A 72,089-nucleotide genomic window follows, 5' to 3' on the forward strand; every position below is an offset into this window, starting at 1 on the left:
TTCTGTATTCTATATATTTGAGTAAGTACTTCATACGCTTATTAGGAAAAGAAGAAGTTAACCATGTTCATAGCATGAAAATCATTAAATATTATTTGGAAACCACCCGTGGAAGAGGAGTCAAAGGTATGACTGAATTTCACCCACTCTAATTTTATATTAGTCAATGCTTGATCCGTTCTCATGAAAACACTGAATAGCGTGAATTTTTGAACGTGAAATTTTACCTATTGCCAATATTTCAGCTCCGTTTTTGTGACTCATGTCGATAAATATCGCAGGAGTTGAGTCGTTGAATCTTTCAGTACATTATTCGTACTTAAAATAAAAAGTGCTCTTATATTAATATTTTGGCCAAAATCACGAACGTGAAAAGCTGACCACAAAGCATAGGGTTTACGAAATACAGTATTTGCTACCTATTTTGCATTGTTAGTTAACAGGTCACAACTTTATACATATGGTTCCAACTTATACCTCTGGTTCTCGGCTGAAAATAAAAAGTTTTTGTTCATATTATCACCTCCAGTGAATCAACAAAAATTAAATTCTGATTCCGGTTTCTTTGAATGGTCCTGCTTATGTTGAGAGAGTAAATCTCTGACGCTACAGTCACATTCTCGCTTAGGCAGTAGGCTGTCGACGGGCGGCAAGGAAAGGATACTGCTTTAAAAATATTATCAAGCGCCATTAAGTTTTCCTTCTGTTCCTCTTGGAAAAAATCTATGGAATCGCTTTTGTAGGAAAGTTTCAAATTTTCATTCCTCGTTTCCGTGACTTTCGCCACAGAAACTTAATAGAAAGAATACTGAGAAAACATCAATATTTTTACACATTTCAATAAATACATTGTTTCCCAGCAGAAATATCGTTGGAGAACTGTGGATTCATGGTCAGTATACTAAAATACATACAAATTCAAAAAATCATCTGTCCATCATAATTTCACGGCTGAAGCCTTTTTTTTTTAGCTCTGGTTGCTTTCAATTTATACTATCTTTGGCAAAATAAATTTCCATGGCTGACTATATACGTTTTTCATAAGAAGTAATTAGAATTACTTATCGAAAGTAAGCTATTTTGGTCGATGCATACATCATGCAAAACGCCTTGCACTTGGAATTACATTGAATGCCATTAAACGTCTATTTCGGTAATATTTTAGCGTAATTTAGTCCAAGTTGAACTTTAACTGAAACACGAAAAATGATAATATGTAAAAGTCACATTCGGAGTAACTCTGAATTTATTATATGCACCTGAAAGGAACTTCATTACTTGAATATCACCGTTTTTTTGCGCGTAGTTTAAAATACTCTTGAATCTTAAAATATCCGGTACTCTGAAATCTGGAATACGTAATAATAAACCTGGGTAATTATTCAATCCGTATTTATTGGCAAGTGGATGCTGCAATGGAAATGGCTCCACGTGTAATGACTGGTAAAAGCATATATTATAAAGATAAGATTATTCAAAATTCGTGTTCACTAATTTTTCTCCACAGATGTCTTATGCGGTGGGACACTTAATTTTCGTCACTTTAAGGGTATGATGCGGGGCCAGTGTTTTTGGGTACACTGAGGATCAGCCGGCCAGCTTAATTGAGCGAAATTGTGAAATACGTGGCCGGCTAATTCTATTTATCACAAATCTTTTCTCTTAAGATAAATAATAGATTAAAATTCACATTATTTTTAGCAATTTTATCTCTAGGGGGATTACCTCCATTCTTAGGGTTTCTACCAAAATGATTAATTATTCAAAATTGTCTTTTATTTGAAAGAACTTTATTAATTATTGTTATAATTATAACTACTATGATTACACTATACTTTTATCTACGAATAACATATAGTGCATTTACTATAAATAATATATCAGCAATTTGAATAAACCAAAACAACAATAAATCAATTATATTTATATCAGTATTAATTTCGATTTTATTACTATTTTTTATATTACATACTATATTTATCACTATTTGTCACTTTAAGGGTATGATGCGGGGCCAGTGTTTTTGGGTACACTGAGGATCAGCTTAATTGAGCGAAATTGTGAAATACGTGGCCGGCTAATTAACTTACGATGTTCCGTCTAGAATTGTGCCCATAAATAACGACTCCTTGGAATTAAAATGAATACGAATGCTAATGCTTCTTTTAATTCCCGCATGATGCGAGAATCTCCATCAAGTTGAAGAGGAAACTCTTCAGAATTATCGAATTAAGTCGAAAATTCCTTTTTAATGAAGACTGCGTGAAGTTAGACTCGTGCACATCGACTCCTCGTTAGGGTCACCTCTCTTCTGGCAGGAGACCTCATTTGGAGCTGCTTAAGGATCACCGTGGACTCAATTACGACTGTTCGTCTGTACAGAGTCCTAAGAGGATATATGTATGCTTTCTACCTTGCAAAAACAAATATTTAAAATTAGATGTCTCATTCTAATACTAATGGCATGAAATCAACTGCTAAGTAGTGATAAAGATGGCTTTTCACTGAGTCTATGAAATTTATTTGTTTTTATTTATTTCTTTTACCTGGCCTAGATGAGGCCACAATCCGGCCCCCTCTTCCTCTGGACCAGGACTCTCTTTACAAGGTTATGGATATGGAAATGAAGGAACACAGTCATCAGTAAAAAAATTAATATGATGGTAGTTAATTTATATTATTATTTAGATAGGCCACATTGTATTTTTCTGCCAGCTGTCGGATCAGCTTCGTCCTTGACCAGTCGCGTCTCTGGTCATCCGACTTGAATGAGCGGGCAAAGGTACACGTAATAAGTGATCCCGTCATACGCGAGGACCTATGGATTGGGACCAGAAATTTGTTTCCTCCATGTCGCGTGTTCCACGTGTGGATATCGCTGAGCAGAGCCATGCTGTTTTGGATGAAGGATGGAACACGGTGCTCCAAATTTTCCACCCGATTGGCAGCACTACGCGAGTGTTCGACGCTCCTTGATTTTCAGCCACCCTTCATGAGCATAAAAGATGGTCAGATGGTCCCAGGCGCCCGGGCGGAAGGCGTACCTCATGCAGGCACCACTTTGCACCACTTGGAGCCTTAGTAGCTCTCTCCCACTGAGGTCCGAACAGGGTACTAAGCAATAGTCTATGATGGGCTGTAGTAGGGACTTCACACGAAGGAATTTTATTTTGTTGGGTGGGCTGAAGTGTATACCACGTGGTCTTCGGAGTCCCCAATGGACGCGTGATATTACAATTGATACTTGTCTAGTCCATGATAGTTGGTTGTCAATCTGGATTCTAAGGCATCTTATGTGGTCCGAATAAGGTATTAGGTACATAATTCACAGTGTCCGGCGATATCTGGTGGAAATGTTTTATATCCATGAGAATAAAATAAAATGGTAACCTTCCACACAATTTTATTTACTAAAGCACCGACCCGGTTTCGACACGTAGTGTCACTATCGGATATATCGGATAGTAGATAATAATGAGTCTCAGGATAATGACAGTACGTGTCGAAACCGGGTCGGTACTTTAGTAAATAAAATTGTGTGGAAGATTACCGTTTTATTTTATTCTCAAGGTATTAGGTCACTTTTTATCAACATTCTTGGAATTGTGTTTAGAGAGAGTTTATTAATGAGCCTTTTATGGCCAAATGGCCGTGCTTTTGTTCTAAGCATCATGCTAGTGCAGGGAATGTTTTGCGATTGCGCTAATAGGGGTGTTAACCTCAAACGAAATTACCCATTTAAGTAGATGCTAACGGTGAGTTTTGGCTAACAATTCACATTGGTGAAAAAATTTCTGCAATAGGTGCATTACATTTTCTTTGGTGCTCCGTTGAAATTTGTGCGTCTTTGAAACGGCCAGTTTCGGCGGGAAGTCAGGCTCGAATGGCTGTGACGTCACACACAGCTACTTCGCTGACTGCACGCTTTCGGTGAACGCCGTTATCCGTGCCGTGCTTGAATTTGTGGATGCCGTGGTGAGAAATGCCTTCGGATTGTGGCTTTGTGAGGGCTAATTCTACTACCCCACCTAAAATGAGTGCTCTGATGCTCATTTTTTATCATGAATAAGAAGAGGTCAAGACAAGAAAAAAATCTAAATACGCAGTAATGACATTTTTAGCGCTCCGGAAATTCAAGGAGTCAAGCAGGCAAGTTAGGAGTCAATGCATATTAATTATTATAGCACTGTTAAATATGTTAATCGTACTTAAGAGTATATTTTCCATCAAATATTTAATTTTGTTACGATTTACTCAGCCCTGGCTTCCATTTTTATTCGAATTATCCCCTAGTAAACGCTGAAATGGTTCTCGAGGGGTACATTTCATATTATATCACAAATCCCTGTCACGCAATGCTCGTTTTTTAGTTTTAAAGGCTTTTGATAATTTATAGCCTATAAAAACTTAGGTGACATAAGGAAACTATTATCATAAAATAATCACTTTTGTTCGTCGCAGATTTGTCTGAATCATGATATGGAATGGCGAATTATTGTCAATATTTATTCTTGTGAATGTTACTGTAAGGCCCCTTGCACACGCACCGATTTTGGACGGCCGGTAAAATACCGGCCGATATTTTACCGGTGAAGCACTACTTGCACACACGCCGGATTTTCACAGGTCAAAAGATAAGTTGTTTGCTTGTTGAGCTGGCGCAGGGGATCCGCAGTGGCATTGGCCGGTAGCTAACAGACTTGTTACCATTGCCGGTGCGCGGTCGGTCAGTGTGCAAGCTCCCATGCCCTTCCATTGTTCACTATTGGAATGTTGCCGGCCGTCCAAAATCGGGGTGCGCTACGGGTCTATTATTATGGGCCTAATAAGGGTTGAAAACTATCTCAGCGCTGCCAGAAAAGAATACGGCGATTCAGCAGTTTGTAACTTCTAACTTAAAAGAGAATAATATATACTCTATGAAAGGAAGAGTTTGTCCTGAGCAAAAAATCAGAAGAAACCACAGAAAAAATAATTTTTGACACTTATTCTTCCGCCATACCCAGGGGAAACAAAATTTACAAATTCATTTGGTTCACAAGGTACTAAATACTTGATGGCATTACATTTTTTATACTCACTCCATGTCAAAGCTTGATATATTGGATCAGAGGGTTTTCGAATTTGAATTTCAAAACATTCAATTATATACTGTACATTGCTGTAATTGGCTTGAAAAGACAAAGGTAGATCAAGTTTGTTATGCTTCGGAAAGAATATAAAATTTTTTAAGCAATGTGAAATAAGAGGTAAAGTTGCGTGGATAGTAAAAAACTCTTGTCTTACTGATTTGTAATTGGTCTCCTAATCTCTCCAAGCTGTCATTTAATTGAATTTTGATGATGGTGATGAAAATGTCTCTAGGGGCAATCTTAAATATTCCAGAGGGCAAATCAATCGCGTACATTGGATCATTAGGTATTCCTAAGTATCTCTAGGGGTAGCTTCATTATTAAGTCAGTTATATTACTGTTTTCACCAACTCCAAAACTCTCGGCTGAGAATGTGCTCGAGAATATTTCATCAATAAACATTATGTTTGGTTACTGTGTGTCAATCTTTGGTGTATTAAAAATCTAAGACTATGTTAGCATCAATTAACTTCGGTGATCATTGAATAGTAGCATAAACATTGTTCTTAATCTTTCGTAAATTATTTCCATTCAAATAACTTAAATTAAAATTTTTTTCGTCCGTTCGACTTATTTGGGAAGACCGCAAGTAAAACAATATCACGTAAACTGACGTTGTGATGCTGGCATTTAGTATAAATTTAACACTAACATTAAAAGAATCTTCACAGCAATAATAAGATGTCTTGCCGTTGATATTTTTGGTCATCTCGCATTGCTGCAGTTAACCATTTCCTTCGCACACGAGAATTAAGAGGCACAGTTATAAAACGTTTTCCCGGATTTCTTATTGTGGTAGAATTACAAAGCGGTAGAAAGCGCCGCTATATATATACGCCTTCTTCCTAATTTCCTCCATTTTCACCCTCGTTGTTTCTTCTCTGACGCAGGATCACAGGTTTTTCGACCGGGTTGACGGCTTCCGCGAGAAGTTCGCTGTGTGTGACGTCAGCATGCCTTCGGCAACCTTCGTGCGCTTTCGGAGCGTTTGAGCCGGCCCTCGGATTCCACACTTTTCGCCTAGCCTTTTTAGGATTAAATTTTTGATTAGAAAAGCGCTGAAACTGTCGCCGGTATCCCCTCGGTGTGTACTTTCATTTAAGACAGTAAAAAAAAATTGGTGAACAACCCTATTGAGAGTCAGGGGCATATGGAGAGGTGAGGTCACTAATCCAGCTTACAACGACCTAGGATTCAACGGGTAGCCATCATTCTGCAAGTCAATTACAATCGTTGGTATGTTCTTTTATCGTCATAATCGAAAAATTCCAACGACGGAAACCCGATTCTACAGTTTATATAGGCGACGAAAAATTAGATTTTGTTTAGGTTCCTACTCATCAAATGTACATACAAGGTCAAAAATGTACATCCCATGCCACATTTGGGATTGAGGTGAAAAAAAAGGATTTTGAAATGAATACATTTAGTCGCGAGGCCTCGCGTCACCTAGCATGTTTCTACACTTTACCAGCGCCTTGTTCATTTATCTGATACCTTACTCAAAATGTTAGCATAAATTAGTGGTTATTAGTCGTACAATAATTCTTTAAGTTTGTAGCCATGAGCGAAGATAGATTAATGGCTTGTAGGACAAAATTCCGGATCCTTTGATCGAAATGTATACGGTTGATTGAACCAGCATGGAAGAAATAAATAATTTCCTCGAAGATGTTACATTCACAACTCACTTCACTCTTTACTTCATCGTCTACATGCAATCGAGTTACAGACATAAGGGTTGGATGAAACGGGTGCTTCACGAGTCTATTTTCTCCCAACACGGGAGAAAACGAAGTTACAGACTTAGGCCGTAGGTATACACCGATCTAGAAGGGGTCTACGACACGGAGGTTATTTGAACAAGCCTTAACGAAACCAGGTTCCATTTTGCAAATTTTCTTGCAGAAAAATGAAGAAATTTCACGTAAAATACGTGAAATATAAGTTATTTATCAATGCTCCCGTCCGCTTGCAGCTATACCATGGGAGATTACGTCACGTAACGAATAGCCAATTACAGGTCGTATTACCCTCCAGAATTTCGATGCTAAAACAAAGATTGTTAAAACTTAAATAATAAATTAATAACAAAGCACAAGTAATTTTCGTTAAACCTATGTGAACTTCAAACATGAATACACTAAATGGAAAGGGCTTCATGCTTATTCCTCACCCATGCAAACACTCCATTGCGCGCGTTTCTCACTAGCGCCACACTACGGCGAACTGAGAAGTTCCGCTCAAAGATTCGTATTCCAATGTAGAAATTACATTTTAAGTTAGGAAGGCGCAGCTAGGCGCAGCCAATTTTTGTATCGAACGATTTATAACACTATTACCAACAATATTGCGTTAAAATTACACCGGGGCCCCACAGGGCTTTATTTAAAATCCACCACAAAGTACGTTGATTACAATTTTAGTTAGTCTGTTTTCAATAGTGAAAGTATTTACAATAACGATAAGTGTTGTCCAAATTATGGATAATATATAAAAATAAGTCTATTTACTTATAATTTCCATAAAAATATTCCGTTATTATGATTTAAATATCACTGATTTTGGCGCCTAAAAGTCAGTGACTGGCAGTGTAAAATCATGACAAATCCCGAATCGAACTTATTAGGGATTACAGTGAAATACATTTGAAAAAAATCCGTCAAAACAGTGTATCAACTTTAAAAAAAACTCATTGCTTATTCAGTTAGCATATTACCACGTTATTTACCCAAACTTAAATATTTGACTTTTGTCCAGCCAGATCGGCATTTCCGACTACTGTGCGCCCCCGTGACGCGACGACGAAATTTGACAAAAGAAGGCACAGACTCGCACTCGCTCTTTAAGCCACCCACCAATTTACTCTAAAGACCACCGACACACGCATTCACGTTGTGACAGCAGACCTAAGTCTCGTGTGTCTTAGCCGTTTCTTTGGAGCATTACTGAGTGTCGTCTTGGGCGAGCAATATTCGAGGGAGGTCTTCTCTTTCAAGGGACAGTCAATTCATCACTGGGAAGGACTCATTTAAGTCGAAGGCTGGGCTCCGCGCCATCGCGAGAAGGGAATGGAGGCAATTTTGGTGTTTTCGCTGCCGCTTGAAATGTACAAATAAATAAATGGCCCCGATAATGAAGCGCCAAGTCGACATGTTAGGTCGATCGCAATGTCGGGCGAAACTCGTTCATTATTCTGCCGCCAGATGGATGTGGCCGCGGGTCGTATTTCCATAATTTAAACGTCTTGGGCGTTGAAAGTCACGACTTGTCCATCATTTCGAGCAATTAGGCTGGTAGACAGATGGCGCGAAAAAATAGAAGTTCCTTCTCACGTGTTCCGTGGAAGTGAATGTGCTTTTTTTGGTTGGATATTTGTGGCATCTCTAAATGCGCATATTGCAACGTTTGGAAATTATTGGATTCATGAAGCAGTTGCATTGACGATACATTATGTGATCACCAGGTTTTGCTGTTCAAAGGAAATTCCTACTGTTTTCTTCAAGCGGAGTTGGTCTGGAATCACATGGCTTCCTCGTAGTCCTGATTAATTGTCTATGATTGACGTCTTTGCTATTATTCAAATAATAACTACCCATACACCAATGGATTGATCCATATTTTTGTAGCCCTATTTCTTTTTTCTTCTCACATCGCCTGTTTTATGCTTTGTCAGTCCACAAGCGCCATTTTGGCTCAGCTGGCCCTAATTATTCTGTGTTTTCATGTAAATCTTCTTCTTTCCACTTTTTCAAAGTTTCCAAGTAGACTCCCGCGGAGATTATGACGGTAAGCAGCGATTCTTCCAGGTCATTTTGATGGACAATATTTCGCCGACGTTCCAGTTGGCTTTCTCAGGTCCACTGAAGTGTCGATGCAGGATTTTTTTCCTTTCTAAATACCCCTGTTGGGCGCCTATTTTGAGGAGGCGTGCCCCGATTTGTCAATATCTTGGAACACCCGTTTCCACGCGTTGGTGAGAGAGTAGGTTGACTCCACGGTTGAAGTTCTTGGGTGTTTGGCTTGTCCAGCAAAATGGATAAGCGCGGAAGGAAACCCGGAAGAATCGCTGTCCTCTTTCCACTTATTTCATCGGCTACTCCTCGTTTCCAACAGCACATTCAGTTTATACTATTAACATTAGTTTTAATCCACTGAGGCTGCATCCATGATCAAATAGTTTACCATCAACATTTCTCATGCAATTTTAATGTAAAGTCGCATTCAAAAGTATTGCAACAAATGAAGCGGCGCCTCTTTCGCCGCAGTTTGGAAATTGAGTTTCGGTATTTTCCATTGCACCAGTGGGAGGGAAATTTGAACAACATTCCCACCTCCCGCAACATTTTTATAGCAATATAATTAAAGGGATGGAAATGTATGGGGGAGTTGCGCAATGTTTAATAGCACATAAATTGTGCAGCTCATGCTAGATAATAAATCTACGTCCAGAACGTCACTTTACTTTCTCTCGTAAGTTGGCCGATACGTCGAAGTATATTGTCTTACAATTAACCCTGAAGCCTTTCGATCACATATAGCAAATATAACATGTATATAAAATATACGCCGCAATATCATAACAAATAACGCCACTAAGTGTTAAAATTCAGTTTGCTTTTAGTGTCTTTTAGTGCCAGAAATATACATTACATAAAATGCCAGCAACCAAAGTTAGTGCGCTTACACGCTTTACGAAAACTTTTAAACAACGGCCAGAGAAATACGCTGCCACAGTATCATGAAAGAATGAAACCATGCTGGATTATTAAGGCCGCTCCGTTTTTATTTTCAAGAAAGCCATTAGTGAATACTGAGGCCAAAATGTTAATTTGTTCAGTATGTTAATAGATTTTTCGAAAGCCTCCGGCTGTCATAGAAAACGTAGTGAAATACGGGAAAGTTAGAATGCCAAAAAATAATGTATTTAAATTAGTAAATGAGAAGAGAAGAAGAAGACGGAGAGTCGTCGGAAACTTTTGAAGGGAGAGAGGAAAGGTGATGAGTTATCTATCACCTATTTAGCTTTGGAAAAGGCTAAAGGAACGAAGGAACAAAGATAGAATTGAATTGGGACATGTGCGTTTATACTTGCCATCTTGTGTCCCTTCATCGCAGAAGACAAAGCAAGAGTATTGAACATGAACTGACGAGAAACTTGTTTTAGAACTAATTAGATTATTGAAAAATTCCTATTGTTAGAAGAATTTTGCTTCAGGAGAGAATTTTTTTTTAATAAGGAACGAAAAGACATGCTCTTGGTTAGAGCAGAACTTCAGCTACTGACGGCAATAATCATAGAGGGGCATATTTATGAGAGAGGGGAAAAATTTAAGTTTCTGAGAGAATTAATATTAAATAAAATCATTTTGAAACAGAAATCGCCCTCACAAAAAAATTTCACTGAGAAAAGCGTCTTTTTGTGCAATGAAGTGATGCATTCAAAAAATACATCACAAATGGCCAAAATTAAAATATGCCGCACAGACTTCTGTCTCTATGATGCGAAATCACTGGAAGGAAAATAATAGGATTTTTTGATAGAATGAAAGGGAGATGGGCTTATTGTGAATTGAAGAGGGAAGTGCATGATATAAGGGGAGGCTTCATATTACTTTATAAGTACTCCATGGAAACCTACCTTAATCGGTCTTTAAACTTTAATAATAATAATTAATACAGGAGGCCCCATTATTCTCCGCTCCCGCAATTCCAATGACTCCGACATCATTCCATTGACTCACCTTGACTCATTTGTTTATTTAGAGGTTCACCACTATCTCAAAAAATGGCAAACTACGATTTTCAAAAGATGGATGGCGTAATATCACGCCCGTGGCAAAAATGGAAGTATTACACGTGCCATAATAAGACACCCTTAGCACGCGAAGTGTTATACACCGTCCATTTTGAATTATTTCACTCGTGAATGTTGGTCGCCCCATTTATAGTTTTTCCCTCATATCACCTGACTTGACACGTCTTCCTTTGCTTCGACAGGTCCGGCTGCCGCGGTGCACATCACCGCGCTCCGGGTGCCGGCCGTGGTGCGGAACGGGTCCCGCGCCGGCGCCGTGCTGGACTGCGAGTACGCTCTTGGCGCCCGGGAGCAGCGGCGCCTTGCCTCCGAAACGGGCCTCGTGGTCAAGTGGTTCCTGGTTGGATCGGGGCCCGCGCCCGTCTACCAGTGGATCCCCGGACAGAGGCCGCAGGACTTCGGGGCCCTCAGGGGCCGCGTGGACCTCGCATTCAAGGTGGGATGGCCTTTTTTTTACTTTGCATGAAATGGTACTCGCACAGCCAGACCACCAATTGAAAGTGCATTATTGGATCCTCTGACAAACATTATTCATCAGCCTCTCATTCTAACTCCATTCATCATACTTTCTCCATAAACACATGGTAGCGCCAGGTAGCCGTATTTCAGAAGCATGCAGCCCATTCTATAAGGGGTCAGAAACCTCAAGAAAAATCTATTCGCAGGCCAATGAAAAATTCCTGAGAGGAAAAAATCATTCGCCCTGAACAGGATTCGAACCCGGATCCCTCGATTTGCGGCCTAGTTCTTTAGCTTAAATGGCTAAAGTCAAATAAAAAACTTATGTTAATTAAACTTTTTTAAATCTGAAAATTATTTTAACTATGTTTTTAAAGCGAAAATCATCTCTTATACCAATCACATTATTTTTGCGATTTATTATTACTTTCTCAAACCCTCTTTGGATATCTCTGCAGTAAATTTTGGTCTACACTGCCTTTTTATAAATTTTTGTTTTGTGTTATTAGTTAATAGATTAAGTATTAATAAAATCAATTATTTTAGCTGCTGTGTGTTGTAATTGGTGGTCAGGTCAATGTATAGATATTTAAAATTTATATCCATGGCTTTCCTTTTTTGAGTGTACAAATTCAGTGCACTAATTCAAGTTCGCAAAGGAAACGGCTTCATATGGTGCTAAATTTATTTTTAGGGTAACGAGACGAGAATAGAATCTCGTCCGAGACGAGACTGGGGTTCACGAGACGAGACCCGAGTGCGGAAAACGAGACTGAGATGTGACTGGCTCAAGTCTCGTCTCGTCTCGCGGCAACATTAGAGTAGGGAGGTCGAACAGGTGTGGCGGGAAGGTACCTACTCTGATGTTGAAGACGAAAGCATTATCAGGATTGCCGAAATGGGAGTTAAGAACATTTAAAATGAATTTTATGTCTGATTGAAGTCTTAAATGGGATAGACCTAGAGGGGTGATGAGGATGAAACTGCATTAGTAGGTGCATCGGGGAGATTCAGATTTGCGACGGATTTCGGAGGGAGAGTCGAGGGATGACGTTGCGCCGTAGATGGCGGTTGAACTATTCCAAATCCATCACTATCATCATACCTTTGGAGGACCGGGGTCGTATGGCTGCATAGATGGACCATTATCCATCATTTTGGCTGATTGCAATTGTTTTAAATATTTATTCGCCTATGCTATCTTGAATTTAAAAATGCATTAAATATATATTAGGTGCGCAACTAAGTTCCTGCTGTTCGTTAACAGATGGCTCTAGCAGTGATTACTGGTCGACAAGGTCAGTAAAAGTCTTTTACTGACCTTGCTGGTCGATTTTGACGTATCAGAAACGTCACGAATCAAGCTTAGACATTTGGTAAACAAACCGCTCGACAACAATGGCGAGTTTTATTTAGCGTCATATCCTTATTATTGCGTGTAAATGTCCCAGTTTGTGCCAGGTATCCTCATTTGCGGGGAGTGCTTATTTTCTTCTTTCATTCGAAGAAAACAGGGGCTGAAGTGCATTGAGAGCTTCAAAATGTTTACGGAAATGCTGCTCTAACAACATGCCGTGATTGCTTCCGTCGCTTCAAATACGGCCATACCAATGCTGACGTGAAGGAAGACCAAAATGGTTCTAAGAGGCTGAATTGGAGGCATTGCTCGATGAAAATCAGTACAAAACTCAGGAAGAGCTTGCTTATGCGTTCGGAGTTACCCACCAATCCATCTACAAGCGATTGGGTGCGTTGGTATTTATGCAAAAGCAAGGAACTTGGATTCCTTATGATTCTAAGTGATTCTACAGATGACAACGCTCGACCCCGCGTTGCAAAACCCGTTAAAACCTACCTGTAAACGCTCAAATGGGAAGTCATGACCCCCCCGCTGTATTCCCCAGATATTACGCCGTCCGATTATTACTTGTTCTGTTATATGGCACATGGTCTGGCTTATCTGCACTTGCGTTCTTACGAAGACACCAAAAAATGGCATGATTCGTGGGTAGCCCATAAAAATGAACACTTTTGCCGTTACGGTGTTGGCCTCTGCCACATTAATGGGGAAAAGTTGTAGCTAGCGATGGACTATACTTTGAATGATTCATTTATAACCATTTTTACACGATTAAGTTGTATTTTCTTTAAAAAAACAGCGGGAACTTAGTTGCGCACCTAATACTTTTAATTTTTATATCATTGCAACTGAGAATTTTTTGCAAATGTTCTTGCAATAAAATATTAAAAATGAACAGAGGTGACTTCGCAACTGCTCCCCCTCCCCTGGCCTACCACACGTATGGCAGGTATGATTCTCATTACCATTAGAAATGTAATTAGGAATGTGACATGCATAAATGCGCTAATTAAAGCATCAAAATGCTTAGACGTTATGCAGCGTGGTGATTACCTGAATGAAACACTCGTTACCGTTATAACTAAAATAGAAAAGCCTAACCCGTAACCCTTCATTCCTTCGTGGAAAAAATTAAATTATATTTTAAAAGAATACGTGTCATAAAAAATAAATAAAAGTCAGAAAAATTAAGACGGTAGAAAAAACTTGTAGGCAATATGGCTAAATAAATAGTGGTTACCCAGGTCAACATGATGGGTTTATGGCATGGAATTCTAGTGTTAATAAGAGACAACGGCTCTGAAATCATATCAATGCGTCATCGCGTAAGCTTCTTTGCAAATTGATGGCTTTATTTTATCCACCGAACTCATGCAAAAGCTATTAATGTCTTCAGATCAATGTCATCAAGCTTTTCGTTCAAATTTCTTTTATTCCAGGGTGCTAAATTTGACTGATAGTTGGTCATCCAGAATCGGGCTCCGTCTCAGATCATATCGATAATAGAGGTCTTTCGAGTTGGGTCTTCTACGCAATTTGCCTTTGTTATGTTTTAGATTCATCACAATGGAATATGCCACAAGTTGCTACAAGAAGCCTCCTCGAAATCCTCCCAACTCACTATCTCGTCGTGCCAACCCGTTAGATTTACTTTAATAGGTGCTATCGGCTTAATAGTTTTAACAATTTCAAGTTTTGAAAAAATAAAATTCTTATTGGAATATTTCTGACCAAAAGCAAATACATTTATAAATATAAAAAAGAATCAAAATGAAATAAAAAAATGATAGAAAATAAAAATTGCAATTTGTAATGGAAAAAAGTAATAAAATTATAAAAAAATGAAATTAAAGAACCAAGGTCTAAATATATCATACAATTTGTAAAAAAAATTCATATAGGTAAGTATGTATTAATATTGTGGATTCACTAATGTTCTAAATTTAGTATTTAAGTTTGTGCTATCACAAACAACACGCTCTACACACACAGATGCGCGCAACAATTAACGCGCTGTAAACCGGCTGGTTGTGGTGAACTTGGTTAAATAGCTGTACGGCTGTAGCGTAGCGCGCCGAATCCTGTGAGTGTGTCTGTGTGCAATGTTTTTAATAGTGTGCAATTGTTTGTCGTTGCTAGGTGACGGGGTCGGACGAGCGAGGAGCGCACCGGGCCCTGAGGATCCCCACCCCCACCACCGACCTCTCCGGCGAATACAAGTGCTCCGTCTCCACCTTCGAGGACGAGGACTTCATGGTCAAGAAGATGCTCGTCTTCGGTGAGTTCCTTTCTTTTATCTCGCATTTATATTTCCTCCGACTGCATTTCAATGAGCAGTAATTTTTCGTGTTTTCTCTCCTTTCCTTGTTTAGATTGTAACGTTTTTTATTATTTTTCCTCGCAAACTTCGCAAATATGGTTAATACACTTTATAAACACTTTTTATAAATTAAAAGTAACGTTCCTCTCAGCGAAAAACTCGGGAGCAAAGACTCACCCGCACGCCACAACTTTTACAACCATCCTCTCCCATGTTCTCTCTCCTGCGCCGTCGACAACAATTGATCCATTCTATTTTTGCTATTCATTATCGCCTGGTTCATTGTCTTACTCCCGTCAATTGTCACATTAACATTCAACCCAAAATAACTCAATATTAAGTGCTACAAGGTAGGACTGCGGTATTTGTGGAAAGTTCATCACCCTGAGGAGTAGGAAAAAAATATGTGGAAAGCTGCATTTTCAAGATGGAAGGAGTGAAAGCAGAATTAAAAAAAGAAAAAACGTTTCTCGGGAGCTTCTCTGATGGCATGCGCATGCAAGTGAGTCAAAAGATGGTTGAGCGTCCCCAACTCCGAAGGAAGTGACGTACGCATCCACGCTCGCCCTCTCTGTATTGCAACGGCTCTTTTCCAACGATTCGAAAACGAGGCTTGAACTGTGAGAATGAGTCCAAGATGCCGTATTGCAACATAAAAGGAAACCAAGTGCATGTGTATCTTACATGTGCGTCGTGTAATTCGAAGGAATCTTATCTTTGAGAAAAATCGGAAAAAAGATGCCGCATGTGTACAAAAAGAATTTTCTCGCACATAAATAAAATTTTCAATGAAAATCATGATATAATTGCGAATATTAGGCTTCTATGGAAGAAAAAGTGGAAAGAAATCATCTTGAAAAAGATGTACTTCAGAGTTGCTTCGATCTTGGAACCCCAGTATGTCAGTGAAGTACCGTAGCCACCAGACCATGATAACATATTGCCATGTGTTTTTTTTCATGTATTTCTGAAGGTAATTCAAAGTTAAATGCATTGACACCTATCGATCCTTGCGCCACTAGTGACAAAAAATGGAGTGCAAATTAGTACGCGGGGACGAGGTTCACATTAGGATTGATGCTGCCACCTAGTGGAGCCCAGGGGCGCAGCTAGGAATAAAGGCTGGGGGGGGGGGGAGGGGGTTAGGAGCAACTAATACCGGGGTGTGTGGGGTATAGTATACCCACCAGGATAAGAGGTTAGTACTAGATTAACAAATTGCGGAATTTTAAGATAAATGGTTCAAAATGGTGAGTTTTACGGCTTTCCTAGGGATATTTTATTAATCTTTACACTTTCTATTAGTAATATCAATCCAATTGAGTAAAATGGATTAAACTTAAAAATTTCTCTGAGCTCTGAGGGGGGGGGGGTTTATCCCCCAAAACCCCCCTCGCTGCGCCACTGGTGGAGCCTCCTATGGTAATATGAACTCTATTGTCTGCAACTTCGCTCTAGAATCAAAGATAGTCTCAGGAGCACGTAGGCAGACGTTGCCACTGCACGCTGCTGCGATTCCACCGCTGTGTGGCGGTGAGTATTTCGGTTGTGCAACTCACTCCCGACGCCATTTCGCTTTGCGGTGACCACTCTCTGTGCTCCATTGATTCATGTGTTGTGTCCTCTCTCCTCTTCTTCTTTTCCTCAATGGCCTCGGGCTCTCGTCCCCCGCGCTGCTTGCAAATCATAAATTCCCTTTTAGTGCTCCATCCTCTCCTCATATCCTTCTTTCCTTTTGATCCTGTGCGATCGCGAATGCCGTCGCCGTGGCCTGTGGTGCCCTCTGGTGGGGAAGGCCATTTGCAAAGCGTACGATTGCGCTGAAATATTAATTACTCCCGCTGCCCGTGGTCCCAAGGTGATCGGTTGTGTCCAGCGCCGCTCTTTGGCGGCAAGGCGATTCATATTCATCAACGTTTTCAAAGCGCACTTTCATTGAAAAATGCCAATCGTCTTATGAAAGATATTATTTTCCGCTCTCTATGCGCTGTCTATTATTTCATATTTTCGTCGAAAAATATTTATTGCATATCCACTCGCAATTGCCGTCGAGCAATGAGTGTTATAGAATAAAAAATACTTTCTTCTTTTCCACACTTTATTTTAAATAGTACGACCCGGGTTTCTGCTATCAGGTGATGATAGCATGATATGCAGAAACCCGGGTATTTTATGAGGAAGCAGTGCCTCAAAGTAACGCCTAAAAGATACCGTGTCTTATATCAATGAGTGTTGGTTAATTTCAAGCTTATCCTTGATTTAAAACAGTCTACATCAGTAAATTTGGTTTAATGCCATTATGGATTAGATTATATTCTTATCTTTTATTATTTGAAGCTGCAGGGTAATACGCTGAGATACTCTAAATAGCATTGCTGCAATGAAAATAATATCACTAGGGTGAGGATAGTGCTTATGAAGACGATTTTGTATTTCATTTGATGTTATTTTTAACAACCACATCGCTATTCCGAGGAGTCGCAACTAGTCCACTAATTTTGATAAAAGTCTCTGCAAATAAAATATTTCGAAGGAAAACTAGTCCCCCATTCGGATCTCCGGGCGGGGACTACTTAAGAAGGTACCTTGGTCAAATGTGATAGAATGTTCAGTATAGAAGAATGGAAGGTCAGATCGCTTCGTACCTGGGATAGGTCGGAGAACTTGAAGGTGGAGATGCGAGGAATGAACCTCGACATGCTATGAATCAGCGAAATGAAGTGGCGTCAAGTAGGACACTTTTAAGGTGGAACATGCAGAAATGATACACACAATATCGCTAAATGGTAATACCAGAGAGTCCTTAAAAAGAGCGCCAGAATACTTGCGAAAAGCTATTTTCAGTTTAATTTGGGAATTTTGTAGTCTAATAATTCTTTATGCTTTTTAGTTGCCGACCGACTCCTTCCTCTTTTTGTATTTAATTATTATCTGTGTTATCTCCTTTAATGAGTGATTGTTTCTTATATTCACTGATATATTAATCATAATGGATTATTCTTCAGAATGACCTTATGTGCCTTGGGGCATCTTGCCATGAACAAATATCAAATATGAAAGGTAATTTGGATATGTTTATAAATCCAAGAAACTAACGTAAGAGTAAATCACGGCATTTGTAAAACTATTTCTTTGTTCTGGCATGCATTATATAATTTGAAAATTCGAAATTAAATTAAGATTAAGCAAAAATCATGAGTCAACGACTTTAGTTTCATGTCCGCAATGTATAGCGGGCGGGAGAGTGGGCTTGTTAGTAAGAAGTTTTTTTCACGCCCTCTGACGTGCGACTGTAAATACTTTCAACTTACAAATACTAGTACTAAGTACTTGTGAAAATATTCCTCTGGTTCTGCTTATTTTCAAAGTAGAGTACACTGATCAAGTACATAATATCAGCAAATGGAGCTGCTTTTGGTTATTTTTTTCGCTTTGACCTGAGAGTTTTTTTCCCCTGACTGTCGCTCTTGCTGTTACAGTCCATTTGCAGATTTCAAGTTAACTCTTTTGTTGTTTATATTTTAAGTTCAGCCGATTTAGACGTGATATGGAAGCTCGACATATAAAAATGAATAGTAGTTGCACTTTTCCACTAATATTTTAATGCTTATGATGCTTTTCGGCTCACTGAGCCATCATATGGCACAAGACATTTTAATACATGAAAACATCAGATTTATACCTTTGAGGAAGGGGTGGGGGGAGGATTTGACAAGTTTGAGGAAGGGTTATGGAGAACAGCAAGGGAAACAGGCGGACAGTGAGAAAACAAACAACTAAAGAAATGCGGAAAACCCTGGGGTGGAAGGAGAACTGTAGTCATAACTGCAGAAGAACGACACTGGGGAAAAACCATGGAAACGGGAAGGCCAAGGGGATGGTGGAGAATGGAAAGGTCAGGGCGAAGGAGAGGCCGCATGTCAGTGGTAATGGAGCGGTGGGGGAGAGAATTCCCCGAAAGCTTTATCGCCGTCATCATTTTAGCCAACTGATAATCTTCAATTCATGTGAAGACGAAGACGACTATGGGGGCGCCTCGTCGTAATTTTTAGTGAGGGTCTTCATGTCGTAGCGTAAATCACTCGTCTCCACTCTGCTTCTCTTCCGTCACTGTCTGCCTTTTGCCGTGGAACTGAAATTCGCACATGACGTGTGCACTCTATCGATTGCTGCTCTCTTCCTTCAATCCCTATCGTGGCGACTGCAATGCACGTTCTAAATAGTATCTCTCCTCGTCTCTCTGCAGCGCCTGAGCAGTCCTTGGAGATCAGCCAGTCGAAATCTGGTCCGGAGGACGCTGTGAACGTGAGCTGCTCCGCGCGGGGCGTCTACCCCGAGCCCAAACTGGCGCTATACTGGAGCCACGTCAAACACCTCTCCTCCAGGTAAGCATTCCATTTGTGCGTTGCCATGGCCACCTATATCGCGAGCGTGTTTTGTTGGTGATCGTTTCATTTGAGCAACCCTCAGAGGAAATACATTCAAAAGCTGGCTGGAAGGTAGCTCATCTCATTGCGGCATGGGTGGTACTCGAGGTGGTTTTAATTTATCATGATTTTTATCGTATCTCATACTTTCCGTGAAAATGCGCATTTAAGTAAAACAGAAAATGGGCTCTAAACGGAGTGTAAATTGGAAAATTTTCGTTCTGCATCGCATCAAGAGAAAAATACAATCTGAACACGATGGTGATTCCAATTTAAAATGACTCAAATAAATAACCAAATTCTAACCAGTCAGTTATAATATCATAGTTGCAAAATTGTGTTCACAGTAGTGCACCAGTCGCAAGACGTCTCTTTAAGTTACGTCTAACGACGAATGAAATCACTCTTGAAGTCATCGTCACCGAAGTTGAAATGTGAAAATTGTGTGAGAAATCGAGAATCTGGAAGTTTTCCTATAATTTATACAGAAATAATAATTATTTCACTACTTATTTGAATGTGTACTAAAGCATGAGCCTGAAAAGGAAGAAAAAAGTTCTGTCCCATCAAGACAAATGGTCACAAAAATGTGCATATGTGTGTAGTAACTACGGCAAAAATCCATAAATTATTCTACGAACTGCTAGCCCTTTCAGCATATTAACATAGCATATAAATAACATAACATATGAATAACATGATATAAAATAACATATGCCCTTCCAACACAAAAGCTTTAATTTGTCAGTGGTCGAATATCCGGTATTTGCTAAGGATGCGATGCACTGGTAAATGATGGACGTGGTTAGATTGTCATGGGTCTCTTAATTTACCTTTAAAGTCGCTATTTGTTAAAATAATTCGGTCGATGGTTGAAGGGAATGGTGCTATTGGGGTCTTCCCACCAATCACACGGACACGACAATGCGAATTCTTGGAAATATTTCATTGGACGGATGGGGAGATGAGTTGCGCCGAAATAAAAAGCTTACCGATTCAGCCATTCTCTCGTGAGTTCAAAATAAGATGACGGAGAAAATTGTGGCCCACATTTTATAAGTTATTGACGCCATTTGACTCACGGTTCATGTACTCGTTCAGAGTGATAACCCTTATTTGAGCGAATAAATCGCTCATTTGCAACTGCAAACCACGTCAGACAGAGGAACAGCGGTGACTCTTACGGGATAACTTGATGACGTCATAGACTCATCTGCGAGAGGGTGAAGGGGCTGGCGATTGTTCGCTGCGAATAGCTCCAAGAAAGGAGGTGACAACTCTCAGTGGGTTGAAATCGAAAAAAGCTGGACAAAACCTCAAAAACGTTTTTTTTTTAGTATGGAAGGTTTTTGAGTATGATGAAAGTTGTTTTCAATACATTAGTACACGTTTTGACGCAAAATGCTTTTCATCGGTTACTTTTTTTTAAACGAAATATGTGGCCTCAAACTTGAAGAAAGTTCGCAAAAATTGCCCTCATTGAATTTTTTTCGAAATTCAGCATTGAAAAAATGTTAACATACTTTTCGTAGTGATTCAATAGCAACAAATCTTTGCAATAAACGGTTTGTTATTGGTAATTCCCATCAACTTTCACGATTTTGTTGTAGCATTTGTGGCCGATACGATATAAAATAGAGGACCCTGTTTCTTGTCTAATTTTTGTGTTTATGTCAGCTTATAAAAATAGGATCTCCGAGTTACCACGAGATATTTACACTACATATTCAACAAAGCCTGTAGATTATAATACATAAAGTTGAATTGCGACCGCCAGCGACGCCGAAATCAGAATCGATTTTTCGAATGTGCTGCCTACGAACTCGACGGATGTAGGAAAGTGAATCATTTAACGCAAATATCGTACATTGAATAAAAGCAATGATACATTACTTCCAGGTTTTTTTCCATTTCATAACCTGGTTTCATCATTGTAATATGTATCCTCGATGGTTTTTCCAGATTTTTTCAATTTCCCAATGCGCGACGGAACGATATTAGCATTCATTACTGTATTATTAATGGTGAGACTATGCTCTGATTAATTTTGAAAATAAATAGAAACATTGGCAAAGGCAAAGTTTTCTTAGTTTTTAACCAAACCCATAGAATGGAAAGATAATTTTCCTTGCTCATTGAAGGCATGTATTTGGAGGAGGTGACCAACATACATGAGATCATTTGCACAGCAAGGGATGGGTGGAGAAAAACCCGACTTCAACATTTACATTTCACTTTCACGTTCTAGACAAAAGGCACCGATAGAAACATGGTTTTTGATTGATTTAGAGGTGTGTGCACTTGAATTGCCCCCCAAAAAGTAATCAAGCAGGGATCAGGCAGTCTCTCAAAAATCTCCTCCATCACCTACACATGAACGCATAGGCCATCAGGGTTGGTCAACACTATAGACATCATACCAACCCAATCCACCTTCATACTCATTTCTGCATTGGATTCGGCAAAAATTTAATGTTAAAAACACATGTTAACAGTTTTCATCACAGCTGTAATGAAAAACGTACCTGTTTTTTTACTTTGTCCCAGTAAAGCACATATTATGGCAACCAATAGCTTGGAAATAAGACATTCTAATGCAACACAATATGACTATATTGGATGCTCATATTTTCTATAGAAAATACGGTACATCTCAATTACATCTCTTCATTTTACTATTATCCCTTTCATTAAAGGTCTTTTTCTGATCAAAATTTGATGGAATTCAGATTAATGCTACAGAATTCTAACTGGGAAAATGTATACTGTGCTCCTTCCTTTGAAAGTAGTTTCTCATTTTTTTATGACACTTATCTGCATTATTTTAATGTTGCTTTCCCTGTATTACCTAAAAAATTATCCACAGAGCCCAATCCCAAACCCTGTATTACAGATAACATCCGTTTACTATCACGTGACCTCAAAAAGATGGCATCCTCATTGCGACTCAAGGAAGATTCGCAACTGAATGAGGATTATCGCAAACTTAAAATACAATATCGAAAAATACTAAAAACAGCAAAAAGAACTTACAACTATGATGATATACTATAAAGCTGTAACAATAAGTCAAAAGCTGCCTAGAAAACAATGAACAATTCTAAAGAGAGGGCAAAAAATACAGTCTTACCAAATCGGAATAATGTCCAAAACTATTTTTCACTGGCTAATGAATTCAATAATCACTTTACTTCCCTCAAAACATCCTCTCAGGCAGTAACTAATTCCCTCCAGCCTCAAGTTGGATCATCCTTTTTCATGACCCCCTGTGTGAAGTCTGAACGGCGTAAAATTATCCAATCTTTTCAGGGGAAAATAAGCAGTGACCCAGATGATGTACCTGGAAAATTGATTTTTCATAGCTTCGACCTAATTAAGGAACCAATGCTTTTTCTCATCAATGAGTCATTGGTTCAAGGCATCTTCCTATCTCAGCTTAAAATTTCTAAAATTATTCCAATTTATAAAAACAAAGGTTCAAACGATGATTTCGACAACTACAGGCCAATTGCTATTCAAAATGCATTCTCTAAAATATTCGAAAAAGTTCTGCTCCATAGACTATCCTCCTTCCTGGAAAGACATAGCATACTCTCTCCATTTCAACATGGTTTCCGAAAGGGAAGATCTACTCTAACTGCGACCTATGAAGCAGTCAACTCAGCTTTCATTGAAGCTGAGTTGCTACAGCACTTGATTGTAAAAACGAAACTTTAGGGCTATTTTTTGATTTATCCAAAGCATTTGATTGTGTTAACAACCAAATACTCCTGAGGAAGCTGGAAATACTAGGAATCTGAGGGGAACCAAACAAATGGATTGCCTCTTTCCTCAGTGATCGCTCACAAATTGTATCACTCAGTGTCAATGGAGTAAAATATGCCTCCCCTCCAAAAAAAGGTGCCTTGGACGTTCCACAGGGATCTGTTTTAGGCCCACTTCCCTTCCTACTGTACATTAACGATCTCCCTCTTGCTGTCAGCAATATAAATGGCCTTACCCCAATCCTTTATGCCGATGACACCAACGTCATAATATCAGACCCATCATACCCTAACCTTATTAAAAAAGCAAACACAGCTACTGAAAATATCAGGAACTGGTGTCAAGTTAATGGACTACAAAGAAATGCAAACAAAACCTAAATGTCAAAGTCCACCTATTACAATAATGTAAATGAAAGCTGTTTAGTTAAAATGGGCAATCAGTCTATCGTACAAACCGATCAGGTAAAATTCCTGGGGATACCTCTGACACCTAATATATGTCATGGGAAATTCTGGCTGAGGGCATAAAGAGTACGCTTTATTCAAGCTGCTACTTATTTAGGCAACTGAGATATACAACAGGCGTTGAAGTTCTTTTAAAACTCTATTATGCAGAATTCCACACTAGGGTGCTACAAAGCATACTGTTCTGGGGTGCATCCCATCACCTGGGTGAAATTTTCAAATTACAAAAACGAATTATAAGAATCATTACTTTCCATCAAATTAAATCTCCCTCCAAGCCCATTTTCCATCTCTTAAAAATCCTCCCACTCCCCTGCATATATTTACTTCAGCTTATTTTACATGTTAAGAAAAACCTGATTCAGTTCTCCACTAATTCTGATATCCATTCCTATAACACAAGAAGGAAAAATGACCCGCATTGTTTCTGTATAAGAACTGAAAGGTTGAAATGTGGCCCAAATGAAATGGGAATCAGAATTTACAATAAATTACTTAAGAAATTGAAAAATATGCAAAATGCCAGTCTCCTCAAGGTAAAACTTAAAGACTTTTTACTGGAAAAAATGTATTACTCTGTAAATGAATTTATGAGTGATGACTCTCTCGAGTCTTAAAGTATTTCCATTTCCATGTACAGTTCATGCCACATATGTAAAGTTGTCTGTGTTTTAAATATTTATTTTTTAAATCCATGTAATATGCATCTAAATTTCTTTTCTTTTTTTTTTGACGTGCCATATATCGGTTATGTTTTCTATGTATCTGATCTATCATGGCAAATAAAGCATTATTCTTAGTATTATTAAGGTCAAGCATAAACGTACTGTAGTGTCACAGAAATTTGTCCTTAAAGTATTCTTATGCTTCTTCTCGTAGCACGGAACAAGTTGCTCTGTCATCACCGCCGACAGGCAAGGGTTAAGGGAAGTACACCGGTCTGTTGGTTTGTCCATCAGCATCGACAATGAAACTAAATTTGTTGGCTGGGGCCATTTCAATGGGGGATTTGTGTCGGGTGCAGTGAAGCGGAGGGAATTTCGGTCGGGAGAAGTTTTGAGTTCGGGGTGTGCACGATTAACTAACTGTTCACTTTCGTTTAGCATTTTCCTCATGGCGGTAATACGACTCCGACCACTGACACGAACAGTTCTCCATTGTGAATAGTACCTTGTGATCGTGATCAATACATGTAACCGTGACGGAGAATAAATACGTCCAACCGGATAATTCACGACCAACACGCTGAGTATCATTTGCAGCGTACATCCGACAACTGGTGCCCTGTCCATTTATGTTTTGCAGGCGGGACGGTTCGACGGCGTCTGCGCTCGAGGGCGTCGAGACGCGGGCGACGCTGCGAGGCGACGCATACGACGTGGTGGCGTCCAAATTGCTGCTCGACCTACCCTCCACGCCCACCGTCTTCGACTGCCACCTGGTGATCGCAGAGGCAGACTACGCCGTGCGGAAGAGCATCGTGTACTACCCCAACGGTAGGAAGACAAATACCCCTCTCTCTCTCTCTCCAACTGCATTGTGGGTCGTAATGGTGTCCCCATCGCGGGATTTAAGCCGTTTCCCAATTCGCCATTTGGTCACCTACTCCGATCCCAGGAGAACGGTGGCAATACCAGTTAACACATAAAAATGAATATACCCTAAGCTTACGAAAAAACACGAGCTACCGTCTACTTAAGAAAAATATTGAAGGCCAAAATGCCCCTAAGGTGCTTATGTACTGCAATTGCTCGAGTTAGTTAAAATATTGCTGTTTATTTTACAAGTTACTAGTGTCATAGAGTTTTAAGCATCAATATTTTGATTTTATTTTCAATATACGAAAATTGATATCCTTGAAAACCAATATATTATACATGATTATGTCCTAAATGTTTGCTTTGTTGAAACTATTCGAGTAGAATTTCTACGCCCAGCTTCTGCGATTTTGGTGACCCTACATTAATTTTACAATTATATTATCACTTTTTTATGTTCGCCAAGTATATTCAATTGCTTATTTTTATTATATTGCGAGTGAGGAATAAAATTTGGAATACCCTAGTGTTGGAAAAGGAAGTTCCATTATTATATGCATTATTAGAGATTATTATATCTATATTTATAAAATCTACGCGAAGACGCACGAAACAGAATACGGGATGCTATCGGGTCGGATTTAAGAAGCTGACGCTTTTCGTCTTTCATTTGTTTACGCAACGCAGTTGTTTGAAGGACAAAGTTTTCCGACGGAGGCGGAGTAGTGATGAAAAAATCTATTTCGATTTAAGCCTAAAATATAGCTTTAATGTTAAAATTTCGACGCGATTGAGATCGAGCCATGGTCAATGAGTTTCGTTCAAAACTCGATTTTTCGACAGCGTTTTTTCAGCGTCACTACCAGCCTATGATAATGTAATACGTCCCACGTGAAAGACTCTTCTCTAAGACCGCTAAAATTGAAAGTTGGGCACCATCTCAAGAAAGCATCTCCATCACTTGATAATCCTTTAATATTATAGTGTAGCGGAATGGTACCAAGCGGTGATGCCCAAATTTTATGTACGTATATTAGCAAATTTTTACTGTTCAAAATTCATGAATATAATTTAAATAGATTTTTGGGATTTATTCCAATGCTCTTTTGAATGCTTCGTTAAGTGAGGTTTTTAGTGTTTTTCGAATGAATAATAAACTTGTTTTTGTACATACTGTATATTTTCAAAGCACTGCTGTCGTTTTTTCGATTTATAGAAGTTAAGGTCCAAATTTCGAGTTTTTTTAAAAGTGGAGCTTTTCGTTACGATTTAAAATCGTTTTCCCCAAAAATCGATTTCACCAATATTTTTCCAATGCTAAGCGGGAGCTCTCGTCGCAATGCCGAGCTGTGAATCTACCCATACGCTCTCTCTTGTGGTCAGTCTGAGTTTATCCCGAAAAACCAAAAAGAGAGTGATCGTGGAGGGATTAAGATGGATCCGATGTTTGCCCACCCTCCGTCGAAGAGACCTCCGCCCTCCCGACTTGATATAATCGCCTCCTCTGAAAAGGAGGCGACAGGAATGCTGTGGAGGGATTATCCATCTTCTTGAGCGTCGCTCAAATGACAAAAAAAAAAAACGTTTTGAACCACCTGCGCTATTTCTCGAGATATATCTCATGAGTAGGCACTCTAGAATTTTTTCGCTATTTTCAAAGTAGGTGAGAGTTATACATATGGTATTGCGTATTACATTTCAACACTCGGCGTTATAGGAAAAAAACAAATCGGATAGCTATATTTTTTGCCCATTAAACTGATAACTCTATTCTCTTATTGATGGAAGAAGTAAAAGCAGAAATCACAAGCAAGGTGCTTCTATGGACCCTCTTGTTACAGGTGGCTTACGTATTCAAATGAGTGACCGCTCGCTGAAAATAAAGTTGAGCGTCCCTGAACTCCGGAGGGAGAGAGACCATTACCTCCCGAACTCGCCGCCCCTGGACTGCAACGGATTGTTCCAATGATTGAAAAAAAATACGCTTAAACTGTAAGAATGAGTCCAAAATACCGCATTGAAACAAAATATTCCTTCTTGGTTAAAGCTTTCGCGGCTCATGATGATTAAAAATAACTCACATACGGGTGTATGCCGCGTGTCGTAAAGGAGATAGCCCCGACGACGTTTCGCGACCAACTGCTGGTCACTTTTTCAAGGAAATAATGTTGGGATTGGTTTTTGCTGCCTTTTTATATATTTCAGGTGGGAGGGGTGGGAGGAGGGTGTGAGGAGTTCATCTACATCTACATAATACCCCGCAAGCCGCCTAAAAGGCGTGTGGCAGGGGGTGTTAGGACACCAGCCGTTTACAGCTAAAAAAAAAATTAAGTGCTCAAACGAAGTTGGGACTAGCGTTTATTAGTCCTTTATGGTTCGGGGGAAAAACGAATTCGCATATCTATCCGTTCGGCAAAACATCTCTCTTAATTTATCACTTCTATCGGACCTGGAAATATAGTGTGGCTCTAACATTATGTGTCGCTCTTAAAGATATCCATTCTCAATTGTTTAAGCAATCTAAGCCTAGCGCGCAGCCTCCGAGTCTCCAACGGCTCCCAGCCCAATTCGCTCAACATCTGGGTAACACTGTCTGTACGCCCGTAGCATTTTTTGACGAAACGCGCAGCCTTCCTTTGAATTTTATTCAGTTCGCGGATTAAGTCTTTCTGCACCGGATCCCATATGCTCGCTGAATATTCAAGGTGCGGTCGGACGAGAGCGAAATAGCACCTTTCCTTTACTTTCTCATCCGAAAATCTTCCCACAATACGCTTGACGAATCCTAATTTCTTCAGGGCTGTGCCGCAAATATTCTTTATATGTAATATATGATCTTGTTTTTTCTCGGCGAATATTTCTTATAAATATTTCTCGGGTTTCTAGCCGAGTGAGACTTTTTTGGTCTAACGTTTCGACGGAACACTCTTCCATCGACCTCAGAGAATGAATGTGCTGCAGGCCTGCCTTCCTGCGCTTATATAGCCGTTCAAACCGGGGGGCATTGTTGTCGCCTTCTGTCCGTTATCTTTTTGATTAACGGTTTCCATTCCGTGCTTATCGTGTACCCAGAATCGCGATTTACTTTATTCCTCTCCAGCCGGATCTCAATGGCTTCTTTAAGGAGACGATCCCAAAACAAAGGTGCCTTAGAGATCACTCGAGCCTCATCGAAAGATATTATATGATCTTCCGTTAGGCTGTGTTCAGCGAGGGCCGATTTCTCCGGATGGAACAGTCTTATACACCTCTTGTGCTCTTTAATTCGTGTCTCTACCGTGCGCCCAGTCTCTCCGATGTACACTTTCCCACACTGACATGGGATACGGTAAACTCCAGGTGTTCTGAGTCCCAAGTTGTCCTTCACACGCACTAAATCCCCACGCAGTTTTTGCGGTGGTTTGTGTATAGTTTCAATATTCCGCTTTGCTAGAATCCTCGATATTTTCCCGGCCACAGTTGAGACATAAGGCAGACAAGCTCTTGCTATGGGTTTCTTATCTCTGGAGGGCATATCTGGAACGAGGAAGCTTTCAACGCGGTCATTCTTGTGCTCTGTGTTAGCTCTTAACAGGACGAGCGAAATCTCTTTCTTCGTATACCCATTTCGGAGGAATGTTTCCCGTAGGTGATCTAATTCTTGTGGGAGGCTTTCTTTGTCTGCTATAATATTTGCACGATGCAGGAGGGTAGAGAGAACAGCTCTTTTTTGAGATGGATGGTGGTGACTTAAGCCATTTAGGTACAGGTCAGTGTGTGTTGGCTTCCGATAAACTCGGTGACCTAAAGTTCCGTCCTCCTTTCTTTGGATTAAAATATCGAGGAAGGGTAAACTGTTGTTTTTCTCTATCTCCATAGTGAATTGAATATTTTGATGTTGTTCATTCATGTGTTTCAGGAAATTATGCAGAGCCTTAGATCCATGAGACCAAACAATAAATGTATCATCCACATATCGGAAATAGTGTGTTGGTTTATGCGTCGCTGAGGCAAGGTCTTTTTCTTCGAAGGCTTCCATATAGAAATTCGCTATTGCAGGAGAGAGTGGTGATCCCATTGGTACACCATCCACTTGCTCGTAATATTTTCGATTATGGAGAAAATATGTGGACGTTAGTACATGATGAAAAAGGCTCACTGTCTTACGGTCAAAACGATCTTCTAGAAGCTCAAGCGTTTCCTTCAATGGAACACGAGTGAATAAAGACACGACGTCGAAGCTGACCATGATGTCTGTTTGAGCCAAGTGGAAATCTTGCAGGATCTTCACAAGTTCCGACGAATTTTTTATGTGGCGTTCACATGTTCCCACGTAGGGAGTTAATAAACCCGTGAGGTATTTGGCCAGGTAATAAGTGGGAGAGTCAATTGCACTCACAATGGGTCTTAAGGGTATATCTCTCTTATGAACTTTTGGCAGTCCATATAGTCTTGGCGGTATCGGAGCTTGTGACACAAGGTTTCTTCTGATTTCTATTGGTAAACCTGCTTTCTTAATGAGTTCAATAGTCTTTCTGACTACGGAGTCAGTGGGGTCACGGTTTAAAGGACGATATGTCTCTCTTTTACTCACAAGGGGAGGTGGAGATTTGCCATTCCGTATTTTTTATGGCATTCGGAATGACGAGCACATCTCTAAACTGTTAGCGGTTCCATTGAATGGGATTTAGTTAGGCTGTAATAATCTTCATGCGGTACTTTTAACAAGCCTTATATAATTTCGAAATAGCGCCATATATTATGTATCGGTCAGTTGGTGTAGAGGTTCCGATATTGACTCTTACTAAGGGGGCCAGGGCTCGGGGCTTCTTCAAAGTAGTATTTTTTGTCTTTTTCATTTTGATCAGACGGCGAAAAGTATATGAATGATTTTAATTGAAGCAAGCATATGCGTGAGGATTTTTATCATCATAATGGGGTACGTCATCTCCCAATTTCACGTTTCTTTCTCTTTTACTTGAGCCTATTCATGCTTATGCTCTCCTTGAGCCAATGATTCCGACAACTCTTACCGAAAAATGTTCGTATCCATAAATTTGACGAGCTTTTCTTGGGGATTTATTACATATACATACAAAATCTTTAATCTCTGTCCTCTTCCCGAATTACAAAGCTCTGCAACTTCATCGTTATCTTCGAAATAGAAACCAATGTGAGACGTAATTAGTTATTGTAGCACAAAATAAGCAAGAACTGTGTTTATATAAATCAGGGAGTCTCGTTAAATTAAACATTTTCATTTTTAAATAACGATGAATTAAACAAAGGTATTTAAAAGTTTTTACGGCAATATTCTCGAAGTCATTGCTTTTTCCAAATGTGGTTCCCTTATTTGTCTTCTATTTATTTTTTATTGCCCGTGCGTGGCATTCGGCAGGATAAATTAATAAATCCTTCCACCAAAACGTCGCATGTAAGCTTTTCTAACTCTCATTGTCAATATTAAAACTGTTGCTGTTCATTTTTTCACTCTATACTTGGTTGTACACTTACCGGCTGATTAAAGCTGATTGCATGGCATACCGTTGCTTTGCGTCATTTATTTTTCCCTCGTCAGAGTTATGAAAAACATACGAGCCCAATCATTTACTCTGATTATCTCGGTTTTTGAAAACTAAGATAAAGCGTCGTTGGTGAAACACGATCATCACATTACTGAGATAATAATTTTAACCGGGTTTTTGAATACTGAGATAAAGGAGAATATGATCCTCATTGGTGTAACTGGGCCTTAAAGAGTAAAAAGGAAGTTAAGTTATTGGCATTGCAAAACTAAATCTGTATCGATTTCCATTTTATGCAATGACGCTGCTCATCATACATTATTCTATTACATAATGACGATATTTTTATTCAAAGCAGTGAGGATGTTTCTAACACGGATTCTACTGATGATGATCCAACGAAGACGTCAAGTAAAAAGCAGATGCGTAGGAAATCGTAATTACGCCCCTAATTGCGCTGACCTGCGATGCCTTGGGCATTAGCGCGAGAGGAGCGGAAAAGGGTCTTGCCGATACTGCATTGCACATGATTAACTGGATACTAAAGAAAATGTTTTCAAAAATCCGAGAAAAAAATAAAAAAAGGATCACCATACTGGATAGTAGTACTGCTTCCCCTGCGTTCATTCTCTTCTCGTTGAATATCTCGTCACAAACAATCGAAACAAAGCATTGAGAGGGAGGGTGAGTAGTCGTCCACCAACGGCACCAGCTCAAGTCAAGTAGGGTAACTTACAGGTACACGTTCGTACACGTTATTCTCGCCATGGGGTCACAAGTCTCAAATATCGAAAATTTTGGCACTGGAATGTCATTTTTGCCGTAAAAAGGTCATTTTCTTAGCCAGATATTAGTGCCGTATGTTATGTCAGAAGGTATACTCGCAAATGGTATCATCATAATTTGTTTGCGTTTTTACTCGCGTTTCGAAGCTATCGTGGTTGTAGACTACTCACAGAACGCCTGCATTATTGCCCCTCAACTCAACGGCTGGCTAGTCGTTATAAACCCCATGCGCTCATCCTCTTATCGCTACCTTATCGAACGATCACAAATAAGGCTTTGAGAAGGGGTATGAGGATTAGTCCGCCAACAACATCAGCTCTAGTCAAGCAGGGCAACTTACAGATATTTGGTTTTAAGAAGGACATTTTGCAAGCCAGATATTAGTGTCGTATGTTATGTGGCGTCATCAGAATTAGTTTACGTTTTTCCTCTCGTTCAGCAGATTTCGTGATTGTAGACTGTTGACTGAACGGCTGCCTTATGGTGCCCCCCCACAACGGCTGGCTATTAGGGTGTTGCTTATTTTTAATTTTTTCTCAGATTTTTTATTTCTACCTTTTAAAATATGCTAGGGGCGCAGAATATATACTCTAAATTTCAGCCCGATTGTTTAACATTTCCGTATGTTATGTCAGAAGGTTTATTCGCAAATGGTAGGTATAATTAGAACTTGTTTACGTTTTCCCTTGCGGTGTGCAGCTTTCGTGGAAGTCGACTGTGCATTGAACGGAGGCTTTATCGCCCCTCCCCGCAAGACTGGCTAGTCGTAATGAACCCCCTGCGCCCATCCTCTTCTCGCCGAATACCTCGCCAAACAATAGAAAACAAAACAATGAGAAGGAGGGTGAGTAGTCGCCCTAAACGTCAACAACCCAAGTCAAGTGGGGAACTTACAGGGATACCTCCTTACACGTTCACAAAGTAAAAACCGAATCAATTGAATTCTTCTTACACGTTGTTCTCGCCATGGGGACAGTAGCGTGTACAGAAAAAACTCAAGAAAAAAATCTAAAACTCTTATGTATATAGCACAAAACGTTCCTTGAGAACTTTTATCCGAATGAAAAATAAGTCGCATGCAAAGTTTTAGAGAGTTTCATCTAAGCTGATTATACAGATATACAAGATAATGCCATCTTATGATATAAGAAAGTTACAATTGTGGTTCTGCTACTGAATTAATTCAATTTACCCCGCAAGGGGGGGGTTGCGCCCTCTACCTTCCCCATTTGTATCCGCCACTGCATATTCCGTTGGCATATTCTATGGAGCATCCTATTCAAAACCTTCATTCCAGGCTAATTATCACCCCGGCCCTACAAAATACAGTCACCAAGTGTTTACCTGCTTTATGGGTGGATATCAGTGGCTTTTGAGGTCAGCACTATACCCAAAGCCGAGAAGCAGCATATTCGGACAATTTGAGCTACAGATACAAGGCTTCTGCCAACATTTGCATTTTGTGATGCTCGATGAAGGCTAATGGGGAACATGCATGAAATGTGTTCATCATGCTAGTATGTCTCATGGGATAGACAATTTTCTCACGATTCCAAATATATAAGCCAAAAATCTCCTAGAACTCCACAAACGTCAGTAAATGCTAATTAAAAGTGCTCGAATATCGCTTGAGATCACGTGACCTTCATGCAAAATATCGAAGTAAAACTCATCTTTGAGCTTTGTAGTAGTTCCTCAAAGGACAATATGACTTTAGAGGGATTTAAGAGGGCACAATACGGCAGTTTACTTTTGGTCGACTCCTTTATATGGCGTCTGATTTTCTGAAAAACAGTGATTGCTTCGTCACTAGCGCGATGTGTGGAGTAGAGACAAGCAGGTAAATAATTATGCGGTTAATCAAAATGACATTACGAACATTTTAAATATTTATTTTTGTCCAGAAAGATTAAATAAATCCATTGCTAACTGAAAATCTATCTTATGTATTTACTTGGTAACCATGAGGAACTTTGATAGTTTTCCCCAATCGGCCGGAGTTGAGATCCAAACGATCGTTAAATGGTAATAAAAAAGTATTTGATAGACATATAAATAAGTTTCAAATACTATTTACGCCTTATTTACTTAAGTTCCTGTTTTTGAACCGAAATCCACTGCAGAAACGAGTCGAAATTTTAGGTTTTGCGTTGACATACAGCGAACTTTTTTGGCATGACAGTGGCAAATATTCAGTTCACCTTGCCAAAAGCCTCATATTTCTCGTGTATTCCTTATTTTTCTCCGTGGTTTAATCGTAATCAGTATTTATTTTCATGAATAGCCACCTTCCTTTATATTTAATCCTACAATGGGTAGACTATTAGGTACATTTCTAGGGTTGTTTACAAAGTGAAATGAGTGATACATCCTAAACTTGGTGGCTATCCGAGAAAAACTGGCAATTCGATAAAACCCTACTGTAACACTGATTCAAGAGTGTACTTACGTAGAGAAATATTTCGTTGACAATGTAGAGAACGTATTTAACTCCATTCTGTAGGTCGTCCACCACTTTCTTCAATCATTTTTGTCCTTTGAGACACAATTACAAAACTTCTCCGACGAGAAAATAGAGGTAGGTACTTGAGCGCCGGGGCACTATTCACGATTTCACACGTTTTTCTATTGCATATCTCTGCTGCAATTCACTTATTCCTCTAATTGTAAGCAAATGATGTAGGTGTGCAGCGTAGATCACATCACAATGTGCAATCAGCTTATTTGCATTTAATCTTTCCAATTCTCCCCAAACAATCCCCTTTATTTATTTCAACAACGCCTTGGCAATCCAATATATTCATAATCTGCATTTTGACGTTAGTACAGCAATTATTTTCGCTAAATTTGCGTTTTAGCCAGTGAATAGATCGGTCTTCTATCCTCTGCCTCAGTATGTCATCAGTGGATACCGTGCCGTGACGTCACGCTCCGAAGACGTGTTTTCAAGCAGCCGATGAAGATTAATTTTTAAAGACTCATATCTTGGCTAAAAAACATTATTCATCCGCGAAATTTTCGGCGTGTACATTTGAGGTAGAGACCTTCCTATTAAAGCACTTTAAAAAAGTGTGCATGTTCCCAATTGTTGGATAAAAATACCGCGTACCTTTTGTAAAACTTCATGGAGTCAGGAAGAAGGACAAGTGGAAAAACAAAGTGTACTCGCTTGGATTAGACCACGCTTCCAACAACATTCGCGCCGAGAACTCTAAGTAAACGTTTTCTTTCAGTACGATCTGCAGTTTTGAGCTTATTTAATTTGTGTATATACAAATTTAAAAATACAAATTTATTTGTACCAAATTTATAATTTATATACACAAAATAAATAATTTGTATACATATATATTTTGAGCTAAAATAATTTGTTAAATTAGACCTTGATTAAATGCCATTGAAATTACGATTTTATTTGGATACAAATTCTTTGTGTTCTTTGTAAATTACAAATAACCAGTGACACCAAAATGTTCGAGAGCGTATAATATCCAGATAATTTTTGTATTGATACATTTTCTAGGATTTATGGCTGCGTTGTCAATCATAGGAAAACGTGACTTTTAAAGCTTCGCCAATTCACGCCATCGTGAATCTCCGTGACAATTTAAGGCTTTTCCCCTTGGGCTGCTCTCGTTCTTAGAGATCTTTGGCGTGAGTTCGCTGTGAGTGTATTTGGGATTCCGAGTCAGATTGGCCGTTGGTCAGTCGTCGCCAAATACGGAGGATCTTCTCAATTGATCGCCAACGATAAGGAAAGCAATTTCCAGAGGATGGAGGTGGGCCCTATTGAAAGGACACTTTTCATGGATCCGGATCAAAAAGAAAAAAAAGAAAAAAGTGAAGAACGTCTGGCTCCATCGATATTCCGCCTGCATGCCTCTGACGGTTGGTGATGGTGGGAAGCTGTTTGGGAAAGCACGTGCCTCCGGCGATTTCTTCTCTCCCAGGAGACAATCAAGTCCTTCAGAAGATCGAGGCAGCTGTGGATTATTAGGTCGTGCTTCCCCACGAAACATTCAACCACGAATGCTACAAAAGAGGATCCTTAATGTGTTGCCCCCAACCGTGCATTTAATTGAGTTTACATAAGTCGCCACTCGCGTCGCTGACGGACAAATCGGCGCGAGTTTCTCGAGGGAATAAGTTGTAATCAATATGATGATGTGATCTATAAAATTCATAAAAGTGCAATGCTATTCCTCGCATTTGCAAAGACCATACTGCAAAATACTTGAATAAAAGTTCAATGTAAGGGGATTGCATTGACATCATCACCGTGCTTCAGGCATTTTTAAAAAACAATTTAAACGCGATCGCATGCGCAACAGAAATCAGCCTCCTGTGAGATGGAATTGGGCCTCCTCTATGCAGTCCTCTTACAGTGAACGCTCAGAACGGTTCCGGAATGAAAAACTTATCTCTTCTCATTCCTGCGCGCAGACCGTACACACACGAATTCATCATGGCTCAACCAATCCTTCTTTAAAACTCCAACCTCCACGTAACGGTCAAAATAGTAAAAAATATATCGCATTAAACATACATTATTTAACGGCAATTATCTGCCTTATTATTTTAGAAATTACAAATTCTTTCCTGAGTCTTATCTTTCGAAAATCATTTTGTAGCATTGGTCTTTTAAAATGCTCATTTGTTGGTCTCTGCATTTTTTCACGGGCTTCCCTCCGCGCCAGCTGGCTTATAGACAATTGTTGCGCTGGCAGTGTAGCCAGCAAACATGTTGTTCACAAACCAACTGACTCGGGAAAACACTGTGAAAAATGCAGACATTTCACCATCAATAGTTTAAGCTTTAAAATACATGTCTGATAATGTGCAGAAGATTTCAAATAAGAAATCAATGTTCGAAAAATGAAGCCAACCCCCAACCCTACTCCTACTTTCTCTGTGTCTTGTCTCTAGCTGTTAAATGTAATTTAGGAAAAGGAGATTATTTGAGTACCCACTTAATATTTCTTTATCAGGTTATAATATGCTTGATATTACGCAAACTTCATTTACTGGCCCAACAAGAATTTATAGAACAAATTTACCTGACTGGGTAGATTTAACATTAAGGCGATAAGATTTCGGGATTCCCCAAACACAATTAAAGATCATTAAGGCTCGCAAGCATTCTGATTTTTTTAATGTTCTAAGGTCAAATTCTGAATCTGCGGCTTTAAAAATCTTTCATTCAAATCTTGAAAACGTATTTGCTGGAGTTCAGATAGCGATCTCACCCGAATTTGTCTCACCATTTGAGGCAAACGATATATAACAGTAATTTGCTTATAACCACCGAGCGAAGCAAGGAAACACTTGCTTTTCAGAACTTAAAATTGACGTATGCATCTCTACGGAAGTAAGGCTTGGACAAATAGTACAGCAGCGGAGAATTCAAGGATAGAGGCCTTCGAAATGTGGTGCTACAGAAAATTGATCAGGAACAAACGGATCGACCGAGTTAGTAATGAGGAAGTCCTAAGAAGATTAGGAGAGATGAGAAGCCTCATGAAAAACTTTATAAGAAGACGGAACAACCATATAGGCCATAACGTGAGACATGATGGCTTGATGAAGACAATCGTCGAGGGACAAGTGGAAGGCAAGAACGGAAAAGGAAGACCTCGAATTAAAATATGTGAAACGGGTAAACAAGGATGTGAAAGGCAGTGACGGCTCCTGAGTCAGATGCTGGGAGGGGCACACTCCACCGGAGGGTCGGGCTATTTTTGCGTGTTTTTCCTACATTTTCGATGCATGCGATTGAAATAGCACACCTTGGTCTATTGATGTATAAGGATTGGAGCACAATGCTTGGAATCCTACAGGAAATTGGGGTTCTTTATAATGACAGAAGAATCATTCACAGTTTATACAAAAACCTAGTAGCGGTGATAAAATCAGGGCCCAGCTGTGAAGAAGCAAGAATTAGGAAAGGAGTGCGACAAGGCTGTACATTGTTACCCGTAATTTACAACGTTTACATTGAGAAAGCCATTAATGAAATCAAAGAAAAGGCATTGGGAGTGAATATCCATGGAGAAAAAATTAGCATGCTAAGATTTGCCGATGGCATAGCAGTTATAGCAGAAACAGAGACGGATTTGAAAAATATTCTGGTTAATATGGGTAGGGTAATGGGTAGATATCAACTGAAAATAAGCACGAAGAAAACCAAGATCTTAGTATGCAGCAGAAGAGAAGAAGTCAAGACCAACATTAAAATAGGGAGGCAAAAACTGATAGAAGTGGATGAATTCTGTTATTTGGGATGCAAGATAACTAGTGACGGGAGAAGCAAGAAAGAAATTATCAGCAGAATAGTCCAGGCGAAGAGAGCATTCCACCAAAAGAGAGACCTGCTTACAGCGGGAAACTTAAATATGGAAGTAAAGAAACAATTTATACACCTGGAGTATGCTCCTATACGGAAGTGAGGCATGGACAATGACCGCAGCGGAGAAAGCAAGGATAGAGGCCTTTGAAATGTGGTGCTACAGAAGAATGATGAAAATCAAATGGATCGACCGAGTTAGTAACGAGGAAGTCCTAAGAAGAGTAGGAGAGAAGAGAAGCCTCATGAAAACCTTAATAAGAAGACGGAACAACCTTATAGGCCACATCTTGAGACATGATGGCCTGATGAAGACAATCGTCGAAGGACAGGTGGAAGGCAAGAATGGAAAAGGAAGACCCCGAACAGAATATATGGAACAAGTAAAGAGAGATGTGAAAGAGAAGAAATTCGTAGGAGTGAAAAGGTTAGCTGATAGGAGAACTGAGTGGAGAGCTGCGTCAAACCAATCTTAGGATTGTTGACCAATGATGATGATGATGAATTGCAATTGAATGGGTATTTACTCTTTTTCTTTTTCAAATCTTTGGGAGGGGAGGCGTCCGAGAGTCCTTATGGGCAAACCGCCACTGGTGAAAGAGGATAAATGAGTAGGTGTGAAAAGATTGGCTGATTGGAGAAATGAGTGGAGGGCTGCGTCTAACCAATCCTAGGATGGTTGACCAGTGATGATGATTTAAATAACTGCGTAATGGATAAGGCTTGATTGTGTTGTTATTAACCCAGATGCCGTTGAGAATGCTACTGTATTCCATGCCGAACCTGGGAGAATGAAGTCTGGTCGATGAGTGATAGCACGCAGTGGCGCAGCGAGGGGGGGGGTTTTGGGGGATTAAACCCCCCTCCCCCCAGAGTTCAGAGAAATGTTAAAGTTTAATCCATTTTACTTAATTGGATTTATGTAAGTAATGGAATCGCGTAAGTATTTATAATATATCCCTAAGAAAGCCGTAAAACTCACCATATATCTTAAAATTCCGCAATTTATTAATCTCGCACCTGCCGCTTATCCTGGTGGGTATACTATACCCCCACACACCCCGGTATTAATTGCACCTAACCCCCTCCCCCCCCCAGCCTTAATTCCTAGCTGCGCCCCTGATAGCGCGCGTGGAGGTAGGGCACAAAGGGCAGATTGGGTCTGTGGGCCAAGGCGCTGGACCACACAATTGATGTGACGCAAAAGGAAAAAAAAATAAAGGGTTTCAAATGGAGACGCGTCGAGGACGCGATAAAAAAACAAAAGAAAAACAAGGGAATGGCTGCTCGTTATGGCTATTTGTCTCCTCTGAGTGTTCTCCGCGATGGCGTGTGTTCTCTGATTTGATTGGTGTTGACGGCCAGTCCTCTCATCTTCGTTACGATTCATCCTTCCTTCGCTGTCTCCTCTTGTTTTCTTCTTGTGAGGATCATTCTCGTCGTTAGTTGGACAACCTCTGCATGAAATTTCTCAGAATAATTATCCAATCATTGATAATATTGTTTCACTTGCTACCTGCTGCTTGGGTTGATGAATTCTGTAATTGGTGAGCAATTACTCGTTTGCTTCCGTATGGGAATCATGCTGCCCAAGTCGTCCACGGTGAACATCCGATTTTGACCTCACTAGTGAGAGGTTTCTTCATTACTATTCAAAGACCATCAGCCTCAATGCTATTGGAAAGGGCATGTGTCTCAAGATTTGATGATTTCGACGCGTTTTGCAAAGAAAAATTGCGATTGCACTCCATGTATTTAGGCAAGTGTTGGTTGGTAGAGTTTTCCTCTTCCATTCCGACCGTGTGTTTTTTTACGCGACACTATCACGTGGACTACGTTTCGTCTTCCTCCAACCCTTCGACTTATCTGGCCTGGGTGTCCTTGCCGTGAGTAATTGAGAATAGAGTGGTTTCCTATTATTTTTTTATTGTCTAAATCGAAAGATTGTTACTCCTGGAGTACGAATTTCACACTTATAGATTATTTAATGGCGATATATATTTTTCGCGATTAAATGAAAAGTGAAAATTTTTAAGCGCGCGAAAACGCGACGGCTATGTAATCTAAGTATGAATGATGGTAAAACCTCGTGTGACGTCGTTCAGGTTCCCGCTGCCGAAGGTGAGGTGACCTTGGGGCGAGGTATGAGCGCTGATACGATGCAGGCTGCTAGCAGGTAGCGCTTGGCTTAAATAAGGATTATTAATACCTTATCAAGCGAAGGAAACTTTCCGACCATAGGCAGTTTTAATAGGTGATTATTAAGACATGTTTTCCTGAAGTCTGTGCCTCATGCATGCATTGGTAATCTCAGACGATGTAAAACTCCTATCTACTCGTATAGAAACTAGGTCCCTGTGACGTCACGTGGAATGGCATTGCTTGGGCGCCAATCTGGCTCTGGGCGCCAATCTTGGGCGCCAATGAGGTTAAAATTGGACATTGCCATTCATCTAAACTGGGGTTTCTGTAACCAAATAATTTGTATATTATGTATACAGTAATGGTAGGCGAGGAATCGCAATCAATGCCTTCCGTTTTCTTTGATGAAGGAAACTACCCTATTAATCACTGCAAGTGCAGCTAGAGGGGCCGTGGGAAGCCTTCCCATTTCGGCAAGTTAGTAGCCCAAGGGAATAGGCAAGCGAGACCAATAAGGAGGCAGTAAGTAGGAGCAACAGTTGAAGTTTTCGTAGCGCACTATTAGTCCGCTTTTTCTCGCTTTGCGCTTCGGCCACTGCTGATCGTGCCTAACGGCGAACGGCGCGGCGGGTGGTCAAATTGCGTCGTCATTGGTTTTAATGCGTCAATTTCCAAACGCAGTAATTTTATTCTTCCAGCAATTGCTCCTTCGCTTCCCCACTTCCATTACTCGCCGAATTAACTGACTCGTCACCCGCGAAAGCTATAGGAATCCGCCTCTGAAGTCATCGATGTTGAGGATCCGATTTTGACGCCACCAGCGAGAGGTATCTTCATTACGATTCCAAGACCATCAGCCTCCGCGCGATTGGAGAGCGAATATGTCGCCAAACTTGAATATGTTCTGCGAAAAAAATTAATACGAGTGTAATTGCACATCATAAACGCATGGAAAAAACCCGTATTAAAATTGGCAAAAATGCCTATATCGAATATTCGAATATTTCCAAACGCGTATCCATGTATTTCTGATTTCAGGAATCTTGAGACTTTTTCCAGTGTCATTTTATTTTATACGGGCACGTTCATCTTGCACCCTTATTAATGTCTGCAAGGCACATGAGGTAATACCTTTGTGCATTTGTCGACTTTTTCTCTGGAACATTATTATTTGCTCATTCCTAATAAAAAGAATGAATATAGTGCCGTATTCAAGGGAATGACACTCTTATATTCATCAACAATGCATTGCGAGTTGGGGAACACACTTTGTGAGGTTTAATTTAAGGCATTGGTTAACTTCATGTGGTATACTACCTACAAAATAAAATTATTAAGTACCACGCACGAACGGTTTTTTATCTTTTGAGTGTCTACAAAGAAGCGTTTTAGTTTGCAGTGTTAATTTTTCAGTACTATCGGAGTAATTTTATTCCCAAAATCAATATTTATTCACGGAATAAGCCAAAAAAATTGGAAATAGAATCTACAAGCTCTATAATTAAGCAGCCGAGTAAAATATAGTTTATATACGTAAAGGAATTGAGTGGGTACGTAGGTTATGAAGAATTTAAAATGGCATCATTTCTTTGGTCAGAGGGTGTAAAATTGTTAATGCCCAACTTATTTGATCCGCAGCTGTAAGTGTCTCTGCCACACGGAAGCTTTTATTCCATCTTCAATTACACGCGCGCAGTTGTCCATAGTGTCTTTACATGAAATGTATTTCTGTCGTAAGTTTTCTCCGGCATTTATTCTTCGAGAGACGACTCCGTTGTGGTCATAATCTTCCACGGAGCATTGCCGTATGAATGAACTCTTGAGCAGTGGCGGCAAGACTGTCCCCTCCCTTGAGGTATGCCGGAGGGCAAGCACTTGCGCCGCAGCGCAGTCAATTGTCGGCCTGCACCGCGGGGGGTATTCCCGTGATGCCCGCCAGGGGGCGGGCTGATTTGTGGTGGCAGCCGGCGGAAGGGAAGTGACGTCACCCAAGGGCAAGGCCTCCCAAGTGGATCGCCCCATGGGTGCCCAATTTCCATTCGGCCTTTAATTCGCGTCCAGTGGGATGATAACTTGCTGGAGTGCGCTTCTGCTGTCGATCTTATAAACTCATTCTCTCGGGGTTAATGCAGGATTTGGTCATTAGTACATCAGTCGGTCCATCTAGTTTTAGCATTCATCCTTTAAAACCGCAACTTTAAATTCAAATGTAGTTATTTCTCTGCAGTAAGATCTGATGCTCTCCCAGCGAATATGTTGTCAAAAAACGTTTATCGGGCTTTTAGCCGGGTTACCTCTTTCGATTGGGCCGACGCGACGCTTCAAAACCGAGTCGCGTTCCATCATCATGATTGATGACAAGTGGATGCAGTGGGCCAGCATTTATGCTGTCTATCTGCCATCGCAGAAAACAGCCTAAATTTGACGTTTATTCGATAATTCTATGATATTTTACTGCGTGATATTCTAAAATGTGGCTTCTAATTTCCTCTTTTTTTCTTCTATTCCAGGAAGTGGGCCAGATCTCTCATCCGGTGAGTGACATTCCTTTTTACCTTTTATTTGAACTCGCTTAGCTCTTTCTTTTAATGGAGTTTCATTTTCTTGGTCAATGCAGACTTCCCACCATCGTATAGTTATGAAGTAAAAAATTCGTATAACAATAGGTATATCATCAATAAATATTTGTCAATTAAAACTCCACTCGGATTCTACGTTGACTATCCTCACTCTTTTTTTCAAAAATGAATTTTCAAAGGATGTGGTATATATCACAATTTATTGTCACTATGAGTATGCTGGCAAAAAATATGCACAATCGTAAAGATAAAAGAATATTTGCATCGTTAGATGGCAGAGGTAGTCCAAGAAGCTGTAAAAAATACTGTAAATAATTTTAAGTTTTCCCTGAAAAAGGTCCCAAAATCTCGTGTAATTGTAGTATTCCATTCCAAAATAAAAGTGTAACGGTAAAAATTTACTAAGTTAGCTTGGGTTTTTCTCACCTAAATATTTTCGTCGCATTAACCGATTAGTTCGCCTATCTTCCAGAACTGAATTTTCATCAAATTCTTGGGGCCTTTCCGGAATAAATACTGGTCGAGTATTTCATATTCTTTGATGCATTATTTCCGTATGAAAAACTAGTATATTGACCGTCATGTATAGAGTCATGTCAACTAAGAGACAATGGATGGCGGCATGAAACTGGATTACACATTCTTAATTACATTATTAACCTAACGTATGTTTTGTTTGTATAATATTACGGTATTTATAAATATTATTTTTTTCCCTTTCCTTTTCTTGACCTTGTTTGTTGGTATTTATAAACTTATATATCCTGGCGAATGTCGTACTGAGGATATTGAACAGACGAATGGAGGCGAGGGCAAACGAGTATTTGGGCGAAGATCAATTTGGTTTCAGAAAAGGGAAGTCAACTCGTGGTGCAATAGCAATAATGAGGTCCCTCGTGGAGAGGAACTTAAAATATGACCAGGACGTATATGCCTGTTTCGTGGATTTTGAAAAAGCGTTTGATAGGGTGAACTGGGTAAAGTTAATGGATATTTTCAAGAGAATAGATGTAGATTGGAGGGATAGACGACTGATTCGTATTCTGTATATGGCTCAGACTGCGCAAGTGAGGGTAGAGGACGGAGAATCTGGGTGGTCCAGCATGGGCCGAGGAGTGAGGCAAGGCTGTCCTCTATCCCCGCTGCTTTTTAACGTATACGCTGAGGAGATGGCAAGATACGAGTTTGAAGCTGGAGTAAAAGTGGGAGGAATAATGTTTAAATCAGTGAAGTTCGCGGATGATCAGGCGTTGATAAGCCAGTCTGCGAGGGGACAGCTGGGTCTAGTAGATGCGTTACTCAAGCATTGCGGGGAGTATGGGATGAGGATTAATCACCAGAAAACTAAGGTTATGCGGTTTTGTAAAGCATCACGAGCAAGGATTGTTAGACTTAAGATAAAAGTGGGTGGTGAAAAACTTGAGCGGGTTCAGCAGTTCAACTATTTAGGTAGTACGTTGGAGGAAAACGGATACAGTAGTAAGGACATTTGGAAGAGAATTGCGTAAACAAAGGAGGCATGAACATGAACCAGAAGGAGCTCATGAGAGGATCGTTATGTAAGAGTTTAAAGAAAAGGTTAGTGAAGGGTCTGATCTGGAGTGCACCGCTTTACGGTGCGGAAACGTGGACAATTAAGGAGGACGAGAGAAGACTGGAGGCATTCGAGATGTGGGTGTGGCGAAGAATGGAGAAGGTGAAGTGGACGGAGAGGAAAAGGGACGACGAAGTGCTGGATATGGTGGGTGAGGAGAGACAGCTTTTAGATGAGGCACGGAGGAGACAGAAGGCATGGATGATACTTAGCGGGGATGGGATGTGGAAACATTGTTAGAGGGTAGAATGTTAGGTAAACGAGGGAGGGGAAGGAAAAGAATAGCAATTTTTGATAGAATGAAAGGGAGTAGGTCTTATTGCGCACTTAAGAGGGAAGTGCATGATGTAAGGGGAGGCTCCCGGAATTCTTCTTAAGCACTCCTTGAAAACCTACCTTAATCGGTAGAATAGTTTAATAACTGTCGTAGCGACGAGAACCAGCTACAATTCATTTTGAATTCGACGTTTTGGAACGTTGTATTGCGTGGTGGCCTAAGACATAAGAATGGGCGGAAGTTTGGCAAAACTTTTCTTCATTCATCCTGTACTTTCAACTAAATGTGGAACGCTGTAAATAATTTTTTTCGTGAATTTGGCAGCCCAATTATTTACTCCGAATCCGTGATGCACCGCTGTTGAAGTGCTAGCCGTCAGCGTCGTATAATATTTATAATTTTATTTTTGTTAACTGAATTTGAAATGCAATGTAGCACGGTTTATCGCATCCCTTTCTCTTTCAGGACTCATTTCATCCTAAATACCTTCTCACTCCTCCGTATTTTTTATCCAAAATCTTTCTCTCCTCGCCCCCCATTGCGATTTATCATTTCGTTGTTCCTCCGTCCACTTCACCTTCTCCATTCTCCTCCACACCCACATCTTGAACGCTGCCATCTTTCCTCCCACATTTAGAATCGCGATTGTTTTCTTGGAGGATCGTGTTGGTGTGCTGGCTAGAGTGTTGACTTTCCACCCCGTGGGATAGGGTTTAAATCCCGGCGGTGACAAAAGAATTTTCAAAGACGGCAATATCCCTGCTTGAATTTTGTGTGGAGGACATGTTAATAGCGGTTCTCCGTTCGAGTTAAGTCGTGGTCCTCTCCGCGCCTTCCGTCAGTGGCGGCTTGCCCATAAGGACTCTCGGACGCTGCCCTTCCCAAAGATTTGAAAAAGAAAAAGAGTAAATATCCATTCAATTATAATTATACATCCAATTAACCAGAGTGTTTTTTTCAATCGGATACACCGAAAATGTAGGAAAAACGCGCAAAAATAGCGCGAGAAGTTCGCATTTGTAGCCGCGGGGCGCTGACCAGAACGTCCCAATCCATCGCCATTGCAGTCAGCGTCTTCAGGTCGAAGGTGAAGACGCTGACTGCAATGTCAGCGAAACTGTCGTCGCCAAAACACAACGGACGCGGTGAAAACCCGAAGCGAATGCAGAGATCATCTAATCAACGCCGCGAAAATGTTCGAACCTACATTATACCTTGTTTTGGTTTAAATTTTATTATTATAAATATTTAAATTATATTATTTTAAATTAAACAAATTTAATACCTAGATAGCCATAAGAACTCACTAAAATACTCATAATATTAAAACATTTTGACCTCCCCCGGTGAAGTGTGCTCCCCCGAGCGTTTGACTCACGAGCCGCCACTGCCTTCCGTTAAAATTAAGTTAATTCCGACGGCGGGTTTCTAACATGCAATGACGTCAGCTCATGGTCGCCTCCTCCAAATATTACCATCATCATGTTTTTCTCCTCTCATCCTCATTCTTATGTGTTTTCTTTTCCTCCGTATAGAATGCCACCCTATTGATCAAACTCTTCAATAGATTTTTCTTCAAATTCTTACATCTGATAAGCTCTTTCACATCCTTGAACGCCCCTGTTGCTAACGCAATCCTCTTCCTTATTTCTTTTGCATCGTGTTCGTTATTTTTTAATGTGCTTCCCGCTTGATTTATTGTTTCCCTTGAAGTTCGCGGGTAGCTGCACAAATAGATTATTTACTAATTCTTTGTTCATCAGCTTGCTCGTTTAGTACAGAAGATAAAAACCAGCGCGTATCACGTGATATCGTTCGCCTCAGCTGAGTCTCGAACCCGGTTGCACTAAATTCGCAGCGCCTTTTATCATATCCGTTCGTACTTTGGACGCCTGTGGAGATATTGCAACTTGCGATCGCCCTCCCTCCACTCCTTTGCCTTCGCAGTTTTAGTTCCCACGTTTACATACATACAATCATCGATTTCTATTTTATTTTACCTGACCTCAATTTATTAATATTTGTTAACGTCTCTGAGTATGGGTCTTAGAGTGATACGCAAAAATATTGTATTTGTATTTTTGTACAATTGAATTCTTTTTATTTCACTAATTTTATTATTGTAACAAAGCAGTGTAATAATCTTCCATGCTTTTATGTATCAATTTTATGTAATCATATCCATTCATAGTCCTGAAGAAGATAGAAAAAATGTTTCAAAACGTTGGCAAAAAATCTGCATACCTTTACTCCTAGACGTTTATCAGCATTCTTACTTGTGGTTTAAATTACTAGCCATTTGTATTTTCATGACCCCGCTCAGTGCAATGCGTAGCAACTATTAACACCTTTCCTCACTGCTACTACTTCTTACTAACCACTCCCCCTTCTTCCCTCCCCAGGGTGCCGGTCTGTTGTCCCCCCCCTGGGCCCCTCCGGCTTGGCCGTGGTCGCCGCTGTGCTCTGCATTCCCCTCGGGGCCCTCTTCACCCCCCTCAGGGCCCCTCGGCACCTCGAAAGGGCCTGCTCCGCATCAGCAGATCCCCTCTCCCCCCTGCAGTGACCTCAAGGCGTGTGACCTCACACACGTGTCAGTTTGGTGCTGCGGAGCCTGCTCCTTCATTTGTCGCGTTCGTGGCTCCGGAAATGACTTCCAAGTGACGAAAGAATCCATTCAACCTTTGCTCTGGGAATGCTCGTCATGAAAGACTGTTCGATATCAGGTGTGACGATGGACTGATTAACGGAAGCAGATGAACTGTGTACATAACCATTGTCGACTGCAATCTAAACTATTGTTAATCGTGATTTAATAACCCATGTGCGAGGATGTTATTCATAAATTTCGTGGCAAGTGACTTCTGCTTTGTTTTTCTCACTTCGAATTTTTTCAACTGCGTGGATAACCAATAAAAATGCAAGTTTTTGCTATGATTTTGGGAGCATGTACTTTGTGAAATGATTTATCTGTTGCATCATGGAATCACTTAGACCGCATTCGTCTGAAGTCGTAATTCGATTGTCAACGTGATGAGATTTCCCTAATTCCTATTGCTACCTCTCACTTTTAATCCATTTGAACAAAAAACCGGGCTTTCTTAATGGTTCTGCGACGTTATGTTAACAATTCACTCTGGAAAACACTATGGCTTGCATCAATAAGGTCAACATATTCTTCCATTCAAAAATCAATTTCCTAATTTATAAAAATGATTGGAGTTCTCCGTCAATATTTAGGAAAATTCATTTGTTGTTTTTGGAATGGGATTAGATTGATTGAGTTGAATGGAATGCGTTGTTTTTATAGCGGTAAAGTTTTACTTTTATGGACCTGAGAAGTGCCGTACCTAATGTTTTCGCTTCTTAAATACTGTTGCTACTTTTGGTGTGGAATATGTTTCTTATGAAGCAATTAATCCTTTCATTTTCCATATTTCCCATTTAATTTAATATAAAAATATTGCCATTTAATTCTTTGTCTCTTGGAGCGATTTTGCTGGAGGCAGCATGCTCAGATAGCCAGGGTCATTTGCCCGTATCCGTGCCCTCATAAATATTTTTCGACAAAGATATCGACAATAAATTTTTATCGAAATGGCACAGGGAAAGTTAACGGAAAATCTAGCTATTGGTTGGGAATCATTAATGGTTCATAAGGAAAATGATTAAATATAGATTATTTTTTAAATCAAGGCTTTTAGTTATAAATTTTATTTCCTTCTTAGGTTTGTAGTCACCCAATCTCCAATTGAGTGCTCTTCATCAGCCAGGAGTATTGACTGTCCTTGTGGCTACGTCATGACCATGCGTAACTGCATGTGCCGTCTTCCGAAAGCGTCTCTCGCCATTATTCCTTGAATAGTTTTCTCCATGAATCCCGTCCCTGGCTTTAGGAAATGGAGCTTATGGAGTCGACCAAGATAATGAAAAAAATCGGACTGAAGCAATTTACAAACTAACTGCTGTATTACACGATGGGTAATATCTTCAATTCATTCAAAAGATCGTGCGAATGCCATCCATTTACCGTGTGAAACGGAGAATTATTGAAATTTTCTGTAATTTGCTTTATTATGCGCATGTAATTTCAGCGCGCCCTGATGATTTTGCTCAAATGATTCTGAGAATGTCCGTCTCGTGCAATTCCACTTGCGATCATAAGATCATGTAAAATGCAAAAGGGAGGGCACAATTATTAATGATGCAAATCTGCCGAAAACAATGCCTCGAGATGGCGCGGACTCACGCGCTTGCTCTGTCAACGGCTGGAACCCCATTGGATATGTCATCGGATTACATATAAGCATCTATTTTCCTGGAATTTCATCAATATTTCCCGTGATTCAGCATCTTTACATTATAAAATACCGCAAGGTTTTACTACTTAGGGAGCTACCTCACTTTAAAATCGTTTCCTACTTGTTTGAGCGTATTTCGATGAAAGCCACAGGATCAATTAAGACGCATGTTGCGTAATTTTCCTTTAGCAAGGCGAAATTCCCATAATGCAAGTTGCACTAATCGCTATTTAAAAATTAAACAATATTCAATGCCCAATTTAATCCTGCTTTCGAATTACGATAATGTACGATCTGTGGCTATGAAGGTTGAACATTATTAAACACATGCTCGGCAATGTACATATAACCCTACGAGCCACCTCTAGGGTATTTGGCAGGGGTTGATGCATTACCAGCACGCAGCTTGCAGAAGGATTCCCACATGCACACCATAAAAATGTTACGCATGATAACTAATCATACGTCCTCATTCATTTAAAGGCAAGACCCTCCAACTACTCAGTATATGGCAATCTGGCAATGAACTTAACTGAAATAATTTTATAATGAACTCCGCGTTATGTATTTAATCATGCGAGCCATTTTCATGTGTAACCTCACGAAAAATTCTGAATTAACCTTTCAAGCAAAAATTGTTGACTGAGCAAAGACTATAGACACTAAGCAATTTACGTAGGAAAAATATCGCAAGAAAAAAACCTTACTACTAAGTACGGGAGGTTCTCTCTGTCACATTGACTCTCTCTTCGAATGAAATATCAGAAGAGTAGGTAGATCGCTAAAACTGATTCAGTTCCGATGAAACGCGTGCACCATTAAAGCGAGCACTTCCACTTACGTCATTCATCGAACAAGCAATCAGGGTGCGAATTACAAATCAATTAGGCGCGGTGTTGACCACAATTTCAGTACGTACTCATTTCTGCCTTTCACAAATTCCTATCAAATACACACGGGATATGTCACGGCGTGGTTACTATCGCCATTCAGGGCATCTCTAAATTCTATTATATACATTTCGTTCATTTACACGCGCTAAATGTTTTTATATTCGACTCTTGATGTTTGGATGAACAATTTATCTTCGAATTGTTTGTGCTGATTTCTGGCTGTAATATTCTACTTATCCATCGGTTAATACCCATTGGAAAAATATTGCATTCATTTTTATATAATTAAAAACTAGAATTGGCGATCCCTAATCAATAAAAAAAATTTTACTACGGAATGAACAAATTTCAAAAAGAGCGAATTCTCGGCTAATTCTCGAATAAAATTTTTATAGTAACGTGTGAATTAATTGCTTTATTTAATCCCCTTTCATTTCCTCGATAGGGCTTTCAATGGCTCAAAGTTTATATTCAGCTTTTAACTCTAATTTAATCATTTAAGAAAACCGCAGCCTTTAAGTTCGTGTGTCGTTGAAGCGTATTCTTTTTCTATCATTAAAGCCTTCACTCGAAGTCAAATTTCCTCTGAGTGTCCTTTCAAGCCTTATCGATGCTGCAATGAGAGACATGCTAGAAATTACATGAACGTATTTTGTTATAACTGTACCGTAACCCAATGGAGCGATGCCGAATTCTTGACCTTACCTTGAAACAAACTCGAATTGTATGAGTGGGCGCTATCATAATGCGTGTATGGATTCGATTTATGTAAGAGAAAATCCAAGGTTGTCAGATGAAATAAAGGTTAAAATCACCATAAAATATATCACGAGGGGTATTCCCCGTTATTTCTCATCATCAATTTACGGGGATAGGATATGTTTAGGAGAAAATCACTTCGATGGTTACATTTTTACATGGTTTAAAGCTCTCAGAAAATTACTGAACGTAAAGTACTAAATGCTGGCCATAATTGCGAAGGCTAAAATGGTCACATATTTATATCGGCTCCAGAAGTCATTGGCCTTTATACACAAGAGAAAATCCTGTAAGACAATAATTTTCTTCCATTGTGGTGTTGGTAATAACACACTTTAGTGTCGTTGTGAGGCATATATTTGTTGAAACGTTTGAATGTTTACGAATTTCCTTGCAGATAAGTAAGTATGATGGTTCTGAGGGATGGCCAATCTACGTTCACGCCATTGTCTCTGTCATTTTTAAATGCATCATTACTTTTGATCTCTAAAAGCAATGTTTCTGTATGCATTTAGCATAAATCTCTCGCCTGTCTTGTTTAAGTGTTTGCCAAACGAGGCCGCAACGCCGAGATGCTTTAAGACAACTTTATTTTGAAAAAGTTGCCTTATAGATCCTTATTTTGGAAAATTCTTTATTTCCGGACATTCGAATAGATAGAGCATTCATTCGACGTCTTCCCAAAATTTTAGGGTTCCTAAACTTATTCTTGATCTTGAAATCCTAAAATTCTCATTTCATTAATATCTAGTCGTGATCTTCAATTGACTAAATACATAATCGTGTCAGATGTCTTGCAAAGTTAATGTATTTAAAAGCCTGTTGATAAAATGATTTCCACCAGGGCTTTACTTCTCATTACAAGCAACTCTATAAACTCTTGATGGTTTGATGGAGCTTCCATTTCTGAACTGATCATACTTTGTGTACATTTTATAAATCTGAATCTTGGATGCGTTACGTAGCGAACGGGAGGAGCGAGAAGAATCAGTCACTAATTATAAATGCGTTAGTAATAAAAGAGATGATTAGAGAGCGTTTCAGCTGCGTGCCAAGATTGAAATTACCGTGAAAAAAATCGTTATGTATTATTAAACCGAGTTAAAAAAATCAACACCTCCATAATTTTCTCCCGTGCATTTTGAAGGCATTTTCCTAGCAAATGTCGTGTTACAGTAATCGGGAATGTCACCTAATATCAGCCCTAAAACTATGAGTATTTACAAAAAAAAACAAAATGTTTATGAATTTGTAGCCTCTTACAAATTTTCAAAGAAGAAGCTCCTGATTGAAAATTGATTGAATAGGGAACGAAGACACTGGAAGAAAGGTGGCAATTCTTCCAAAAATATATTCCAAACAGAGTAAAACCTAATCTTTTTTTGTCCTTTCCATCTGCGTCGTATTGAACCAATGCATGCTGCAATTTTGTGTGACTGCTTGTTTCGCTGTGAATACTTTTTGATTGTTTACCAATCGTTTGATTGAAGATTATCGACTCCACCCTATAGAGTCTTTTCAATCCACTTTCAACCGTTGTGGATACGAGAGCTATTTAATGGCTTCGGTGATATTTTTTTGCATATTAAGGAGACCATTACCACTTTGGCCGATCTAAGGCGAAAAACTGGACCTACTTAGCGGATACAATATACAATTTTCATGCCTTCGTTTTCCTCGTTTTGCATTTCAATGTATATTACTTATGATGTTAAATAAAGGGTAATTAATGTGTATACGGTGCGCATAGTACAATGCTCCTCTTGCATTAAGTTTGTCTGAAGTTTTCTTCCATTGATCGCAATACAGGGTAAAAAAGGGAATCGATGAAGTGAGTTGTATGAGAGCTTATTGGTTGATATGTTGATATAATGTTCGCAAAGTATTGGGAGAAGATGTGTGTTCACATGATGATACTTCACATGTTTGACATTGGTTTTTCAATGTAAGTGGTTGTTGAAAGTATATTTTGCCTTCTTCCCTTAAAATCCTACTTCGTGTCTCGGTATGGATTTGAAAGATGTGCGTGAGAGTTTGGAGAATGTATGACTGCATGTATGTAGACTAATTTGATTCAATAAAAGGCGTGTTTCTATTACCAAAGTATTTGAATTACTATGTCTCAATCTGTTCGTCTTGTCCTTACAATACTCCCCATGACTCATGCTATGAGTTGTAAAATAGGTGTCTCGTAGTTAAATATGACAACTTAATGAGGCTCTGTCATGAGACTTTACCCTTCCCCTCAGGGCCTATTATTAATTTCCTTCTTAAATTTTTACCCACTCCTGAAAATTTTAACGGGTATTTTAACCATATGAATTCGTGTCTTTGATTATAATTTATTTGTAATTTAGACATTAAAAATGAAGAAATGGGCACTTCACATGGTCGCTGTAAAATATAGCATTCCAGATGTTTTTGTCGCTTTTTCAGGTTTTTCCAAGGACTGTGCATAGAGCACATGGCGCACATCTATGGCGTGGGTGAAAATACCTGCATGGGTGGGAATCAAACCTGTAGTCTGAAGGTAAGAAGGCCAAAAGACTTTAATAGCCAGCTAGACCGACAGCCACATCAGTAATCCACTTCAAACATATTCTCCACATCTAATGAAACAAGCCCTTTGAAATTACATCAGAAAACTTGAAGAGGACGTTTGACGCATACATACACACCCGAATTTAAATTTAATTTTACATCAGCTTTAGATAAGGGTGGTAAAGTTAGTGAGACTACAACAGAGGTTCAGGTGAAAAAAATTCGCACCACGGCGAACGCATCCAATGCCACAGTGCCTCTGATTCGAATATGGAGGCAGTGTGGGCTTTCGGCCGATAATACAGTAATACAAAGGTAGCACAAGTATGCTAAGTTGCTTTCCTCTGCAATACAATGAATTTGGAATATGAAGAAATCGGAATCTCAACACCGCTGAAACCCTCATAGTCACAGCATCTGAGGTCTTCTCCAATTGGCTAACTTTTTAACGACCCAATGATGTAATCGATTGAGACGAGTTCAGCTGCCCTTCGAATCGGCCTCCTGTAACTCCTCGCCTAATACGACACCGCCGAAAGTTGCTGGAAGGTGCAAAACGGTACTGCCTGCGCTTACCCCACTCCCTGGTGGCCGGCGGTGGAACTTTCAAGCCACCGCCTGGCCAGAGTCCTCTGGATTGTTGATAATACACTACAAAGTTGAGACAAAGACCCTATGAGGTAGTAGTGTAGAGAACTGCCATCCAGAGGACTCTGCGCCTGGCGGTGTTCGAGCGCCATACGCTCACAGCGGCCTCGTAGCGAACTGTTACCGCCGGTGGCAACTAACGATATCACGGTATGCCGACCGCCTCAACTCAAATACATGAAAATTGGAGGCCTGGTTATACGATCAGGGGTGCCGACTTACAAAAAATATTGGGGGGGCCCAAACCGGGGATCATGCCCCGAGAAATTTTATAAGTAATGAGTTTTAAGTTTTTTAAGCATTTTAGAAGAGTCATGTGATCAACATTAGAACACTGATAACTAGAATCTCGATATCTGGACACTCCGGGGAAAATCGACAAGCCTGGCACATTTTTTCCTCACACCAATAACGAATTTTTGAGGGGGCTCGGCCCCCCTCATTCCCCATGGAGTCGGCGCCACTGTAAACGATGCCATACATCCGTATGAGTTAATTTCTAGATATATTAACGCGTGAATGTAAAGGAAAATGCACCGTGTAACCACCCAACTTGTGCCAATGTATGCACAGAAAATAGAACCTGTTCTAATTCGGTTCATGCATTCGCACGTTTCTTTCAGGTCCGCCAAAATCGTTCGTGCAAACACACATTGCCTCTTGCGTGATAATGTATAGTGTAAACAGACCTTTAGCGATTTTAAACTTAGTTTGAATAGGCACTCTCACGTTACCAGGGGCGCAGCTAGGAATTAAGGCTAGGCGCAACGAGACCTGATTGTGAGTTGTGTGGCATACCCACCAGGATAAGCGGGAGATGTGTGGGCCCTCCCCCAGAAAATTTTGAAGATAAATCGTTCAAAATGGTGAGTTTTATGGCTTTCTGAGGGATATTTTATTAATCGTTACACTCTTCTATAAGTACATTAATCAAATTAAGTAAAATAATAATAATAATAATAATATAATATAATAATAATTGTTTATTACTCCAAAAAATAAAAGTACAGAATAGAATTAATTACCGAGTAACTTTAGGTATTAAGGACAACCATTTAAGGACAAGCCATGAAGGACAGCCGGTTTTTTGGCCACCATCATTTGCATAGGGTCATGCTGACATAAACATTTGAATTGAAGTAAGCACAACATTTGAATTGAAGCAAGTACAACATTTGAATTGAAGCAAGAACAACATTTGGAATGGATTAAAACAAATGGATTAAACTTAAAAGTTTCTCTGAGCTCTGGGGGGGTTTTATCCCCCTCGCTGCGCCACTGCACGTTACTGTTTGGTAGATGTTGATTTTGCTCGGGTTTTCGCATAAAACGGAATAAAAATAACGTTTAATGCCTCGCATGGATTTGTGAATTAGGTTGTCTTAAGAGAATGGTTTCTTGGCGCTGCAGAGACGATTTGTTTTTTTTATTTCAATATATTCCAAAAAAAACTTTTTAATATTCATTTCAGTCGTTTCATTTCGTGTTAATATTTACCTCGAATTTTTTTCCTATTAGTTTTTTTTTGTCATGTAGCTTTTCTTTCAGCGATCCTGTTCGTGACAATCTTCAAATAAAGTTTATTATTACTAATAAATTGGCTTTAAAAAGTAAGTTTTAAGAAGAAAATTCCACTCTGCTATCCACTTGAAATAATAGCCTTGTCATATTGACGTATTTCTTCTCATTTAGGTACATCCTTTATAACCTGTCCTATTTAATTAATTTGGGGCCGTCCCTTGCCCTTCTTCCCTTCTACGATAGTCTTCATCAGTCAATCATCCTAAGAAGAGGAGGAGAGACAAGAGGACGGAACTTCGTAATAGGCTGTATCTTGTGACATGAGGGTCTGATGGAGACATTAGTCGAGGGACAAGTGGATGCTTGGAACGGAAAAGGAAGGCCTCGAACAAAGTATATGCAACAGGAGAAAAAGGACGCGAAAGAGAAGAAATAAGTAGGTATGAAAAGATTGGCTGATAGGAGAATAGGGAACTTGCATATATTTCAGATATAATCAAGAGCCCCAAAATTATATAAAAATTTATGTTTGCATACCGCGGTGAAAGTTTTTTTAATTATTTTATGGCGTGGTTTGCGATATTTAATGCATCAAAGTTCACGAGAATTTTCAAATGCAAGTGAGAATCGAAAACGCCAGATGATTGGCTGGTAGAAAAGTTATGTCATTATTCAGTACGAGGAGGCACGGCGTCTTGGCCATGGTAGTGGTTGCATACTTGAATACAAGCGACGGCGTGGTTATGATTCATTTATTGAAGTGCAGACGTATCGGAGTTGTTCATTGTGACTTCAGGACTATTATTTGATCTATTTCTCCTCCATTGAAAGCGATAGATTGCGTAAAGATGAAGGAATATGGTTATTCCTAGGCTGATCCTAGCAAGTTTCCTGTTACAAGATAACAGGGTATTTTAGTGAAACTGTAGACTTCGTCGGCGCCGAAAGTCGATGCCGAGAAATGGAAAGGTAGCTGATGTGCATCTGAAATGTTTTATAGTTCATAACAAAGTGAGACTTGCGTATAATATTGACGAAAGCGTATACTCATGTGAAATGTGTATTCTTTTGGCAGTCCGGTAGAGAGTCTTATGGCGAACTTATTTCCACCTCGAAGCTGTCGATGATACTTTCAACTTAAAAATACCTTGCCTGGAGGGCGACAGGAAGCTCTGAGGAAGCCAGACTATCAATGTTTCAATTTAGTAGCGATAATATAGACAAACTTCCAACACAATCTACCATCTTGTGACTCAAAAACCCTGAAGCCACTTCCTATTCTGCAGAAAGAATCGGTCAATCGCACTTCGATCAATATAATAAACACAACGTCTTCAGGTGTTAAGAAGTTACTTTTGCAATGAAACCTTCCTAAAGTAGCATTAGAATGTGAATATTTTCCAAACAGAGTCTTTAATACATTTTGGGAGCTTTTCTCACGATAAATCTGAAACCTACTCTAAAGGCGAGCTCATCGTCATTGCGATCGGTTGTCACTTAAAAATTCCGTATCGGAAATCCTAGAGGAAATACCTTCGACGATGACCGTGATCACCAGCACTCTCACTATCACTGGAACCCGTGGTGAAAATATCATCTCAATCAAATTTCTATTTGGTTTTAACTGGGGAAAGAGCAACATAAAACTGCACATTTTTTGGGCAACTTTGGGTTTGACTTTCCCTCAAACACCCCATTTCCCCTGTGGTGTACATCAGTCCTATCTTTATACGATGGCCTGACAACCTTTAAATGGATCCTTGGTTTATCCTGACAACCAACTAAATGGAAATTGCTGATCCACACGTCTTCCTCTATCTCCACAGTTTCCAAATCAAGGGCCGCGGAACATTCCTCTTGTGACTCAACTTTTTCTGAAAAGCAAGCAACGGCGTAGAATAAAATCAAAGAATGCTGCGATTCATTTTTTGTGACCACCTCTGGATTCCATTCTTTTTCCATCTACAACTTCCTTTATCTTTCGGGGTAAACTATGGGACAAGATAATGTTTAAATCTTTTCATTAATTCATAACAAAATGTAAGTTCTAAAAATATACAAAAGCCATTTTATTAATCCGCACTCGTGAGTGCAAATTATTGTGGAAGACGAATGCTGTAAACGTAGTAGTTTTCCCTAGGTTGAGTTGCAAAGTTCATGAAGTTGACAAAACGGCTAATTTTTCGGTGCGTGGAGTCATTTATTACACTGGCCGTGTCTACATTTTTGAATTTTTTGTAATAAAATATATCAGAATTTAGGATAAAATTTCCTTTAAAATGACGTATAGTTCATTATTATAGCATGCAGTGAAGCCAGGATATAAATTTGCAAAGTACAGCGGCACATCATTTTGACGCCGACAGTAGAAGAAAACGCAGTCTTCTTGGCTGGCACTCGAATGCATGAGGATCAACGTTGCTCTATATTTTCATATTTCCTCCCTTGATTTTAAATATCATGGAATTTTCTATTTCCTTCCGTAACTGAAAATGAACAAGCGCCATAAATAATTTGAGTCCATCGTAGCCATCGAGAAACACCTATCTCGATTTTTGTTGAGAAGTGAGTTTTTATTCTTAGGCGGCCGAATTATCGAAAAATCTCAGTTTCAAGTTATTCAGTCGATGAAATATGGAAATGTTATTTATGTTAAAGTTATCTTCGCTCACATAGCACACAGCACACGGGTTTATCATTCCGTGTATTATACTCTTATTTTTTCGTAACGCTCGAGCGAGAGGGATGATCATCCCGACAGACGGCATGCATCGAGGCTTTCCTTCTAATTTCCTCCGTGGGAATGCAGACGAAAATTTTTTCTGGGGTGTTATTGCACACAGGAACAATGCACCACTTGTAATTTTTCCTTATTTCAGCTATGTTCTCCTTTAAACGCAACGTGGCTCTTCCCAACCTACAGTTACTGGGCTTGGATCTTGGACTCCTACTGAACTATGACGTCACGGCCTAAGATTAGTGGGGGCGGTATTTTTTAGCCCGCGGAACTCGGGAGACTTTTGGGAGTCATTTTCTAGTGTATAAACTGAATTTTAAGCGGAAAAAGTATATTGCGGTACTAAGTGTTTACTGTAGTACTTCAGCACACTGTCTATAAAAAGTATGCAATTTCCCTATTGAAAGGAGAGCCGAGTCAAACCAACCTTAAAATTGTTATGGACCAGTGATGATGATGATGGAGTATTAGCTTGTAAATCTGTGGGATCAAGTAGGAAAATTAGCGTTAGGAAATGAGGTGGCAAAGAAGAAATGAAATGAAATATTGATTAGGACTTCGTTTTACATTATGCAGCCCATGACGGTTCAATGGTAGATGAGCCAGAATAGGGTGGTTTCCTATTATTTTTTTATTGCCTAAATCGAAAGATTGTTACTCCTGAAGTACGAATTTCACACTTATAGATTTTTAAATGGCGATATCTATTTTTCGAGATTAAATGAAAAATGAATAATTTCAAGCGCGCGAAAACGCGACGGCTAAGTATGAACGATGGGAAAACCTCGTGTGACGTCGTTCTGGTTCCCGCTGCCGCAAGTTAGGTGACCTTGGGGCGAGGTATGAGCGCTGATACGATGCAAGCTGCTAGCAGAGTAGGTACCCTGCTAGCAGGTAGCGCTTGGCTTAAATAATGATCATTAATAATTTATCAAACGAAGAAAACTTTCCGACCTTAGCCAGTTTTAATGGGTGATTATTAAGACATGTTTCCCTGAGCTCTGTGGCTCATGCATGCATTGGTAATCTCAGACGATGTAAAACTCCTATCTACTCGTATAGGAACTAGCTCCCTGTGACGTCACGTGGAGTGGCATCGCATGGGCGCCAATCTGGCCTTTTTTCAAATGCGGTTAAAATTGATCATTGCCATTCGCCTAAACTGGGAATTCTAAAACCAAATAATTTGTATATTATGAATACACTGGTGGTGGGTAACGAATAGCAATCAATGCATTTCGTTTTCTTTGATGAAGGGAACTACCCTATTCTGGGGTGGACAACATACCACCAAGTTCAAAAGAGGTTTTCCCCCAGTATTCATTTGCGTGGCAAAATCCTTGTTTTCGTCTAATAGTTTCTAGTTCATTATCCTCCTCCGACTTCTTCCTCCGTCGAAAAATCATCGACTGACCCTCACATGAATATCCCGCATCGCAATCTGAACGTGACGTGGGCAAAGCAGGGCGCTTTGCGATGAGCCACATGAGGATTCCCTGTCCCTAACGAAGGCATGAGAGGGCTGCCGATGGTGTCCGCCGGAACTATTTTAAAATAAACGAACGCTCGTATGCTGTTTTTAATGGACCAGGTCGCTGAAGAGGGTCGAGCTACATTTTTCATTTCTGGCAACATGGAGTCTTCGAGAATATTGAACGATAATTTCCATCATGACTACTTTTCCTTCCAGTATTTCACTTCCACGTCCATTTATCATTCTTCTCACGGGAATGCCTCCGGTAGGAAAGCAAATTAAACTTGTAAAATTTTAAGTATTCCCGGCGAATAGATTGATGAAAAATTTCTCGGGATTCCCTCCGGGTGTGGCATTGGGTTAATTCTCCCAACGTTTCAATGGCTGAGTCTGCCATCGTCTTCAGGGGTTAACTCTAAATGGGACTTTTTACGGTACTGATTTATTTATTTACATACACATCCACTACATCCGCACACAACAATAACGGCAACTAGAGATATGAATAAATAAATAAGGATCGTAAAAGAGTACCATTTCGAGTAAACCCCTTAAGACGATGGCAGACTCAGCCATTGAAACGTTGGGAGAATTAACCCAATACCACACGCGGTGGGAATCCCGAGAAATTTTTCATCAACTTAAACTTCTTTTGTGGGCGAGGGAAGGTAATTTGAACCAGGAAATTAGCAAATAACCGAAGCATCGGCTATGTCTCCTCTCCAAAAGCTCTTCGTCTCCAAATCATCGTGTATCTCATCCTTTTTCCTCTAAACTTAGTAATTTTAACTAAAAATTTTTAGATTTCTTTTAAATTTATAAACCTGATTTTGCAATGCAACGTTGGGTCCTATGTATCAAGATCAATAAATTCATGTGTAACTCCTTCTTTTGGTTCCGCATTGCATTTTCAATGAAAGTAGTTTCATTGAAATACATTCTAACCTATGGAATTGAACATTTTTACTTTCACAATCCAAAGGTGGACTGTATTTTGAAATTTTAAGAAAGTGTTTTGAATTCAGATTTGCATTTTTGTATTTCAAATGCTATTTTCCAGAGTATGTATTTTGAGCATGAAATGCATTGTAATGTGTTTGGCCTACCTGTGGGTGCAAAAGAAGTAGAATCCTCAATTCACGCAATCCTGTCGAGGGTGGAGCCCTTTACTTCGTTTCCTATGCATAGCTGCTTTCTCTGCAAAGAATACATCGGTATGGCCTTTGTAAAATCTTTTCCACTGTTTAATTGCTATCTAGCGGACATCGTCGGTCCACACGGACGAGTGGAAACAAATGCGGAGCTTTATTACAGTTCGCTGCCACTGTGTGAATGATGCATATTTTAATGATAACAAAGAAATACCAGCAACTAAGCTTCGAAGCAATATTGCCTCGAGTTTTTTGTGGTGTTCCTTCCATGATGCCCTTCAAAATATGGTCTCTTATAGGTACTCTCCAGCAGCAAAGCATCAAGCGAGTCAGCACGCGCGGCGACGTGAAGCACCCTTATGAGAGCCTATTTTCGTCCACCGCAAAGCGGAATGGCCCACCTGGTCTCCTAGTGCATGCATACACAAACCATGATCAAAAATATACAAACACTCGGACGTCCCAGCGGTTCTGAGAAACCCTCTCCGCGCAACCACTCTGAAGTAACGATTGTAATAACGAAGAGCGCCGCTCAAGTAACGGGAAAGCCACAGATTTTAATGCCAATGCCTTCAAACTTACGTTTCGAAGCAGAGAGCGTGCGTCTCCTATATATCTATGAAACATGAATAAGACATGTCATAAGCGAATTAGCAGATGCTCCTAGTCAAAAACAATAAACTCGGAAAGAGTGCTTGATGGTATGACAAACCTATAGTCTGTTCACTTTATGCCTGCGGGTGAGCTTTCGTGAGCGCCCGGACACTCTCGGATGGCTTCGCTGGTAGGGGAGGGGTAGGACCGAGATTGAGAGAGGAGGAGCGAAGATAATGTTGCCAAATGTACAGTCGGATTCAAAAGTATTGCAACAAATGGAGCGGCGCCACTTTCGCCGCAGTTTTGAAATCGAGTTTCGGTATTTTCTATTGCACCAGGGGGAGGGAAATTTGAAAAACATTCCCACTTCCCGCAATATTTTTATAACAACATCGTTAAAGGGAAATGTATGCGGGATATGTGCAATGTTTAATACCAAATAATTTATGCAGCATCTGCTAGATAATACATCTACGTTCAGAACGTCAATTTACCTTCTCTCGTAAGTTGGCCGATCCGTCGAAGTATATTGTTCTACAATTAACGCTGAAGATATTCGATAAGCGATAGCGAATATAACATACATATAAAATATCCGCCGCAATATCACAGTAAATAATGCCAGTGAGTGTTTAAAATCAGCTTGATTTAGTGACACTAGAAGACCGGTTCATTCCTTGCCTGACAAAGCTCGCAATGAATCCACCATGAAGTCATCGTGTGAGATGGAGTAGTGGTTAAAGTGAAGACTTACAACGGCAGCAATCCCAAGTCGACAGTTCGAACCTCTGCGGATCAATTTTTTTAAGTTACATAGTATAGCAGTAACATTTTTTTCCACTTTCCTTTCATATTAACTTAATTAAAAACTGCTGCCGCATTAAAATTTTGAATAGAGAAAATTCCCTTTATGCTTTCCGCGGATATAATATACGTTTTTACCGGAATATCAGTGCACCAATAATATGGAAAATATTTCAATCAGGTAAACCGCTCCATCAAGTCCTTTTTCGTACTACCCGAATATTCTATCGTTTTCAATAATATGAACTCACGAGACCCGCTTAATTGATGGGGCCGGGTCGGAGTAAACTTGGAAGGTTGGCACATGAAGTAACCTGCATTCGTTGCCTTCGCGGCGAGCCGGCGAGGACGGACACGGACGCGACTGAGCAACCGAACCTGGAGTCAAACTCCAGGAGCAACTGCCCAATCGAAATTAAGATTAGCGGATGGAATGCATTGAGGTATCGGCAGACGTTGGGCTGTCTGAGTGTTCTCTTTCGGTCTCCGTGGTAAGGTTTTTCCTATCTTTGGAATCATATTTGGACTCACCGTTTACCTCTTACCAATACGTGGCTCAGTAGCCGAGTGGGTCTGTACTGTGCGATGTAATTTCATGAGAAACTTGCGAGGGATCAGGTCCGATGTAAATGTTTTTTCATTTTTTAAGCATAATATATGCAAGAGAATTCAATTTATTTTATCAACATAATAATGGTGGTGACTGAGAAAAATTCAATACTGAATTTTTTTAAGGAGTAAAGTTTTCTAAATGTAGACTCCGAGGTAATCCACACATGAGTAAATCCTCAGATCACATGAAGTAAATTACCTAACTACATACCTCAACATGCACGCCTGAATTAATCAAACGCCATAATATGGACTCATTGTCACGATGTCCGAAGGCCTGCCTAGTCCAAGTTATGTATAATCGACAGCATTATATAATTAATATATAACCAATATTCTCCTGTTCCAAATCTTAACTGTAGCCGAAAAACTACATGTTCCTGATCTTATTGTGTAACAATGTCATATTATCATTACCAAAAATGGATTAAAATTGTTAAAAAATTGCCTATTTGCATACAATTGAATGAATTAAAATATTGTTATGCACACAATATATGCCCAATGTAATTGCACCTTGATGAATGCTTTCTGAATATGTTCACTTAATTTAGGTTAATTGTCAACTGACGAATGTAAAATTTTGTTAATACCTTAACGACATTCCATTTTACTGGATTTGTACCAGCACTTTAACTTACACAAAAATTACATATGTTTCATTTTATGTCATCAATCACAAAGATATTAAAATATTTTATTTTTACAACATCTCCTTAGTAACATAGTTTTATTGCCTTTACTTGTATAAAGAAGTTGGGAGAAATTACATGCACACCATTTAATAGCCTTTAAAATTCTTAAATTAATGATTTCAAATGCTATTAAAATGATATCATTAGAACATGGAGACAAAATATCAACAACAATAATACAAATCAACCTTAGCAATGGGTACAATTTATTCTGGCCAGGGTGTTACTTAATTATATTTTCATGGTCGCAAAATACGAAGACCTGCCTATTCTGAGTCATTTCTTATCAACTGTAAGATGCAATATTAAATCGCAACTCTCCTGCCCCAAGTCTAAACTATAGCTGGAAAAAATACATGCATTAGTTACAAAAATAAAAAAAGGCTCTGTACAATATTATCGAAAAACATCACAAAAACAGTAATGCCATATAGTACTAAGCATTGGAATAAAGATCACAGTAACATATCATATTTTATATTCAATGGTTTCACATATTTAAGTACAAATCACAAATTCACCAACTGTTTTAGCCAGGGATAAGTCATATTTGCAAGCAAACCACCTTCACAATTTGCAACTCATCCAGAAAAACCACAAACTTTGGAAGAAAAAATATTCCATAACATTCCCAATAAGGGTGCAATTGTGTAAGCATTTGGTGCAAATTAATGACTTATCCCTGTTACACCCCCTCCCCACGATGAGGGAACAGTTTGGATTTGAGGGGGACATGCACTACACTACGACCAAAATTAATAAGAATAAAAAAACTACACAAAATGTAATTAGCAATCAAGCACTACTGCTACTAATATCATTCATTCATTCATAAACCACATTTCATTCACTCATTCATCAAATCACATTCCACTCTCTCATTCATAATGTCACATTCCATTCACGCATTCATAAAATCACATTCATCCATTCATACAGCCCTGCCTACCTAAATAATACTTGATACGCCTGAATTAATTAAACGCCTAAATACGGAATCGTGGCCACGATACACGAAGACCTGCCTAATTTGAGTTATTTCTACTCGACGGTAGGACGCAATATAAAATCCGTACTCTCCTGCCGCAAATACTAATTATAGCTGGAAAAAATACATGCATTAATAAAAAATATACAAATACCCTGTACAATAATTGCAACAAAAATGCAAAAAAAAACTATCTTCAGGCTTGGTGTCTTCTTTCTTCCTTTCTTCATTCTTCCTTTCTTCACGATAAAATCCTCAAGTATCTAGTTGTCGGCGCAGTAACCTTTAGGTGTCCATTTCATGGACCTCCACAGATGTCTCCAAAAGCAATCGCTGTCGTTGTCCACAACCTTGACCTGTGGTAATACAACAAGACAATTCTCATAATCGAACGAAGGGGAAACCTAAAAAGTTAACTCTCAGCTCAGAAATATCATTTCAAGGAAGACGTTCAGAAAATATTAACTTTTTTAAGTGTCCAGAAATTTTTAAAATTAAAAGAATGCAAGAGCGGGGAGTTCCAAACTATTTTACGCTTATCTAATCGGCGATATTTCTATGTATTTTAATTTTTCGTTAAACATTTTAAAGATATGATTGGGCAATATTTAAAAAATGTCCCGGAAATCATTATAGTGAGTTGAGTGTGTTATTAATATAACTTTTTACGTCTTACTTGGACTTCATGGGTATTACTAAAAATTGATAGCAAATATATACAATTCTGCATTTAATATATGTACTATTATATGAATTGGAAAAATAATGAAATTATAAAATCAACAAGATGATATTACTGAAAAAGACTAAAACAGAAGTTACAAATATGGCATCCATATTAAGGACACCACACCTATCCAGGAGGATGTATTTTAATAATTTCTTATGAGATGTAATTTAATAATTAAGTGTTATGATACGAAAGAAATAATATAAGTTAATTCTCAAGATCATGCAAAGAGCCAGAGGTCAAAGTATCACTTCGAAAACAAAACAGCCGAAAAAGTTATATTGATTTTTCCGACACCATTGGCTAAATAAATATTTAATAGCAAGGAAAAATGCGTCACCGGAAATTAAGTACCTACCCAAAATTAAACAAAAAAGAGTATCAATCATTGTAACATTATTGTTGCGACTTTTTTTTAAATATGTCACTCATACTTATTAAATTCACGGAAAAATTCACGAAGGTATAAAATATGACCGGAATCTCATGTTTCCCTCAGGTAGGGTCTCCGAGGAAGTAATTACTTGACATGGAGTGCGCATGACGGTTGCTGAGTTACCAAAAGCAAGGACAATTTGGAAACCTCTAACTCCACATTGCAATGAGAAAATTAAACAGCAAAGTAAATACTTATGATAGATTCACGAAAATCCCCATAACTGTCCTTCATTCGAATTATTAAATTTATTAGAAATGAAGTTTCTAATCGAAATATATGAAAGCTAACGCTATCGTCGTCGTCAACCAATCAATGCCTTGAGATTCAGCGCGGGATTTAAGTTACAAAAAAAAGCGAAATCTTAATTTTGGGTGCAGTTTAATTAAATATTTTCGCGTTGGAAATGTGAAAATATTTATTTATTTTCTCACGCAATCATTACTTTTATCATAGAAGTTCCTGAATGTAAAAATTATAGTGTACAAGAGGAATGAATGAAATCTTACCATCTGCCTGCGGCAACGAGCTGTATTCTTCCGATCTCTTCGCGTTCATCGAGGCCTCGAGTAGTCAACTCACACAATACCATCCAACGAACTCTGCAATTGAAAAAAATGAACACTCATAAAGAGACAAAGCAATGTCCTAGAAAATCGGCTTCATGGCCGAATCAATCAATAAATTTTCTTATGGCGTATGGACGTTACAGAATGAATAGGCTCAATTTTTAATTAGATTTAAAAAATTTCGAGTGAAAAATAAAATGTTCCCTGTTGCAGAGGAAATTAAAATAATATTCAATTAATTAATAATAATTATTATAATAAAATAATTCCAATTAAATGGAACTATGTCTTTGTTTAAATAGGAAAAAATAAGGATTAATCTTTAGGTGGGTAACCTTTCACAGGACAAAAAGTAGTTAAATAATTCTGATTCAGAAAGAAAAATCATGATGGAAAATAAAATTTGTAATGAATAAACAGATAATTAGATACTAATTATAAATAAAAGTTATTCGGACTGCTTTATAATGTGAAAATATTTTGTGGAGACTGTTTAGGGAGGTGATATTTTGACTAGAAAACATTTGTAAAAGAAATACGTTGATGTGTGATTATGAGTCATCCAGAAAAATGTTGGCACAAAAAATATTTAGCCAATTGCAAAATTTTTTTAAAACTTTTCAATTCATTGAAATTTGATTGGTCAATGAAACATCACTTGCAGTTACTAAGTACCAAGTACAGTTTTCAAACTAAGTAGTCAATGACTTAATTGAGGAGGACTTAACTTAATGTTTGTTAATTTTAATGGCATTATGGGCAAATTAGAAGTTCAGTATAAGCACAATTGAGTTCCGTTAATGAATACAACATTGAACATTATCAAGCAACTCGTTATTTTGAAAATTTATATGGGAAAAATCAACCAAATTTTAATGAATATTATGAGATCATACCGCTCCTTATCTGCTGCAACTCGCGTAGAGGTTCGGTAAGGTCACTATCCCATCTTCTTCCAAGTGTCTTCTTTCTCCTTTTCTCAGCATGTCCAACGACGTCTTGCGGACCTAGGGAGAGAGCGGGTTAGTGCATACACAAATAAATAACCCTTCCGAGGATTTGCATCACTCCAAAACAGCACACAAGAATGTGACAATGGCATCGATTGGAAATCATAAATTTCCTACCTAGCCACAGCCACATTCCTGCATGACGCAATGGAATCCGTAATGCAAAACCACGGCACAAAAAACTAAAACTAACGCACGGAAAAAACGCCTACCCTTACGCAAATTTTTATTCAATGGCCAGAAGGGCCCAAAACTAAGCCGCAAATATCGCACACGTCTTCTTACGATGCTCCTCTTTTTTCTTCTGTGAATACTTGCGTCTTCAATCTCCTCTTCTTCGTGCAGTCTTCACTCTTCCTTCCTTGAAGTCCAGCGATGGCTTGAATCTGTGAAGAGGTAAGATTAGTGCATGCACAAACAAATAAATAAATAACACTAATATGCAAGCCCTAACGCGACGCAACGGAAATATACTCGCAGCACACGCAAATATAAATAATCACACGCAGAAAAATATCACACGAAATCACACGATGGATTAAAAAAACACACGCTATCGGATTCTTGCCGTTCTTCGAGCTCAATTCGATGTCTTCAATCTTCATGGCTGGAAGGGAAAGAGTTACAGGCATGTTACAATTAAGTACAAAAAAGCACACCCAGTTCAGGCGAGGGATTATCAATGTCCGCTCATTCCCGATACACACACACATTATCTTCCCTCTTCATTCTTCGAGGTCCCCTGCGATGTCTTCAATCTTCGGGGCCTCAGCTACGTCTTCTTTCTTCATTCTTCACTCCTGCTATAAATGGTGTTCGTACAAAACCCACCCAAATACCTTAAAAAAACTACACACACAAAAATACCCACGTGGATTTCCTGCCTAAGAATGCATTCTTTGTATTCTAGGACCGGTCTCATTCGTAGTAAATAACTTTAAAGTTCACATTCTGGTACCTTTGTTTCAGCGCTGTTTCGAAACCTTTATAAACTTGCTCCTTCGAGCCGTTAACTTTCGTGTACTGTTGTTACCTAGAGCTCGTGCTTTGATAATCGAGTGTGAATTGACTTTCCACCAGGAGTCTCTCATAACTCCAGTTGTGTGGTTCAGGTCGGCCCTAATTTACCATTTCACGTTCAAGATTACCTGATGTAAACCTGATGAAAATATACGGCAATGCACAGCATCCGAGGAAAACTGCACTCTAACCCGCCTTCAACTCAAGTCGATGAATGGTGTTCTAATTCTTCATTATTCATTCTGAAATTGAAAAAGCAAGAATGTGGATTAATATTCGAGTCAAATCTCTCCGAATAACATAAAAGGAATAAGCATTGGATGTCCCGCGAGGCCATCGTCTTCTTCTCTTCTTCATTCTTCCTGCTCCACCTTTCATTCTTCCCCTCACGTCCGGGGATGACTTGCACCTAGAAGAGAGCAAAAAAATTAAATTAAAGTCGGGGGTTAGATTATTAAACATGGGTCACTCCACCTTAATTCAACAAGCGTTTGTCCCTAAGAGACCCAGATTTTGATATCTGCATGGGTCTACATCAACCTCACACTAAATACCCTGAGATCTTTTTTTTAATGTGATTTTAATACGTTATCGATTTTTTTCCAAAATAATTGCCTTAAATCATATAAATCCCACAGTTTAACTATCAAATTATCGTAGAGTCATTATTTATTGCTTATTTTACAGCTAAGTCCTTTCGGAAGTCATTCTGAGTAAAGTGCTCTTCCCTATTATTGTTATATTTAAATGTTTAAAACATTTTTAATCGCCTTTTCTCAATTAATCCATCTCAGAATTGGCCCAAGAATCTATTCTTTAGAATGTAGGCTCATTGATTGCATTAGAATTACAAAAATTAAATTTAAATCAACTCCTGAATGATATTTTTTTTAAATAATTAAACGTTTACATTTTCTCCCGTGCGGCTTTCCGAATACTTTTATTACCAGTCTATGGACGTGTACTCAAATACTGGTAGTCTATATCATATTAGTATGACCTACAGCTTCAACTATAAACTATCAACCATGAATTCATCAAAATCTGTAACCCTACGGGACAAGTTTTTTTTGCATTGTGGTGGAATGACTCAAACTATTATACCCGTCTGTCTTTAAAAATCGTGGAAATGGATGCAAAAACAAAGGCAGTTTATTTAAAAAGAAGGACACCCAAAAAATTCTCTAGAAATTCACATATTTGATCAATGACTTTTAAAGAACAGTGTTATTTTTAGGGAGCTTGCTGAAGTGATATTGAATAGGGTAGGTATGTTAAAATATCTCGTAAACAGATTTATTGCACTTTAATGTGGAATTCATTAAATCCACTTGATTTTAGCAGTAAAAGATTTGTATAAATATGTAAACTGACTTAGAAATATATAACTTTAATTATTATAATAGCAACACTAGAGAATTCGTAGAATAAGCAGTACCAAAGAAATGCATAGCAAACAAACATTTTGGGAAATATTACATCGCACCAACTATTTTTTTAAATAGGTAGACAACAAAATTTAAATAATTAACTCAGAAAATTGAAGTTATTGGCCACAAGATGATAGTATATTATAAGTTTAGCAAGATTCTATGACTATATTGGATTTGTATAAATTGGAATTCAAAGTTGCTTTGTTCCAGCGAGATCACGATTTAACTTTATCTAGTTTATTTTGGATACGTATACTTTGGGTAAATTAGTATGGAAGCTCATTTTTAATCAATAATCAGAGTCAATATTTACATAAAAATTTCCCTCTCTCTTCACATAAATCGTTGAAATTGATACTGGAAACAAAGGAGGCAGTTAAGTGAACCTTATTTCTATATTTCACGGGTTATCTTAGTGGTAAAATGAAAAATCAATAACTAAAAACCATGACCCATGTCCATGCATTATTATCGCGACAGAATTGAATGCGTATTTTCAGTGTCTATATATGTGTATACGTTACTTTAACCTTCATTCGTTAGATTTATTAAAAAAACAATGTTTTGCATTTTTTATGAAAAAATTAAGTGATACTTGCAAGGTCCTCTACGTGAGATTGGGTGATAATCGGCTTGACCCCCTCGCCCCTCCTGAACGCCACATATAATTAACCCTTTCGCTACTAATAAAGTAAATATTCGTCTGGACGGTTTTTGACACGGAAGACGAAAGCCGCAAACTTTCGTCACACATACGCAGGCGAACGAATGCCGCAAATATCCGTTTCCTTGCCCTTGTATGCCGGTCGCAGCTACGCGAAGTCTTATCGGGACCCAACAAAGCGGGGACATACCCTCGAAACCCAGGAGCAGGTACCCGGATACCTCGTCTTCTATTACCCCTTTCTGTGGTATGGGATAGCGATCATTCAGTCAGTTCTTGATGTAAGCATTTGTTCCTTTCTCAAACAAATATAAACTAATAATTGAATTCTTTGTCTCTAAAGGAGTATTTACAATTTTTAAATAAAATTTTACCGCATTTATTAACTTATATCTCGATGTCAATGTAAACATCAACGTATAAATTGTTGATGCATTAAATCCGTTAATTAGGACGGTATAGCTCCGTTCAAAAGTTGACAATTCACAGAAAAATACCGAAGAATTGAATTCGAAGTCTGCAACATACGGGCAAGCAACAATTATCCACGTAGCTGATTCAAAAAAACTAATCATGAGTTGGACCGGAACCAATTCCACTGCTCGGGCTATCAACACGGAAAGGAGGAAGGCCAACTATACTTTGAGTCCGAGATAACGGGGTCCCCGCTAGGAAAAATCGAAAAAGATTGGCGCTGAGAGAGTGATTATCCGTGAGACCTTTCTTAACCAAAAATGGTCCGTACAGAGGGGACGGAAGGGACCCTTGGGGCTCAGTCCAACAGTCATGCTAAGGAAACAACACCACTGTGTCGGAAGAGTCAATGGATACCCCCAAAGATGTAATGTTCGTAAGAATTGGCTTGTATGGTACAGAGTAAATATATAGTGAACAGACGAAAGGGATATATTTTGCTTGAATGTTGAAAAAAATAAGGAAATAAAATCCTTCCAGGAAATAAGGAAGTCGGAGTAGTAAACCAACGAAGCATTATTTTACATTAACGTCCAAAAAATATGGCTCTGTTGTGCCTTCAAGTCAAGATGAAAGTGAAGGGTCTATCAATTTATAATGAGAGGAACTTTGAGAATCATATGATAATAATATTCGGTTCTCTTATTTTTCACGTGTATAAAGGCTTTAGTATCGAGAACGGATACGTAAAAGATAACCGTGAAAACTCAATCTTCAAAAGAATTATGAAATTGAAAGTATGAAACGCTAAAAATTGAATAAATATATTACATTTTTTCAAACGTTTCAACTTCAGCGGTGAAGTATATGAATAAAAATAATAAAAAGCACGGTCTTGTCCTGTACCTCATGTCATAAATTATTAGCCTCATTAACTAAATCGAATCACGTACAAACTTTCTGTACGCGAGAGATTATTTCTACAATCAATCAGCTTCTTTGCTTATTTATGCTTCATGTGACATTTTCTCCGATGCACTTTGAAGGTTTAGTTAAATTAGCGCCAACGAGAGTGAGACATGTATCCCGATGTCAAATTCTAACTCAGCATAATATACCGCATTGTGCGAAAAATCCACGGAGAAAAAATCGTTCGCCAGGATTCGAACTCGGATCCCCCAAATGATTTTTTTCTCAATGGATTTTAGCACAATTTGTGCATTGTGGATAACTCTCGTTAAGTTACTACCGTGGCTAGTCCCGGTATACTCATTAAAATAAGAAACACTTATCCAGCCAACAAAACGGAAAAGGTGTTTGTCAGGGTTGACTTATCACAAGCATGTAAGCTACCTTCCATAAATTTTTACGAAACATAATAGTAATGGAAGAGGAGTTTGGTCCGTGATTTCAAATGAAACTATCGTTTAACATGTAATTTACTGCGTTCCTTGGGTCCTAAAATCCTTTCTTCGCAAGATTCATCGCTCATGGACACAATAAAATTAATCTGAATTTATTCATTGGCGGTATACAAAGAACTCAAATCAATTTTGTCATGTGGCAATGTTTCAACAAATATTC

General features: G+C 39.2%; 1 protein-coding gene across 1 annotated transcript; it reads left to right on the top strand.

Moving 5' to 3' along the window:
* The first annotated feature begins 8,302 nt into the window (after positions 1 to 8,302).
* On the top strand, positions 8,303 to 52,559 carry LOC124160420. The gene is made up of 7 exons (XM_046536274.1): positions 8,303 to 8,357; positions 11,133 to 11,386; positions 14,909 to 15,047; positions 19,336 to 19,474; positions 25,054 to 25,244; positions 42,572 to 42,595; positions 46,914 to 52,559. Exons 1-7 carry the CDS (start codon positions 8,303 to 8,305, stop codon positions 47,072 to 47,074), a joined length of 963 nt encoding a protein of 320 aa, XP_046392230.1. The 3' UTR covers positions 47,075 to 52,559.
* Positions 52,560 to 72,089: the final 19,530 nt, after the last annotated feature.

The sequence above is a fragment of the Ischnura elegans genome, chromosome 6 (genome assembly GCF_921293095.1).
Source record: "Ischnura elegans chromosome 6, ioIscEleg1.1, whole genome shotgun sequence".
Lineage (NCBI taxonomy): Eukaryota > Metazoa > Arthropoda > Insecta > Odonata > Coenagrionidae > Ischnura > Ischnura elegans.

Coding starts and splice junctions, on each gene's coding strand:
- LOC124160420 (XM_046536274.1), top strand. CDS start 8,303: ATGTCGGGCGAAACTCGTTCATTATTCTGCCGCCAGATGGATGTGGCC. Junction 19,475..25,053: donor GTCAAACACCTCTCCTCCAG/GTAAGCATTCCA, acceptor TATGTTTTGCAG/GCGGGACGGTTCGACGGCGT. Junction 25,245..42,571: donor CATCGTGTACTACCCCAACG/GTAGGAAGACAA, acceptor CTTCTATTCCAG/GAAGTGGGCCAGATCTCTCA.